Below are 70,619 nucleotides of genomic sequence, written 5' to 3'. Positions count from 1 at the left end.
ATAAATTCATCATATTGACCATACCAACGTGTTCTTATTGTCTTTCGAACATTCTACACCGTTGACACCTGCCTTGGTTGCCATGGTCACGTCACTGCTCTTGTCATTGATTCTGAGAGACTTCCACGCACTCTAAAATCAGGAAAAGATCGACAGTCGACGATAGTCTCGACATCACTTTCAGCTTACTGGGTATCGAGTTAATTCTCGAATAAAGATAAATGAATATCATTTTTTAATCTTCTTTTCGCTTTTCCTCTTAAAGTGATCCGATACCATCTAACGCCACTACATAACTAAAACATTATGGGACAAGGAATGGACAAAACAAGTTCTGATATTATTACAACTTCTGTACTTTAATGATTTCTAGCAGGCAAATTAACTTTATATTTGTATATTTCATCTCATTCTAAACCAAAAGAGACAAATTTGATGACGTAAAGGTATGTGCTACAAAGTTGCTAAATAAAAATAAAAAATACACAATTCTATTTTTCACCAGCTCAATGCCATGTTCACATAGTGCACAAGTCAACCTCAGAAACATAACACACATCAGAATCGAACAAACATGTCAGTGGAACCGAACGGCGTCCGATGGTTTATGGCTGAGGAAGGAAGTTACATATTCCTTTTTCCAGGTTCTTTTCATAACATTCGGCGTCCCAAGAGTGGAGGCCAACGCATCCAAATTAAATGTGTCGAATGTGTAAGCTGAGGATGGATGCGCGCATATATTCCAACTTGTCACTTTTGATTTCTTGTCCGCTGGCGGGACTTGTGAGAATGACGTGATGTACCCATTGCTATTGCATCGACCTGTTACGGTATACAACGAGTGAGAATCGGCTAATCACACGCAATCAAAACTCAGCGGGTAACCAGTTTCTACCACTTTTTTACTACTGCTTCCAATATCGTGTCCAAGAATCAAGTAAACTCTGTTCCTCAATGGTGTTACGTGAAGACCGGTTCCTCCATGAGTTGACGCCTGGTTTCTTCCCCGCAACAAATGGATATGGCCCTGTAGTTTCGCTAATTGACCGTTTCCAGCGACAACAAAAAATCCAGTTATCCTGAGAGCAAGCTGAGTATGATGAGCTAGCTGTGGTTGAGAAGAAATGTATTTTGCCTCGCTCTTTTGAGAGAGCGCTTATTTGTTTTCGGTTTATTCTATCCTCTGCTTGTAACCTACGCATAAGAATACAGCTTCTTCGTTTCCTGCTTACCACTCTAACAATCGGACCAGTCCCAGTCGCTGCTTGCCACAGATCTTCACATTGCTTCAAGTTTTTTGCTGTCGTCAAATGACCGATGAACAGTTTATCATTTCTATCCTTCATACCTTCTTAATTGAATTTTGTCCGGTTTCATCTCACGCCGAACAGATGACGTACCACTTACACTGTTAATTAGATATACAGTTTCGTGATGTTCACCACCGACGAACAGTTCTCTGTTTCATGGACAAGAAAACATTTGGCTGGAGCTCCTCGTGACACAGTGTCCACCCAACACATTAGTACATGGGAATAGAAGAAAACAAGCTCCACCTATAAACCTGCCGCAGTTGTAAACTACTGAGCTCATTACACATAATCCGATTAGGTTAAAACGATTTCATCGGCAACATTGTGATCCAGAACTTTTGCTACCGTACAACTTTACCCACAATTGTGTAAACCAGCCAAATAGACTGAAACTGAAACGATCGAAAGGATTTCGTGTCATTTTTAATTAAATTATATCCTATTCGTTGTGGAAGTATTGGTTTGCTGCTTCACTATGCTAACACAAACTTTTTCACTTCTTCAACATGACTTTCCTAAAGATACCTTTTTGAGGACATCAATTGTAACCATCGTTCGCTCTTATGCTAACTGACCGTTTTTATCTTCTTCATTCATCCTTTCAGTTTCAGAATATCACCGGCAGTGAGTTATCTGGCATGCTGTCATACGTTGAATGCACCGAACCATCTTTCTGGTTTCTTGCCTTTTGCCTTTCCTGCTCGCACGCTGTTAATGTTAAGCCAATCGTCTCGACAGTTGTACGACAGCTTGACGTGTTTATATGTTTAAGAGATTATCTTCGTCAATCTTTTACTACTTTTTACTCTACTCCCTTCTACTGCCCTCCTACATCTCGTTGGTTTTGTTCCCCTGTGTTCACATTTCTTAAGAATTGAGACTGCTTCATGATCAGCATTATTGCGTTTCTTTCTAGCATTCGCCCATGGATGTACCAGCTGAAAACGATTCTAATTGCTGCCGATTCGCAAAACGCACGCGTTGCTTACCCATTAAAGAGTGAAAGAAAAAAAACTGAAAGGATTGACTTCCACAACTATAGACACCTGACCATTTTTGCTTTGCTGTATCCGTTGCAATGTCCAAGCTGAGGGTGTTTGTTTTGCCCTCCCGTGGATACCCTAAACACGGATTAGCCGTTGAGATGGTCTTGAATAGTAAACATGAACAGAACATCAATGTAAGCTTGGCTAAGGAACTGGTCATCCTATTATAGTTGCATTTTCTGCTACAGGATAAGTAACATGTATAAAATCGTCGTTTCCTTCACATTGTTTGCTGTGGTCGTTCACGGAAAAGTCAATCATCTCAGGTAAGAAACACAACTATCACCTTCAAAGAAAAGCGGAGATGTGTCTACCAAATACCTTTGGGGATTTGGGATCATGGCTTCAAACATACATGTCACCCATAATCAATTCCGATAGAAGTACAGTAGACAGACACAGAACTGTCAATCACGGATCTGCGTAACTGTCATCAAATATCGATACCAATATCCGGACCCTTGAGTATCTCTTAAAATAAGTTGCAGCATCTGGATGGTTAAAATTTACATGATATGTGTTAGCAATAGTTCGCAAAGCGCTACCTTCTATAGACACATTACTATGAAGACTGCTTAAATTATTAGCGTAATAATTCAAAACACCTAGCCTGATATCGAAAAAGCGACTATTGAAAACCTCATAGATAAGACGCAAAATGAATGCGTTGGCAGCGACAAATTACCTCAACTCGCCAAACCTTGTGAAAAAAAAAGCTTCGATGTTCTACGCCATCGTCGATGCTAACATAGTAAAGGTTGTGGTAGAGAATCTAAATAGGAATGACTCTTACATAGTCAGACATGGATTGGCTCACGAGTCCAAAGCATAAAAAAATTTGAACAAATACATAAAAATGCGCCTTTGGAAAGGAGAAGAATTATAAGAAAAATTAAAAAGCAGAAAAATAAGAAGAAGTAAAAGAAGAAGGCAACTAGGTTAACTGATCACAATCATTAGTAAGCAATATAAAAAATAAGCGTAACAGTATCAGCAGCGTTGGCGTGCTGACGTAAAAATCAAGGGAGGTTACAAATGACTAACCAATAATGAAGGTTGTATCACCAAAAAGAAGAAAAAATTGAATAAGATTATGAAGATAATTTCGCTATCTCAAAATATTTGACCGAGTACACCCGGCATAAGCTGACCTTTCCCTGTGCGGAGGAGAAAATGTCTTCAAACTTATGTGAATTGTTTCTATGATTAAGTTACCTGTAGTTATAAACAAATAGCCAGGCCCGTTCATCTTCAGTAAAAAAAAGGCATAGCTTTCCAAAGATTCGTTCATTTTAAAATCCAGTAAAAACGTATTTTCCAATGAAAGTATATCTTAGGACTTCATGATAAAATTAATTCTAGTAATACAGTTAGACCAGGCTTCACCTAGCAGGTCGTAGAAATGATCATTTTTGTGACATGACACAATTTTACACATATTTAAATATACCTTCAAATATACCTATAAATTACCCTTCTTACCCTTCTTTACGGTCTTGTTTGAAATTGTTTCTTAAGATATTACAAAGCATTTAAATTTTTCCATGGACTAGTTACAAATAATAGCAACAATAATAGTACAATAATAATAATATCTATCACTAGTATTAAAAATAAATGCAAACTTCAATAAATGCAATGATTCAATACAGTATGTGTTGCTGACGAACGTCTCAAAAATACACACAAACGGTTGCATCCGGAAACAGAAGAGAAAGGGAAAGTAACGTTAATGGCAGCGCCAAAGATGACAAATATTGCCAGTAACGCAACGCAACTAAGTACAACCTAAAAAGTGAGCGGGTTAACTTAAAAATCTAGGTAGCTAAGTCATCAAAAGACCGTCACCAATGAAACGGTCATTTAGTTTATAAGAAGCATCATTTTAATAGAGAATTAAGTCTAGAAAACAACTCGTCCTTCTGTTCTTGTTACGAGTCGTAGGCACTTCTCCTATCCTACTGTAAAAACGGAAACCCCCCCGTGAGCGGGATACGATCCAAACTCAGCTAGTTTGGAAGTTATTCCGCCGGTGTTAGCAGCTGCAACGGGGTAAACTACTGTTGTACTGTTGTAAACTTGGTAACAACAGTAGTAATGCAGAATGCATTTGATTTAAAAAAAACACACACTTTTTAATCAAGCCAATATCATTCTAAACAGAACTGTATAAAAGTAATGCTGTTGAACATTAAACATAGTCTTTCAGCATTATCACACGTTTAGTTTGTATGTTAAGTAAATATGTAGTACAAAAGTAATAAAAACACAATAAATCAAATTCACAATTACCAATATAACTGAGGATATCTTGTACATGTTTTGGTAATGCCGCTATTACTTTTACGTATTTTGTAAATTAATTGTATAATCTTTTCAAAATGTTTTTTTTTTTAATGCTCAAATGTTTTTTATTAATGTTACAGCAATATGGCTATTTTAAATAACATATACAATAACGCTCTTAAAAGATTTTAAATCTTCCAACTCTATTGTCTTTCGATTAGAGTTGTCAATCAATCCATCGTCGGACTGCTAACGCTATATTATCCAATTTTGAATTAATAAAACTATTTAATCACACCCAAGGGGTAAAAATTCCACAACTAATAATATTGCAATGAATATTCATCAGATTACTGCAATGAAATCATAAATATAGAAGGTAGCTTGTTGTATTATTTAACCTACTATCTCGACACTGCGTATAACTCTCAAGAATAATCTCCTTTTAACTGTATGTTTCACAGTTTTAATTCGATGAGTCTATTAGTAAGAAGTTGAAATTCATGTATCGCATTTGCTTATAGCTTAAAGGAGACTACACATGGTTTTATTAATGTTTGTTTACAATAGATTTATAGACTTCTTCTGTTTATTCCGAATCGTACATAATTTGTTTTAATTTTTACTGTATAACGTTGCATCAACACAATTAAAACTTCAAATAGTGATGTTGTTAATTAGAGTTTAATTCAATGTTATCCATTATTTTAATTCCTCGTCTCACTTTTCTGACTTTAACCCCTCCCGAGTTTCTTTTCATTCTTCTGTCTTCACCTTCCTCTTAATATTTTTAGTTTGCGCTCAGGCTGAAATAGGCTAGATTTATATTAAGGTAAATTGAACTTAATATGTGAGCTGTACTTGTTCACTTGGCATACAAACACATGATTTAAAATGGAATAGTGTATACACAACATCTGTATTGCTACATTGTACCTCATTTGTAGCATGCGTAATTTTCTTTCGTGAATAGTATCGTATTATTTAAGTAAACAGGCTACAATTGAAATCTAATTTCATTTTCTTTCATTACACCTTACCTAAAAACCATTTCTACTATCACTCATCTGCAACACACAACTTTAGTAAGCACATCGATGCGCAAATTTATTCCACCGATTGTCAGAGCTGTCATCGAAAGGAACACCATCAGGAAACGTGCTGCTGCGTAACCATTGACAGAATCAACAATAATAATAATAGTAGCAAAATATGCTGTCGTCTAAGTAACAACTATATTCTTTTTCGTGATACCCAGTTCTCCATGGGCCAAGAGCTATGTTTCCAGCCCCTGGATTCCTTGGAAAGAACGAGTTCTTATGTGTTGTTCTCTCTTCCCTCTACGTACGTTGGCTACGACCAGTGCCATCATGCTGCTGCTGCTGACAATCATAAGCGGTACAGAGATGGAAAGAGCTACAGTACAAGCCACATCCATTGCTATTTTCCCACTTTTGCCAGTCTCGGCTACTAGAATCCTTATGTTGATTGTCACAGTGAGATTCGTAGAGAGGCCAGATTATAAGATTGGATACGGCACATTCGTCCACCGTAAATACCATATTCTATTTGCTCCTCGGGGTCCCATTCCATTGCTTTTACCACCGCACACCACTCTCATGCCAGCCGTCTGTATTAACTTCACTCACATATTGGTTGGTGTTTCTGTTAGTGCTTCTGCTTCTGATGCTGCTGTGCACAATGACTGTTTTCTACCGGCAACTAGCAGGACTGAAACGGACATTTTCAGCGAACATTGGACGAAACCAAAAAAAAAAAACGATGGAGGAAAACACCAATCCATCTTTCGCTGTCATGTCACCTTCATATTCAAAATGCGTACATATTCATGTTGCTGTTAAGGTTGGTTCCTATTTTTGCTATTCGTCCCTTCTTCTCTGGGCCCTTTCTACGGATCCAACGACAGCAGATCGGCTTTGGCTCTATCCCAATCTGTCACTCGGTCCCGTATCCACTCGATCTGCCTAACCATGCACAGAGCGTGTGTGAGTGTTTGGCTAGTTGCAATATTTCGCACGTTCACATGTTCTGCTCACGAACACTTCCAATTCAGCTCATCGTCTTATGCTGCCAACTTTATCCCGGTACTATTCTAACATGGGAATGTTTTCTTGCAGCAGATAACAGCAGCATGGGACTGGTTGTTGGTTCCAGCTCCCTGCTGATCCTCCGAATGAAATGCGACGAATAATGATGTTATTTTCGTTATTACATAAATACAAGTCTGCACGTCACGTGATTCTTACCCAGTCTGCTTACTATTCGTTTGACCAAGACCAGGTTACAACTAACATACAAGATCAGTGTTCTACAACATTAAGCGTATTAAATTAACGCAAATATACAATCATGCACATATGACTTAAGATCAATTACGGGCCACTCTTCTAGTTGAATTGCTATGGACCACAAATCGTTTCCATTCGTTCGCTTTTCCCGTCCATTACTCCCGGTTTTATTATAGTGATATACCAAAGTGAGCTGCGCGCAAAACAACACCTTAAGCCTCTCTTTATTTTAATTGCTACTTCTGATCGTAATCGTCGATCCAGTTAGCTGCAAAAATAACGGAAAATGTTCGTATTTTCACGTTTGCATCCGTCTTATCGGCCCTTTCCGTCAACGTACGTTCGCAAAATATTTTCACACAATGCCTATTTCCATGTGCAATCGAAATGTTAGCAGCTCAATCTATCATAAAGCGTATCATCACATGATGCAATTCAGATAGCTAACTGTATACAACAAACACTGCACTTTAGTAGGATGAAAACTACAACAGTCGTTTAACGGTATTTGTTTACGTATAATTTTCTGAAAAACATCAAAGTACATAAGTTGCTATTTACCCTGCTACTCTCATTACTAAGCGTACCTTGTGTCATTCAACCTGTATGCATACGTATGGCTTGTTTTGCTCAATATGGTAGAAAGGGTAACTATCATGCGCTCAATATTAAAATGGTAACTACACAGCTGCCGAGGCAAGTGATATTATTTGATATGTTGTGATAAAATTATTAAACCATACGGCAGATGAATGTTAACATACATCTTAGTATATATATTTGCATAGCTAAATAACTTTACAGAATAGTTCTACTATAGATTCCACGTAAATAAATGATTCGTCTGTTTGTAAACTACATTTCGCACCTTTTGCATATAAACCCAATACATAATCTGGAAAATCTTTCAAAAGAGCGGATCCAACAGTAAAATTCTTAACGAATTTTTCACCAAACGATTGTTTTTCACCAAACGAACAACAACGAACATGCAGATTTGGGAACAAATCTTGTCTGAAACGTACATTCCAACACACGCATAACTAACTGTTCAAGTTTGGGTAATTTAAAACATAGGAAGACTCGCACTATACCAGTATTAAAGAGCAAAATAAAAAGCACAAAATGGGAAAGTTTTGCATATAAATGCAACAACGAGACATTTTTACGTATGTGAACCCAATACACCAATAATATTTAAGTTGCATTAGATCCGATATATTTGTTAATTATTTTATTGCTTTAACATTTTATTTCGTATGCAATTATTGCACTTTTCCAAGCAAATACATCACAAAATAGTCACAATTGATGGAAAACATGTGGTAGGCGCCGTATCTTTCAAGTAAATGCAGTACACATGATATGGTTGGTTACTGTTAATTCAAACTGTTTACTGCAATACCTACGTGTTGTCTTTTTTATGCAGATTTTTTATATTTGTTGTTTCACCTATTTTTTCTAACATTTCACAGTAATTTATGCAGTATTGGCACCCATTAAGGGCTCTATAAAATTATTTATAAACGCATCTTTGGCGCACGTAACGATCAAGGTCACCTGCGTCCTTTCCTCCGTAATTATAAGACGTTTAAAGGGATCGTTTTTGCAACAGTGCTCCAGAAGATATCAAAATAGCAAAGAAAGAAGCAAACGGCCTGAACGATAGTTTGCCAATTGCATCTAAAGCAGCTACCACAATGCTGGTCCACTAAGCGCGTGCGCATTTCGTTCGCGGTGATTCTAAAACGGCTGTATACGCGCTCTGTCCTCACCGCATGCATAGTGCATTCATCTAGCGTGGTGGAAAAAAGTAGGAGGAGCCAAGCGTGGTGTAAATTATGGATGAAAAAGGGGCCGAGCGGAAGAAGAAAGGGACCATTCGATGACCCTCGTTCATTCGTGAACACAATTTACTTCACCCCGAACAAAATTGGCAGCGTAGCTCGAATTTCGTGGTCAATTTGAAATTAGAACTCGATGGCAATGGATTACCTTTCCGCGGGGCATACGTTACGGTGAAGAATTAAGCGATAAGCCCGATTATCTCATTTTTCAATAAAATATGGATTAAAACGACTGGTCTTTTGCCACCAACAACGATTTATTGTAACTTTTAAACGGATTAAATCGGTTGTTTTGTACACGGTGTTGTGCGTTCGTAGTGCTTCTTCCCGCGGTGCTGTGAGCATGGTGATGAGTTAAAACAAGCTTCCTTACGAGGCGTTTCGTGCTTTGTGTAGTGCTAGCAAGCAAGCGCAAGTGCTATGTGGGGAAATGTGGTTTGAATTGTATAACGTGTGCTAGAATAAATAAGCAGTTTAAAGTTTGAAAAGTTAACCGCCAATATGATAGACATAAGTATGTACGGAAATCATTCATCGCACACCAGTGGTTTTCAGAACAGTGATCTTGGGGCCGGTGGTTATCCCTATTTTACAGCCGGTCACCATCATCATCACCATTATCACCAACACCAAAGGCAAGCCAATGTCCAACCGCTTCAGCACTCCAACGCTACTAGTGTAGGCAATACAACATCTGTGAATAATGCCACCAGTAACACCGCAGTGACCTCTAACAGCACCACCAGTAACAGTTCTAATCCGCCCACGGCCAATGTCCATCAGACCTCCTCCTATGCTCACACATCTCACTTATACAGTCCGTCCGCGATCGAATACGGCATCACTACCTCTAGCTCTCCGACGACCGATTTATACTTTGAAGGCGATAGCCAGGGCGCTATTTACTACGGTCCAGGGCAGCCGACCCCGACGGCTCCGTTTCCGGAAAACCGCATCATTAGTGCGGATAATGGTCTGAGCTACACTAACCTGGATTATGCGATGTATCACCAAACACAGGATTGCGCAGATTCTAATTTTCTGGCGCATCATCACGATTCCAAATTGCATCTGCATCGCTATGGAGCCTTCGCCGGAGCTATAACGGACGATGCTACCGGTGCCAGTGAGCACAACCACCATACCCATCTTCACCAACATCCGCATATGTCACATCCGCACAACCCCACAATCTCCCCTAGTGGTGTGAACGGTGCTGCTACCGGTTGGGGACAGGTATACTCCGATACCATTTCTCAACCGCATCAACATCAGCATCTTCAGCAGTCCCATAATCAGCACTCGGTAGCCCAGTGCAGCCCTAACGTTTCTACATCCGCAGCAATGATTGACTCGCCACAAGTATTGCTTAACGCGAGTACATCCGACGATGGGGACAGTAACGGTGCTGTAGGCAACAATTTCTCCCACCACCACCAGCAACACCACCATCATCACCCTCACCCTCATCATCATCACCATCATGCTGCAGTATTGCAGCAAAACATGCATACTCAGCAGCAACAGCAACTGCATTCGGCGAATCAGCAATCGCAACAGCATCAGCAGCTGCAACAGCAACAACATGCTCATCAGCAACAAAACCAACAGAATGCACCTACCTACAAGTGGATGCAAGTTAAACGAAACGTGCCAAAGCCTCCAAGTAAGTACAGTTCTAGCCAAAATTGCCAGTACAGTTCTAGCCCTCATTGTTAGCGTTAGATACAGGCCGCAGCATCACCACATTACCGTAAGCACCCGTGGTGGTTTACGTCTCACTGATCTTGCCTCACAACGTTGGCGCGTGAGGCACTGTAAAGCGATACAACTCCCACCGGGATTTTGAATCCCAACGGATTAACCTCCTTCTTTTTTTATTGTGCTTTGTTGGTGGTTTTGTTTTGGTTTTTGTATTTCCTATCGAACAATCACGTACATCGAGAAGAACTCTTCCCTGCCTACCGGTACAAATACCAAAACACACCTTTTTTTCACTTCGCTCTCCCTGTCTCTCGGGTTGACTGTCTTTATCAGCGTCCAGAAATCCTTCACATCCCATGTCTGGACCCCGTGATGCACTATAAAAATATAACAAACCGGGCCGGAGCAAAGCCATAAATTATACACACCGTAAAACATCAATGCCGCGCTAACGGCAGCCATGATAAAAAAAGGAGTCATAATTCAAAACTTTCCGTACACATCTTACCTTCGCGCGGCGATCGTTATCGTTTGCATGTTTGATAATGCACAGAACCCGTCGTAAAGTGGGACGTACAGCAAACATAAAATGTGATTTGCAGCTGACGTCACACGTTACGATTGATCTGCACTATAGCGTCATTTTCCTTTCGGACCGTTGACGTTTTCCTGATAACGTATTGAACGCTGCGGAAGATTAAACTCTCCAGGTGTCTAAGAGATTAAATACATGTGTTTGAACTGTCAGCCAGATCGAAAACAGTGTGTTGTATTGTTTAAGTACTTCAATCGTAACATACCTTTAAAAAATCCTTCAACATTTCTTCATAATTCACACACGCAAACATTATAACCAACACCTAGACCGCATGTCTTAAAGAAAGTCGCATAATGAGTCCGGTTGTGTGTGTTAATTAAAAACACCCGTACCAGAAAGGTGAACAAACTCCACTTCTGGCGAGCGCAAGCAAAAGGCACCTCAAAGGACTTGGTTTACTACAGCCTGGCTCCTAGATTTAACTGCCTTTTTCGTACACGCGCGGTGCGTGACTTTGGTCGTTCCCATTTGAATGAAATTGCCATTATCGTCCGGCACAGCAAGTGGACCCCAAGTGGAAACGTGTCGAGGACACGAAGTCTTTTACTTCGATGCCGTCAAGGTCATTGACGAAAAGTGTTTTGGGGTCCTGGTTGGTTGGATTGTGGATTTTACTGCTACACAAACAAAACAAAAAGCGCACAGCAACCATCACTCCGCTTTAATTTTCGGTAACATTCTTGGCATAAATGAAATAAATCCTTCCAGAACAGCATGTACAAAAACACCCACGATCGATATCGGGACGCTCAAAGCTGGCGGCCATAAGCACCGGCTCGCGTTTCCAGCGCTGGTCTCAATTTACTTTCAATTGGGCACACACTGTCCACTGTCAAAAATGTCACCAACCGCGGCGTACTTGCCCCAAGCTCACCCAATTGGTAGCGACAGCAAAAACGTGAGACAGCAATTTGAATGTCATTGAAAATAAAAACAAATATTAATTTCATATTTTCTCTCCACTACTACTACTTCTACCTTCTTCTTTTCCTCAGTCTTCGTCCGTGTTAATGTTAGTGTTTGCAAAGGTTTTGGTTTTACGATACTAAAAAATACATATCTGGAAGCGCGAGAAACGCTGTTTCACTAGGTTTCTTTGGTAACTCATCCAATCAATGTTCACACCAACCTGCGTGGATCAAGCTATCACATTTGATTCCACAATTTGGCTTGATTTCATTCGATCTTACATCGGCACACACTTGCTCCCTCCGTTAGTTATACTGTTAAGTAATATGATATTGTTCCCGAAATGGTTTTAGGTGCCAAGTGGAAGCTGTCCATTCAAAACCAGGAACTGGTTTCAATGTAGTCACTTGTTAGAGTTTCTCAATTGAGCTTCAGCAATGCATTGACCTAACTACGGCAAAGGATGCAAATACAACGACAAGCATTTCTTAACAACCAATCTGGGTCCCCCGGTAGCTAGTGCTTCGTTCGTCTAGTCACCTCACTTGCAAAGTAGCGGGGGCCAAACGTATAAATAGAAGATTTTATCACGGCAACATAATTATAATATTTTCACATCAAGTGACACGCAACGAATCGGTGACACCTTTCCCTTCGACGGAACAGCAACAATGATACCAACAAACGTGTAGCGCGTTTTTTCATCTACAGTTTTGTTCCACCCTCCTATAAAAGACTCTACGTGCGGTAGAATAGTTGACCACTCGCCACGGCAGTGGTAACTATTGCGGGTTCCTCACTGTTTGGCCAGCCAAGTTGATCCATAAAATAATTAGGAGCTATGTGGGGAACTTTTAGCTTTTGTTTCATTCCATACCACCCGCGCACACTGTCGGCATTGCAGCTCAATCACCAAATTTAAATTACATTCGTTTTTCGTTTCTGTGTACCGGTTGGTCACTATCGATGAGCTGTGTAATGTACCAAAACAAGAAATATAAAGAACCAAATAAACCGTTGCCGCTGGTGTTCCCATCACATCACCGCGCGTCAGAACAGTTTGATGACGGCGTTTTATTTCTCCAAATGATGCCCTTCAAATGCGAAGAAACGTGCAAACTTATCTGGAATTGTTTAGGATACCAAGAAAGGATTGCAAGTAATTTGTGATATCCCCTTTTTTCATCTTAGTTTTTACGTTAGCCAGTTACGTTCTTGACCCTCTACCTCTACCTCTATGATGGAACAAACAAAGTGTTGTGCTTTAAGCAATGAAAATGTGCAACTGCAAATGACCAAATCCAAATGTTATCATTAGGTTACTTATATATCAAAGTTACACCCGTTACCCCGTAGGTAAATGTTTTCCTTGCAGTACTACAATATTTGATCGTGTGACAATCATTGTGTGCTGATCACATTCTGATCATTAAAGTGTATTGCTAACATTTTTACACCAATACGAACAAAACAACGGTTAGCACGGTGTAATAACTTTAGGATATTGGTAGTTTCACTTTCATTACTTATAATTAATGATCTATCACTAACTACAACGCCTCACTGACACAGGAAATCTATTTATCTAATCGGTTGACCAAACAAGTTTCCTTCATTTGTTTTGTTTCTCTTTGTGTTGAGTCATTTGCGGTTGCAGATATTCCATCGAAGGCATGGCTTTGCTTTTGAAATTTTTGTTATCAGTAATCAATCACAGTTAGATGGAAATAACAAAATATGTTTGAAAGAATGTATTAAAAAAATCTTTAGTTTTAGATTAAGTGTTCACTAGCTAAAGATAACAAAACTCATCACAAGATAGCATTGATCCAGCGTGATTTCAACAATATTACAATTTAAGGTTGATGTCAGTTGAAAAACAAAAGTCGATGTAAGACTAAATATAAACATATTTTTAGTTGCTCAATTAGTTATTGCTTGGCGCGGTCCGTTGGTCTCCTGCCGGATCATTCCTCCGTAGTTAGTACTGACGTGGTCAAATAAGTCGATTCGGCCTAGCCAACCTAGCCAAAACAGAAAAAAAGATTATTGTTTGGCCGATAGACCGTTAGACCTAAACATTGAATTATAAATGTACAATTTTTAAATAAACCACGCGTAGTGTCACTATGGGACGGAGTTTGACAAACGGAGACGATGGTAGTGTTGGGTTTTGGCCAATAGCTTTTATTTATTATTTCAGTGTAATTTTCCTCTAGCCTATTGTATACTGTTTAAATAGTAAACATTCAAAAGTCCTTAGTTTCAATGATTAATAGTAAGCGAGATGTGTTTTTATAGAAAATAAACTAAATGGAATGATATAACGATGCTAGTCATGAATAAAAGACTATCTGGAATGAACAAAGGAACATAAATATTACTCGTTGATCAACCGTTATTACTGAAACATAGCAAAGTGTAGCAAAATTCATTTAGGATTCTCTGTGGAATTCGAAACACGTACCCCGAGCATACCTAACTTTTTCGCTACAACCAGAATGAGCAAGGCAACAACGAAAAGCTAACATATTAAACATTTTCCAACGAATAGCACAATGTTCTGTTGAATGGCGGCTAGCCGTATCATCATAAATTGGTGTTACTCAAGATCTGTGGAAAGTGCTGGTCCATGTAGCCTGTCATATGGCGAATTAATGTATTTGATCAAACGGATCATGGACAATAGCACTACAGTGTTCCTCCGTACCATAACTTTCTGTTGTTATCCGATTACAAAATTGCAAGCATTGCCTGAATTTTGAAAAGTGAGCAAACTGATAAATGTAGCATTTTTAAATGGAAGTATATTTTTCATATTGATTTTAGTATTACCGTAGTTTGATAAGCAGTTTTAAAACTCACATACCACACACCTTAACGGAAAATTACTATCTGAATCGCTATTCAAATTAATGTAAAATGTTCCAATAAGACAATATTTTCCCAAATCAAGGATTTGGAAGAACTAGTTCCCCCGTTGCAAGGATATCAATAGCTTTAGATTTAACACAGAAATTAAACATCGCTCTCATAATAGAGAATCGGTTCAATATTTACATGACAAACTTTTGTTTATTTCACAACCTATTTCCGCCCGAATCCCCACCCACACAGACGTATCACTTGCACCGGTAAATGCTGAACTGGCAAGCAGACGATAAATTTCACTGTGGCCAAAGATTCGGTAACTCTACACCGCGCACGGTTTTATATTTTTCCCGATAGCTTGATGGTCATGTGACATAGTTTTATTTGCTCCGCACTAGTACACCGCCACGGCGTTAAAATGCCGTCCCCAGCGTCTCCCGATGATGCCGAAGAAAATCTTACGATCACATCACGTAACCAGAGTCGCTATAGAATGCTTGAACAAAGTTCATTCCCCTCACCGCTGTCGAACACAGAGTACAGGCGACACGCGACACGAACGAGTTTATTGTTTATCATAGATCGTCATTCAATATCACAGCCCCTGACATCAAGCAAGTCAAGTGACGCGGTTACGCGAGTCCCTCTGCCCTGCGCTTGACATTATTGCGAGTGTTTCGATGGACCATAGACGACCTCAGGACACATACCCTGAAATCGATTGGCCGCAATCCTTTCCGATGGTTTCGACGTAAGATAGATGCTTTCATCTAGTCAGAACTTTACCAGCCACCGATTTTGAGCTCCCGTGTTGATATAGTCGGTTGCATGGTCGAGAAGGCTATCGATTACAGTTCAAATAAAAAACGCTTTTACAGTCCGTTACTCAACGAACCGACGCGTAATGTTTGCGCATACTGTAGCTAAATTTTTCTTTTTTCTCCCTTCATACAAAAGAACCATTCTCCCTCCCGGCCCCTGGCCTTCATACTTTTGCGCAATCGAAAACGCCTAGAGGACACTCTGACGCTGGAAAGTAGGTCCAAACGTTTGGGTAAACATTGGCTCGTTGCTTTCAGCCCAACCAATCTCCGTTCATTGAGGCCTGCTCAAATGATGGATATCGAAATGGGCAAAAGTTAAACCTCTATGTTGAATTGACTAAGCTGTAAAATTCTACTCCTATCCCGGCTCCCTCCCTCCTCCTCTTACTTCTCCTTGTCTTCTGCCTACTCCTTCTCTTCACCCTCTTTTTCAACATTTCACCAACCCATGACGTCCCTCCGTGGGAGTAATCCACCGTCAACAGTTAGCGCTTCGACATAATTCCAACTTTCGCCAGACATCCTTATTGTGTAGTATAATCTATTAATTAAGCCTGTCAGTTACCGCACTTGGGTCGCCGCGGGATGGTTGAATCGCGGCACTGTCTGACTGCCGGCTGATAAATTAGCGCTTGTTTTCGAACCTCAACAAGTTCACACCTCCAACCACTGACCCTTTTCAACCGTGTTAGCTTTTGTTTACCTTCTGGATTGGCCAAAAGTTGTCCCAAAACCTCGCGTCTGACTATTTAGAACAAACGTGGAAGTGTTTGCATACGAACACAATGCCGGTAAAAGTTACAAGCAGGGAAGCCATTTCCCAATCTGATTGTGTTACCATACCATCAGATTGTATTTGCTCACACTTACTCCAACCTAGTTGTTTGCTCACTTGTACGTGCAGTAAAACATCGTGAGGGCTTTGTTTTCTTTTCAAAGATCATTCAGATAAGATTTTGTGTGGATGTGGTACACGCACCCATGATGCGGAAATTCGCAACTTTAGAGCGATTCTACACATGTACGGTCATTTTAGTCACTTTTTAATGATTACGGAGCCTACCGCTACCGTTATCGTTACTTATTATGAAATAGCTTAGCATCTTCGAAAAATCAGTGATAAGCCTCAATCAATACGAAACGATTAACTCGAGGCCTTTACCGTTGCTCGCTGGTACGTTCTGCATTGCAGCTATTTCTTAAACTCACTCGATGTCTTTCTACCAACCACAGACCCCTTTCCCCCTCACAGCATTTTGCTCGACGTTTTGGGGATTGTTGCTTCTGTCTAATTCCATACGTATCTAATACAGTTTGTACGATCACTTTTGGATGCCCGATATGGGGCTATCGTGCTTTGCAGACGAAAAAAACAAACTGACACGAGCGTTGAGAAACGACCCATCCTGAAGGAAACGGTAGCTGCGTAGCTTATCAATGAGTAAATGTTTATCGCAACAACTGAAACACCACACATGGTCGCAGCAATGTGTAGGTTTGGGTTAAGGTTGCTATTCATAAAAAAAGAAACGAAAAACACACATTAGCTTCTCGTAATCGCAAACCTGGTGCTCCGGTACTGCACGGGAGTTACAACCGCGACACATTGCAGTAGGACATAATAAAGTGTACCAAATATTTGATTTGCTTCCGATAGATAAACACAATGCGCTAGCGAGCTAGAGCTAGCACTGACAACAAAAATCCTACAAATGTTCAGGTCTGCGGTCTTCCAGACCTGGTATTTGTTCTGATAGTGAACTCCAAACGCGACTGTAAATAGTATTGATGTTGCATGTATCGGATTGACATCGTGTCAAGATAACGCACGAGTAGCTTCCTGTCAGCGTTGTTTGGTATAATCGATCGTATGGTGCCTAGCATTTAAAACTGCTCCTCAATCTCAAGCTCACTGGGCAGGCATGATAAAATTGTATCGCAAAGCCATGCTTAGTCCACCGCTACTTTCAAGTACTCGCTCGCAAACGCTTTAGATTAACTGGGAAATAATTACTTACGAGATATCGATGCGTTTGCAGATAATGATCACTAATTGGATAAACTGATTCTTTATAAATTAAGGGAAGTGGAGCGATGTGCCAAATTTAGTACGTATGTTTCAGAATGCAGTTGTATTTTTAGTTTGATGGTTGTCATTTTTCGCTCATAGCTTAGTTGATAAAGTGAATGATATATGGAAAACTATATTTGATAACTTACATAGTATTTACTTTTACTCTTTAATTTCTTCAACAGTGACCAAGCCTGTACAATTAGCAACATCGCCGGAATATCATATTCCTGCCCATGTGCTCGATCCTCTACGAGTTCCTAACCACACGACTGTTGGTATGTAATCAACAGATGCTTAAATGTTAATACAAATTAAGTCCAACAGTGATCTTTCTTCCTATACTTTACCATTTCTACAACATTAACATTCCTGAACAACGTTTCCATTAACTGACTGATCTGAATATTTTTTACATGAAAACTATTACCCTTTCGGCAGCTCCCAGTACTGTTTCACCTCACCAGACAAATTTTCTGATGAACAATAACAGTACAGGTCGAACGAATTTCACCAACAAACAGTTAACGGAGCTGGAAAAGGAATTTCACTTTAACAAATACCTGACACGGGCAAGGCGAATAGAAATAGCAAATGCTTTACATCTGAACGAAACACAAGTAAGATCCTCGTGGCATATTGACAAATCTGTTGGTTCCAACAATAAACACCATTTCAATCCTCCTATACTTTACCACTATCATTTCAATGTCATTTAGGTGAAAATCTGGTTCCAAAATCGACGCATGAAACAAAAGAAGCGCGTTAAGGAAGGCCTGGTGCCGCCGGAAGTGCAAGGCCAATCTCCAAAACACTCCTCTTCCATGATAAACACCAACGATTCCTCATCGGCCAGCTCAACGACAGCATCGAACACGGTGGTGGCAACTGCTTCCGGTACCTCCAACACTACAACCTTAAATGAAAGCAATGAAAACAGCCGTGAATCCACTACCATTTAAAACAAACTAAATTTCAGCCCATAAACAGCCTCTCTTTTTCCTTTCCATACATATAATCTTAATGCTAACGGCAATGGAAAATCCATTTCAACGGATCTAATACTTTATGTTGATTATAACGTACAACACATACAAGTTGAGCAAACTCTGTCAATTGAAAAATAATCCATTTAATCCCTTTACACTACTACCACTACCGAAACGCGCATTGTGAACGCGTAGCTAGAAGAGGAGCATATTGTATGTTTCTTTTCAAGATCACCTATTTTACTAATGTTCGATTCACATTCTGGCAAGTGCATCAACTACGAGGTATTGTGAACATTATTGGAGTACAATATAATTGCATTGTTTTGTTCCATATACCGTATGCTAGTCTATTGAAACGTAAGATTCTTAAGAACGTAACGTAACGTAACGTAAGAACCGTTTGCTCGCTAATATCTATTGCTTTCTCCTAAGAATGTAGGGAAAGCGGAAGATATAATAGCGAGCAAGCTACACAAATGAAAAAGGATAGCTCAAACGATTCTAATGTTCCTCTTTGCTAGATATTAAAACGAACCAAATGTTTCCTATTTGATAATAGACTTATTAAAGCGAACCCATGCACATGCATCTGTAACCATCGAAAGATAGTAAGATAGCGTAATTTAACAATACGTTTTTGTCATATGAATGCTATTTCCAAAGTTGGCGCAGATGCATTTCGATAAGAGCGGAAACACTTTCACATGTTTCATTTTTAGCAGCAGTGTAGCAATGCATTTGTTAATGTACAAACTGAAAATTTTAAATTTATTCCAATGTTCATATTCAGTTTTTGCACTGGTTACATGGATAATGTTAAACATACAAAAACACACTTATGTGAAATCACTAGACGACGCCTAGTTTAAGAAAATTCCTATCGAATACAAAGATACAGTTTAAGATAATCAAACCCCTTTAAAAATAAAATATATTTTAGTAAAATTCCAATCATTTGCACCTTTTATTCCATCATTCACAAATAATTACATTACATATTCCATTGCAATAGACTTTCACAAATGGATTATTAAATGTATGATATAAAAACCAAAGTTTGTGAAGACCAGGTGGTCTCAAATCCTGTTTTTTTTTACCAAAGTTGAATGTCACATTTGACGAAACGAAACAGAACGGTTAAATCATTCAATATGACGGCCAAACAAACTACTAAAACACACATTTAACATAAATATGGAAACGAATGCATGTTTTAGAATGTTCCAATATCCGTTTTCTTGATTGTAACGCAACATACTTTCTACGGATTGCGCTTTGTCTGCTAATCCCACAGCACTATCTCGTGTACTAAAGTCATATCAACCTACATGGATCCACATCCAGCACGACCTGCACATTCCCAGCCAAGTACGACACCGAAATTACATCGCAGGGTCTTTTCATCGCAGCATGAAAATTGTGAGTGACAGCTTGGTTCAGCCTGGTTCAGCAAGATTTTAGTCAAGTTGTATGATAAAAAGCTAAGCAAGAGTAAGCCTTAAGCTTGCGAAATCAATTTGAGTTATTAATAGCATGGAACATAAAATAGTTTTGCTAATTTTTTCAACGTGCCAGTGGAACAGTACTACTGTCGTAGGATTGTATCTGAGATCTGGGACGGCTCTAAATAGAAAGAATAGCATTATGGTAAGTAGCAGATGCTTGTAGATCGTACCTGGCGGAATCGGACCCTATCGGAACCTGGCATTTGGGACATGTTTTTCGTGTATTATTTGTGCTCTAGGTCCTTTAATGCTCGAGAGCAACAGCGGCCGCTTAGTTTGCGTTGTGGCTTCAACCACCCCTGAATATTATTTTTTTAATATTATTTTATCTTCTTTTTTAGTAGTAATGAGCCTCATTTCTTATGCAAGTGTGTTTACATTCCGACGAGCTCCGTCACCATGAGCAATTGATGATGGGAACACGCTTTGAAACGCGTCAGGCATAAGTCGGCTCTGAGTTCTCAGATCGAAAGTAGGGGACTTTCCGAGAGCCTCTCTCTTCTTCTCTTACAATACAAAATTTTCTCTTTCAATGCAAAATTTATTTCTGCTTCCATCTCATATTCAATGCTTCAAATAGCCGTGTAAACTCTTTTTACTTAAACTTTAAAAAAACTTTAAAAGTTTAAAAACTTTTATCTAACTCTCGAGGAAAAAGTGGTACAATGCGTTCAAAGATAGCCAAGTAGAAGTGGCCGATGAATCTCGGTCTGGACGTCCGTCAAACTTCTGAATTGACAAAAATCTGTGCATAGAGTACGCAACTTTTTCAACTGTAATCGTAGATTAAGTAGATTAAGCACCCGCGGGAAGAAGTACCTGAGTTCACAAAAGTATAAGTTCTTTTTCAATAAATACATTTCATAGAGGCCCCGCTTAATTTATTTCTTAGTGGTCTGTGAGTGTACATCCGCTACTATCTAAAGAGCATCAAAATCGCCAGCTCGATCAGCAAATCCAGCAAGGTAACGCATCGCAGGGGCGTACCAGGATGAATGACGATAAGCGAGAAAGTCGGACCCGCCGAACACCACTAACTGCTACGCAAGAGGTCTCAATCGCAGAGTAGAACAATGCAGGTTGCAAAGGTGGAAAATCCTAGAAGTCATGGATGCAGCAACAGCATTAACTGATGCAAAAGAACAGCGACGTCAGCATTAGAAGTAGCAATATGGCGCCTCGCACACAGTCGCTTTTTAATGTTAAATTCAAAAATTGCTCAAAAGAGAAACCCATATTCGACCCGATTAAAAAGCATTTAGACAAGTTGCCCAATGCGGTAGATTCGTATTATGATTGCCATTTGTGTTGTCTGTTGGAACCGTTGAAACAATAAATAGTTAACGAAAAGCTAGCTTGTAAACACAATGGCAAAAATATGTATTCTGTTACACAAACGGAGATGCGTATTTGTCAAACAGTCAGCTAGTTGTAGCGGAACCGCGCCAAACTCACTCGTTTTTTAGTAGTTTCGTTGTGTAGTTTCGACCAAAATGTAAGCAGTTTACATCAGAAAGAATCAGAAAGAAATAAGTAAGATAAGTAGTAAGAATACATATTGTATTTGCAATTATGTGGAACAATAATAGTGGCGGGCTAAACTCATGCTGGTCTAGTAAGTTCCAAAGGGTCAGAAATATTATGCAGTAGCCGACGCTGTTTTACCAGAAGTTTTGTTTTTTCTTTGTCACTCTCACTATCGTCGCTCACATAGTGCGAAGAAATCATTTTGATAATTTTATAATCAACTACAAGACAACTTAATACCTCGACAGTCACAGTTGTTTACAATGTTTCGTTTTGTATTTTTTGATGTCTTTGATGCATGATTTTGATTGGACACAACTTTAACGAAAAAAAATGTCTCAAAAACGATTTCGTAAGTCATTTTTTTTATATATTTTGACAAACTTATTTTGAGACTGTTCCGTTTGTAATAGTTAATTGGCTCTTTTGTAAAAAAATGATACTGCTTAAAGGCACCCCGGCCGAAAGAAGCAGTTTAAATCGAAAGCTCGTGATGTTATTTTATTTACCTACCTATTTACCTTACCATAGTTACATAATTACTTCTTTTTCTTTTTCTTAGCATAACGATCTACTGCGTGATGCCTGTAATTTCTGACATACCAGCACTATTTTACCAAATAGTCGGATAGTCGGTTCTTACTACGGGTAAACGATCCGCATGGGATTTTATATCGATCCAGTCATGTGCAAGCATACATGGATCTGCGCGACTGACAAAGCTGTGATGTCTAGGGGTAATTAAAGGAGGATGAGTACGTAGAGCACGATTAGAAATGTAGAAAGGAATCAAGAAGAGAAGCGTTGGGGTTCAATACAATCAAGAAAGCGCGGTCCTCGAGCAATTCAATACCAAGCAAATGACAACTGGACTCGTCTATGCAGGGATGCCTCGGACAACCGAGGATCCTGCGCAATGCGTCTTCCTAAGCTAAGTGATAAGTGATAACAAAAAAATTTGCCGCGTATCAAGTGTTTTCCGGGTACACATAATTCCGCCAACACCTTAGCATAATGTTTAATCCCGACGGTAATCCCGGGAATTAAGTAGAACGGCATCCGCCATCGTAACAGCATCCCAGCGCAACATCATATCAGACGGCGTCGGCCCTCCGCAAGGTCCTGAAATAGGAGATCCTTTTCGGTAACGTAGAATCGCTCAGTAGCAAGAGATACAAACGATAATAGAGCGAAAGGAAGAGGCAGCGAGCGACATTCGGACGGGGCTTCTAGCGCGCATTGAGGATCGACCGGATCTCACTCTGGAAGAGGCGAATGAAGCTGCCCAGCTCAAAGTCTCTATTAAAACAATAAACAACATCTCACTCTGGAGAAGCTTGCAGCCGAAGGCCAGCGATTAATGCCCGTCCGGCAAAATTTGAGCTTTTTTTGTAACAATGTTAGTGAGATATCTCACTAAAGCCCAAATTTTGCCGGACGGGATGTGGCATCTCACTAACATTGTTACAAAAATAAAGCTCAAATTTGACCGAACAGGCAGCATCGAAACAAGAGATGTGCCAAAAGAGTCAGAACCAGGAACTTCTTGCGGTTATTTGAAAAGAACGAACGAACGAACTAGGTTCGTAAAACAAGAATGGACGGTTCTTTTTTAAAAGCTTTACAAAATTAGGACTGATATTGCAAAAATGCTGAGAAAAAAAAACTGCTTCGCTTACCGCACCGTATATTGCTATTTTTCATACAAAAATGAGAAAGAACCAAACTAAGTCGTTCACAGAACCGTCTGTCGAATTTTTCCATACAAAAATAAGAATGAACTGACCTAGCTAGCTTTTTTCAGAACTTTGGCGGTATTTTTCCCTCCAACGACAGTCCACTGGTTTGTTTCGCTATGTTCAATCCAAGTAGTCTACTATTTTCGCTTCGTAAAAGTTTTCTATGCAAATGCTACTACGAGCATTGTAGGAACATGCCTGGTTTAATTATCAACACTAATTATCTAATTTCAAAATTAACAAATTTTTAGAATATTTGCGTACATTTCATATGATTTTAATGATTTTTCCGTATGAAAAATATGACTTTCGTTATGAAATCTTAAGAAAATCCGCACAATGTTGCAGCCTGTTAGAAAAAGTTTAATATTTAAGCCATTTTAACACTGATTGAGGCCGGTTGTGTTTTAAACGATTCTTAGAAGACCAGAGAATATTCTGGCCATTACTAAAAGTGTTTTTATTGCGTTTAGTTTGGCGTAATAAAAGTATTTTATTCCATTACCACCACCATTGAAACTAGCACAACTGTTGGTACATTTACCCTAACACCAAAAAGAACGAAAGAATTACGATTCACGATTCGTTCTTTTTTGTAAAAGAACTGGGTCGTTCTAGTTCACCAAACAGAACTGGTTTCCCCATCTCTAATCGAAACCACCAAGAGCGTGTTGGTTGTGCGGTGAATCCCATTGCGTGGGAGACTGCTCGTACCGCTTTCACAAGTGTCAGGGTTGTGGGAGATTTGGTCATCGCGAGAGTCATGGCAGTACTTCGAGCTGAAGGAAAAACGTAACTAAATTCCGAAAGCATGCATCATTAGCAACAAGTGTAGTTTATGTCAATGTCCGTAGCATTTACTCGGATTTACAGCTCTTAGGCGCGGCCTTTGTCCATATATTCTCTCCAGATTCATTACCGATGGACCGATTTTGTAACAGGGTCGATTGTGGATATACGTAGTGGGAGAACAGATTTTCAGCAGATTTCAACGACACTAGATTGTACACTAAGACCAGTGTAAAGCTGCAGATGAAATAAAACGTTCGTCCTACCTTTTGTCTGAAGCGCCCAGTAGCTTATACAATGCAGGCAACGGTTGGAAAGGAACTTGATCGGCTAGGGGCATTAAACGTCATTATGCCGGTTGAATATTCTGAATGGGAAGCGCCAATTGTCATCGTCGGAAAAGGTAATGCCAGCATCAGAATCTGCGGAAACTACTCGGCTGGTTTGAATTCCGCCCTCCAGTCATACGAATGTCCGGTACCGCTCCCAGACGACATATTCGCGAAACTGGCGTATTGCGATTTCTTTAGCAAAGTCGATTCTTCTGATGCGTTTCTGCAGGTCCAAAGCGATCGTAACTGCCGCCTCCTGCTAACCATCAACACATATCGCAACCTATACCATTTCAATGGTATACTTTCACCTGGTAGAAAACCCCTAGGTAGAATAGCACCGGCCGCACCGGTATAAAATAGCATGATGAAAACCTGCTAAGCCTTTTCCATTAAACGGTATCTTGACTTCTTCGTCAATCGTCGTGGCCTCAGACCAAACCCTTCAAATATCGAAGCCAGTATGAAGCTACCAGCACCAATCAACGTGAGCGAAGTGCGATCATTCTTAGGTAACTACTACGGTAGATTTGTTCCGAAAATGCGCGACCTAAGGTACCTTCTTGACATGCTCTTTAAGAACGACACGATCGTCTTGACTCGCCCATTACGACCCAAACGCAGATATCGTTGTATCCGCAGAGGCGTCGCAGTGGGACTTGGTGCAACGATTTGCCTCAAGCTCGAGGATGGCTCGTTGAAGGTCGTACAACGTTCATCGAGGGCATTTACGACGGCCGAGAATAAGTACAGCCAAATCGATCACGATGGTCTTAGCATCATTTTCGTAGTGAAGTTTCACAAAATGCTGTACGGTCGCCAGTTTCGTCTACAGACAAACCATCGTCCTTCGCTAAGAATATTCGGGTCGAAGAAAGGTACACGGCGAACAGACTGCAACGTTTCGCGCTGTCCTTGCAGCTGTTTGATTTCAAAGACGAATATGTTCCTTCGGCTAAATTCGGAAACGCCGATATCGTGTTGAGTCCCAGCTTCGCAACACCGGCAAAAGTAGCAACAACAACAATACCGCCTGCTGCAACATAACCAACGATGAAGCACACTCTCAACACACATTTATCAGCCAGGACCATCATCATGTACGAATACAATATAGGAACCGGATTCACCACCACCAACACCAGATACCACCGTATCTGTACCATTCCAAATGTCGTGGTGAAGTTTACAACTACCGCATTCAAGGCGAATTTTGAACCCCCTACACCTCTACGATCGAGCTCTAAGGCAGTAAGATGAAATTATGAACACTCGAGATCGCCTCCGTTCACGTATATCAGGTATTGACCAGCGTCGGTACAACGGTACAACACAACCGAGACAATCGTGCACCGAGACAAACACAAGTGGTGGTGCCGTCGCCGCTGAGGTTGATCCCCAGAGGAAACCGATTGCAGGGGAGCGTTTGTCTAATCAAATAACGGCCACGTAAACATGACACATGTCGTCTATCCTGGCGGGAAAACGCGCATTCTTTAGTGCATAAAAAGTAAACACACACACATGCTCCCATGCTCATGAGACATGTTTCAGTGTTAGATACTCTAAGCCAATTTTTTGTATGTGTTTTAACGTTTCCAGGCTTATCCGCTTCCAGCTCTCCATGCCATGAAAAGCCTAGGAAAAAAGCATTAGATTGTTTTTCTAATGAAAGCTTCGGACAGCTGCTACCAAGAGTGCTAACAAATGTAAACAATTTTTTACAACAATAAAGAATATTATAAGAATCATATACATATGTTCCTTTGCGAGTGATTTTCGGATAATTTCTTTCCTTAGGCGCTGTATATTTACCGGAGCGTTGGTGGAGTTTTAGTTGGAACCATTTCGGTCCTCCGACAGTCACTTGTCGGAGGTTTAAAAAAAAACAAATCAGTTGGAGTGCAACCTGTCGGACTCGAAGGTATGTGGCTGCGGTGTTGGATTCCACGATGTGGATCACCTTCTGTGGCACTACGTGGAATTCGAGACCACTCGACCTGACTTGCTGAGAGCAATCCGGGGGATCGGATTACAACCGGATTCGCCGATCCGCGACGTGCTAGCCAACAAGGACTTGAGGTATATGATGATTATATACCGCTTTTGCCGAGAAAATGTTCTTATTCTTTGATTCCTTTCCTTAAGTTTCTTTTCATTCCATTTCCAATTGATCCATTAAATGTTAAATGTTGTCTTACGACATATTCGTATTGTGCCACATAGATTCCGACACCAACGCGACCCCTCTAGGACACGGCAACATCTCCGAACATCCACGGAAGTAGTAAAAAAACAATAAGCAAAAATAGAACTGCAACAACATCAATAGCCCAGCATAACATCACAATCCGTCACAACATCCAGTATCGATACCAACCAACCAAACAACCAGCATCAGCATCACCATAAACGAGTCCATCTCCGCCACCATAATCGCCACCACCACTACTACCTCAACCCGCAATACCACCACTCAAACCGCATCAATAATCACAATAGCCCATATCACATCACAATCCGCCACTGCAATCCATAGTTATAAGTTAGTTTATAAGACAACCGAACTAGCCCGGGATAAGGCTCATAACTGGGAAGAAATGCCCGTAGCTGTTAAATTTCGGCAAATTATGTCGACCGTACGGCCTTTGGCCGTCTTAATGAAAACAAATTTATAAAAAAGTTGGAGCGCAATGTATACAACGTTCCAACAATATACATTGTTTCAAATCAATTGAACTTAAAGTAAAATTTCTGCACTTCAACCAATTTGTCTTAAATTGTAGTTCCGAAAAAATGATCCCTTATATCTTTTTGTGATTCTTTTGTCAAATTGCTATGTTCTGTACGAATCTGCATAGAATGATACAACCCGCTACCTGTATTATTTGACAGATACAGGTTAAAATTTAAGCTTTCTTTTGTGTTCTTTAGTTTATTAATGTATGGTTTTAAGTTAACAATTTAAATTAACACAACTATAATACAATAGATTAAAACCCACCTATTCGTCCGGTCGGTCAACGTTCTCTGATCTACGTCCTACTTGTGCCGTGCTCTTACTACTACAATGATAAGGTGTAACTGTCATTGAGAGTGACAGCGTTACAACACAGGGTGGTTGACAACATCCCCCTTTCTTAATACTGCTGGTACGGTTCCATCAACTGCAGAGGTCTTCTAACTCGTGAAGATCGGCATGGAGACTGTTCGATTAAAGATGAGGTTATGTCAGTCGTTGCAATTTTTTAACGATTGACTTCGGACAAGTGATACCTTAAGACGATAAACTTGGTAACGACGATACTGATGACGATGGTACAGACGTTGATAAGGATGATGATGATGACAATGACACAACTGTTGATGACGATGATGATACTGATGCTCCAAGCGTCCAGAGTTTTGTCGAAATTCTTAGTAGCATCCTTTAAGTCTTATTGGCTATCAGACCTTCCTTGGTATTATCGGTGTCGCGAGATCGTAACTGATTTAGATGAGCTTTGAGTTGAATACCGTATGTGGTTCTAACCTCGCACACTACGCTTCCAGTCCGTTTATCGATGAACCCAGGAACCCAGGGACCAAACCGCGAACAAAGTTCACGAATCAGCTTTACTATATCAGAACTGTAGCTTTAGCTGTAATCCGTGTCGTAGAAATAATTTCTGGCCATTTCGAGTAAGAATCAACAACCGCCAAAAATACAATCCATCAATCGGTCCAGCGAATTCCACGTGTACTTGTTAACGTTTTTCCCAGCACATTTCTTACAGACGGGTAACAGGGTACACTCGCGTCACACTTTCCGGTGTGTAGATCAGTTACGCTGACATCGTAAGATCGGACGAAATAACTTCGATCGCTAGGTTGCTTCGTCAGAACTCTAAGAGGATTCTTCTACTTGACTGTTGGAGACATTGAGGCCTTTGCGTTGGTCACTAGTTTCGCACAATTGCTGATTTTATTATTACTTTCAGGGGTTTGCTATATGTGGGTCACTGTTCCAGACCGGGTTGTTGTAAAGTTGGTTTAAAATGTACTGTATCCAAATGTAAGCTATTTAGCAGTTATGCTACATACTCTTTGCCATAGAACACTGCACTTAGGCCTAGATATCGAAGGACTATGAGGGCCGGCTTCGTTGAAATGAAGGTATTACAAGATTCTTCACTCCATTTATCGGCCAACCGAGATCAGTTACCACGTACTCTATATAAAAAACGTACAAGAATAAAGTCTGTGTAAATGGGAATGATGATGGGTTGATGATCAGTTCGCGGTTCGCGGAAATGTCTACCAAAAAGCATGCGGTGGAATTTAGTGACAGAAAACACGGTGTGCACGATATACAGTTTCTGTGGGAATTGATTGTTTTTAAATAAACAAATAACAAAACAATATTTTTTAACGTAGTTTAGCTTACCATGTTGGCTGTACAATTAACTCGAAGTAGGCACCCTCGACATCGACGACTGCCTCTATACGCTTCCGGAGCCTGGAGCAAGTACTGACTACCATGGCCTATGGGAATGGCCGCAAAACGGATTTAATTTTTTGGATCAGTTCCGCTTTTGTGTCGCAGGCCGTTTGGTTGATGTCCTTTTCAACCATGCCCTACACGAAATAGTCCATCGGGTTGAGATCCGGGGAGCTGGGACGCCAAACATTTGGGGCGGTGAAGTCGTAGAAATGGTCCACGAGAGATTTGCGATTTTCCAGCCGTATGGCAATGTTGCGCAATCTTGCTGCCACACATACGGCCTACCAATGGCCAATTTGGTACCCAGGGCTTGATGACCGTGACCGGCAACTTCACATAGCCGCAACAAATTCGCGTGCAAGGACCCGAATGCTGACCTCCGGATCCTGCTGCACTTGCCCCTGCAATTCGGCCAGGAACTCTTCGTTGAGTAAGCAATCCTACCGTCTGGTATGCTCCTTTCTTCGTGCAACAGACTCAAAATCACCATTGCAGGTTTCAACTTGCTTTCGGATTACTTTAATCGTGTTTAACACACAATACGCCGCCGTCTTAATGTCCCGGTTTGTGTGTCCGGCGCAGATCATCATAATACATTCTTATCCTCTTCCATAATTCAGGCAGGTTCCACTTATCCACTGCACTTGACATTTTTTTACTTTTTGTATAAACTTGTGGCTTTCGAATGACGTATCGCTTGTTTTGAGACTTGTGATGGAGTTAATCACGAAATATAAAATGCCGAAATGGCCATGTGCCATTTCAAATTTATCTTCAAAAATGCCAAGTCAAATTTATCTTGCTAAACCTTCGCGATCTGGTTGGCTGTAATTTCATTCGGTTGCAGTGAGGGCACGTGACGCATGTTGGACTACCTTAACACTCCCATTCGGCAGCTTGTGGGATATTGTAGTTTCAATTCCGATAGCCGATGCATCTGCCGATACTATAATTTGCAACAGCGGAATTTATTGAACTGCTCAAAAACATCTTCTTCTTCGAGGTAATCCTCCGGTATGACTGAGGAATTCAGCTTCCTGAGCCTTCCCTAGTTACTCCGCAGTTTTGGTCAGGCTTAAACTACCTCTTTTTGCAAGAGAGCTGGAAGATAATGGCCAGATGCCCTTTTTTCCTTTTGCTCGTGCCTTTTCTGGAGATTGTTTTGCTCGTTTGGTGTTTTTGGTATCACCGTCTGACGTTCTTTACGTTTACAATGCAGGTTTCTGGTGTGCAGGCATTTCCTCCTGTACGTCCATTCGAAGGGCCTTATTCCGGGTATGCTCGGACCGCATGCCATTGCCTCATCTTCCAGCGGTTACTGACCAAGCTGTCTAAAAAAAGAGTGACTAGAAGGTATAAAACATTACAACGATATTTTGTTTTGTTGTATAAATCTATCCACATTACTCCACATTACTTCTTTTTTTCCATCCTTCCCGAAATGTGTTTTTTTTTAACGTCGGATATTTGTCTCGCTCCAACGCAGTGAAATGCTTTGTGAGTAGTTGTATCTGGCACACAACAGCTCACGCAGTTGCCTTGCGGGATTATTTTCATTATTCTGAGCCAGTAATTACCATAGTCGTGCCCAGCTATTAGTCTGTTGAAGATCTTAATATCTATTGTTACGAGGTTCATCCTTTTGTGCCTTAGGTTGCTTTCTATCTGTTCCTGGTATTTGTATTTTTTTACCATTAGTTGCGCACGTAACACTCAGGTCCTTTTGCTATCACCAAGGGTCTGCGCCAAGGAGATGGGTTAGCTTGTCTACCGCTGAAACTAGGATGGATGGAGCATTGCAGACCCTTTGATTTATTTATTTATTTATTTATTTTTTGTTAACGGGAAGGGAACCTTCAAAAGGTACACACCTAGAGGGGATTGTCGCGGCTCGACCGTCTCTCTCCAGATGGGTTATGTGGGATTCATCGTTCCGCTGGGCCCGTGAAGCGGACTAAGCAGCAGATGCGACTCCACTAAACCACTCCTCGACCTGATCCGAACCCTGCCGATGCGCTGATGTGCGTAGTACTCCATGCTGGGTCGTTTGTTCGATGCAACCAAGCTATTGACGCACTGTTGCGTCATCTTCCTTGTTGTCCTTGCTGCTGCTGCTGCTGCTTCGTGCCTTCCTTCTGTTGCTGCTGCTCCTAGTCCACCCGTCCGTAACCGCGACTCCCGGGAGGGCCTTTGCTCCTGCTGCTGCTCTGGTTACTCGTCGCTGCTGCCGCTGCATCTAATCTCGTTGTCCTGTGTTGCGGTGTGTGGAGATCGCTATCGCTGCTCCGCTTGGTTTGTATTCCGTCATCGCTCTTGTCGTCGTCGTCTTGCCGTCGGAGTACTTTCTTCATTCCACCTTACTTGGAGATATTTGAAGATTGTCCTACCGGCTGTCCGGACTACTTCCCATGTACTGCGGCTGGCACACATATCCGTTGCAAGGTTGTCCATCGTCAAGCGGGTGTGACTATGCTGCTGCAACTCGTGTTGTGTCCGAGCGAACCGTGGACAGTGGAACATCACATGGTTGATGTCGCTGACGGAACGTACGGTTCTAGTTTAGTAGGTCAATACAGCCATCCGCCCGATCGGACGATCGGTACGGTTCGGCTACGTTGCACCTTTAATAAATAATAAACATAGCAATTGTCACCTGCGCGACCAAGACTGATCGGTATGTCGACAATAGTAAAAGTTAGCAATAAGAAGTTTAAATTTAAAACATAAGTTAAGGTATAAAAGCGTAAGATAGATTAAAATAAAGACAGTGTTAATCACGAAAGGAAGGTGTTCGCTTCATTCGACCTCAGTCACTCCGGAGTTTGCTCCGTGTGCGACAGTTGACATCCTCCACGTCGTGCTCACACACCGGACAGTTAAGCGAGCCCTCCAGGATGCGTTTGTTGACAAAGTAGCTCCGAAGGAACCCATGCACGTTAAGGACCTGGGTGAGATAGAAATCTATCACTCCGTGCTTGCAACCGACCCATGACCAGACGTCCGGGATCAGTCTCCTTGTCTTCAAACCTGGCTGACTCTGTTGCTGCACTGTACCGACTGTCCACTGTTGCTGCCAGCACTCCATGGTCTCTTCGCGTTGTCGCTTGTGTATGTCTGGTGCTGAACCTCCCGTCACTGTCTTTTCGTCGTGGGAGCGGATGTCCTCCTCCAAGAGGAGCTAACGGTATGGTGCTTGCAACCACGCAGGCGGCGTCATAGGAAACCGTTTGGAAGGTGCTGGCTACTCGGAGTACTCCTGTGCGGTGCGTCCTCTGGATTGTGGTGCGATGAATGTCCCTCTGTAGAAGCTGTCGTCCCCACGCCGGTGCAGCGTAACGGACAATGCTATTTCCGACGTTCACCAGGGGTCTCCTTCTGCTGCTTTTTGGGCCACTCTTGTTCGGCATAAGGGCGGTCAAGGCATTCGTGATACCTTGCTGCAAACCTGTTCCAGATGTCGTCCGTGGTGCTGCTTGCGGCAGAGCTCAACCCCGAGGTATTTGAGCGTCTCCGTGCAAACAATCGTGTGTGTCCCCGCTCGTAGTTGGCCTATCTGCGGGGTATGGTGGGTGCAGAAGATCATGCAGCCGGTCTTTTGATGGGCCAGCTGCAAACCCACTCCACTCATGAAACGCTCGATGGTTTCCAGGTTCTTGGTAGCAAGGACGCTGATGTCCTGCGTTTCTCTCTCAAGAAGGGTGAACGTCACGTCGTCAGCAAACCCGATGATGTCCGCACGCAACCCATACAGCTCCAGCCATAAAAGGTCGTCGTACATGACGTTCCACAGTGTTGGCCCTAGAACCGAACCCTGGGGGACGCCTGCTGACACTGGTAGCGAGACCAGTCTTTCATCCGTCTCGTAGTGGAGCGTGCGATTCTCGAAGTAGTTCCGCAGCATCGCCAGGAGGTACGGTGGCGTGTTCCTTCGCTGCAGAGCCTCTCTGATCGCTGTTCAGTTGGCCGTGTTGAAGGCGTTCTTCACGTCGATGGTCACCATTGCGCACAGTCGGTCGCCCTTGCACTTTTTGTCAAGCGCAACCTTTCCGTTGGCGAGAACCCGCTTGATGGCATCCATGGTGGAGCGTCCTTTCCGAAATCCGTATTGGGCATCAGAGAGGCCCCCCGTCGCGTCGAGATGCTCCGTGAGTCTTCGCTGTATGGGTTGCTCCAATACTTTTCCGAGGACACTCAGCAGGCAGATTGGCCGGTATGACGACGATTCTCCGGGTGGTTTCCCTGCCTTGGAGAGCAGCATCAACCGTTGCCTCTTCCATTCGTCCGGGAAGTGGCCTGAGTCGATGTAGGGCTGGAACGTTCTTCTGAAGACACCCTGAAAAGCCGTCATCGCCGCTATCAGCTTGCAATGCTCAGCAGCTCGCCCTCGGTAACGGGGTCCCGTTCCGTGTCCTCCTCCGTCAATCCTGTCGCTGAAGGCCACTCCATGGCCGGTTGTTCCGGGAAGAGTTCGCCGACGATGTGCTGCAGCTTTGCGGGGTCCCGTTCCATTGGAACGCGAGCTCCTTGCCATTGCTGCATCCTGATCTTGTTACCAGGCCCGAATCCGTGGGGCCCCAGTTGCTCAGTAAGCTCGTCGCCGTGCTCCTTCTTGCTCCGCTTGACTGCATGCTCCAATGCTGCTCTGGCTGCTGTACTCTGGCTCCGCCGTTCTTCCCGCTACTCGTCTGTCCGGGTTCTCCTGAGCCGTCTCCGCGTTCCGATGTACACACGGCGTAACTGTGCGAACTCGTCGTTCCACCAGTACACCGATCGTCGTCCACCCCGGGCTGCTGGCAATCTCGGCATCGTCGCGTCGCAAGCGATTGTCATGGCCTGAGTCCGCTCGTCCGCCGAGAGAGTGTGGTTGTGGATGTCCAGTGATCCCAAGATTTCGATGAAGAGATCTTTGTTGAAATACCGGTTCGCCCATCTACTTTCCGTTGTTTGCTGCCCGTTCTGCCCCTGTTGTGCTGTGCCGTCGTCCGCTCGACCGTGAACTTGATGGTGTTGTGGTCGCTCGGATTTTCGTCGCAGACTCGCCAGTTGTTGTCTCCCACGAGCGACGGGCTGCAGAAGGATACATCGACGATTGACCTGCGGCCGCTATGGCTAATCCACGTTGGTTGATTGCCCTGATTCAACAGGACCAGCCCCAGTGAAGCTGCAACATCCAGCACGACGGCTCCCCTGTGCACCCGTTCTTCATCGTTGTTTCTGCGTTCCATTCTCCATGCTCCTGACCATGCGTTGACGTCACCGCCGATCACGGTGTCCCGGTTCCGCAGTATCACTGACGCAATCTCTGTCCATTTGCGTCGGAAATCCTCTACAGACGAATCGGGACCCACGGGAGATAGGTACACGGAGCAGAAGACGATGCCACGCATCTCGATCACGACGAAGCAATCCCGCCGGTTCTCGATGACACGTTGGATGGGGTACTTTCCTGTCGATACTGTTGCCACTTTGCCCGTCAGATCCGCTACCCAGTTGCCGTTGTTCTCGGGAATCCGGTACGGGTCCGAGATCAACACTCGCACGTCGCAGCCTTCTGACCGGGCCGTTTGCAGCAGCATGTCCTGGGCCAGCTGGCAGTGGTTGAGGTTCTGCTGGAGGACTTTAACCATTTCAGGGCCGGTTGATTACCCCTTCTCTTACTTGGCGGCAGTTGCGCTGGCCGAACGAGTGCCCGATTGCTTCCGGGCCCTTGCAGACGAGGCATTTCCGCTCCTTACTGCACGGTCCTGAGTGCTTGGGCTCTGCGCAGCGATGGCATCTGCTGGACCGATCTTTGCCGCGGCAGTTGGTTGCGATGTGGCCGAACTCGGTGCTACGAGGTAGCATTGGCGCTTCGTTTCGCGTTCGCGCGACCAACGTACCGTAGTTCGACTTCACGGTCGTGACCTGGTCTGCATACAACGTCACTCCCAGGGCGGTGCTGAGATCCGCGGCAATCTCCTCGCTGGTGCAGCGGGGCGGTATGTTGGTGCAGGTTAGCCTTGTAGTGGGGGTCCGAGGTCGGGCTTTTGCTTTGCCGTCGAGTGCCGCGGACACCTTTCTCCACATATCAAGCGTTTCGGTGTGCGTTTTGCAGGATAATTCCAAGAGAAGGTTCCCTTGGAAGTTCATTCGGACTCGCTCCACCGCCTGCCTGTCGTCGCCGAGTTTTTCCTTCAGGGTGCGCATGATCTCGTCCGGCAAGGTGCTGTTAATCGTCTCCAGCTCTAGTGCGTCCGGTACTCGATGCTTCTTCGGCTGTTTCGGATGCTGCTTTCGTGTTGCTGTGAGTGGTGTACTGATCAGGGTGTCCTCCTGTGGGCTGTCCGTTGTTTGGACAACGTCGGATGTTCCGTTTGTTGCTTTTGGGTTGCTGGTTTGGTCTTGTGTCTTATGTGCCTTGTCTGGGCGGTTGCGGTGTTTGCCGAGTAGGCCTTGGGCGAAGTCAAGGTTGGCCTGAAGAAGGAAAAATGCCATAAGTAATTCGCTCGTCTGTCCATCCGGTGTGGCGCTGGGGGATGGTGACGTCGTAGAAGGCGAAGAAGACGGCCGGGTATCCATGTAGGATGACTCGACCCCCTCTCCACCATGTCCCACGAGCCCTCGCTCCACCAGTTCCACACGGAGGTCGGGTTCGCGTTCTTCTGCAGTAGGCAGTGGGTCAGTAGATTCCGTCTGTGTGGCTGCGTCGTGTTTTTCCGTATGGTGTTTGTCTGGTTGTCCCTTGATCATGGCTAGCTTTGACTGAGCCGATGACGTCCTCCCAGTCACGCGGCAGAGTGGCGAAACCCTTAGTCTTCTGTCCGTCGCGTATTGTGCGCAAAAAAACAGTTAACAGCGAGCGCGCCTCCTCCACCGGTTCCAATGGTCTGTCACTGTCGGGGCGTTGAGTCGAGAAGGTCTCTGTGCTGCATCCGACCAATGATGTGCCTGACAGACCCGCACACTCCTCGATGACTGGCATCAGTGACGACCGCCTCGTCAGGGCCGTTCCAACCTTCGGAACTCTTTTCGATGGTGCGTTGCAGACCCTTGGTGGTAGCAAAGGCCCCTGAGAGTTTTCCATCCACCATCACCTGTGAGGTTGGTCATTGTCATTCATAATAGTATGGTAAGTTTGGCCGAGATTCCAAAGGAGCTCATTGCATTGTAATGTTTTTCCCTGAGCATGCTGTGCGGCCTTGAAGACGATGAAGAGATGGAAGGAGTGTAGCTGCTGCTCCGCCATCTTCTCCAATATCTGCCGCATACGCATATCCTATACCTCAGTAATAATTTGATGAATTTCGTTTTCTAGTGCTGCACCACCATTTTTCATCAGTGCGGCTACTGTTCCGTCGGTGCCTGGTGCCTTTTTATTCTTAAGCCGACGGATGGCCTTTCGGGTTTCTTCAATGGTAGTAGCATCATATCATCTGCTAGTAGGGCCTCTAGCTGCTCATTGAACTGATCTTATAATTCATCAAAATACTGAGCCCATCGCGAGAGAACTTCTGACTGGAATCTGACCCGATCTCCATCCTTATTTCGACATCAGGTCACCTTAGGTCTGAAGTTGTTTCAGTAACCTGCTATCTTTTGGCAAAACTTTCTTCGGGGTCCGTATCGCACTCCAATTTCTTGAAGTTCCCGCACCCGCTGTTCCTCCCAGAGTTGTTTCTTGGTGCGGTGAACTTTTTTCTCCTCCCGTGTGAGCCGTGTGTATTCATCTGCGCATGCCCGCGTTCTATGCCGCTGCTGCATTGCTCGGTATGCGCAGTTCTTACGTTCGGTCACTTGTCTACATTATTCGTCGAACTGGTGTTGCCAGTGGTGGGATAGTGGCATTGGTACAATTGATACTATTCATTTTTAGAGTGTTCCAGTTTTCGCTCGTAGTTCTGTGTGCATTTTCTGGAAGTAGAGCCACAGCTATGGTGGTGGCGAAAGCCTGTTGGACATTGCATTCCTTTAGGGAATCCGTGTTGAGTCAAACCTGCGTGTTTACTTCACCCCCATTAGTGCGGGGGCGAGCGATTCTGCAACGTATCACTAGGCAAATAGTGATCGGAATCGATGTGTCAAGTCGGTGGTAGAGGGGGGTTTTACATGTCGGGTGACAAGGATTCAGGTACTACAGTCTTTTCCCGAGTTAGACTGTCTCTACACAGTTAGCGATTGTCGCAATTGCGACTGCGACTTTGTTAAACTCTATACATGGGTCGTCACATCGCGATATTTCACTTTTTTTGTATAGAGTTTAACAAAGTCGCAGTCGCAATTGCGACAATCGCTAACTGTGTAGAAACAGTCTTACGCGACACTCGAGTTACGCGAATTCGAAATAGGCGAATCCAAACATTTTCGTGTTATTTTGTATGTTGAATTGAGTTTGTATTTGTCAAAATTCAAAATTTCCCAAAAATATGTTACATTTTGATATTAAAGAAAATAAATTCGGTAAAAATGTTATTCTAATTATCGAAATAAATGTAAAAATATCAATTATCAATGTGCTTCGTAACGTGAAAAGAAGAAAACGCTCACTGAATATTAAATAATAACGATATTATTAACGGAATTCGAGTTACGCGAATTTCTCTGGCAAGCATTGTTCGCGTAACTCTGGAAAAGACTGCATTTTGTTTATTGCTTAATTTTTAGACGGGGGTGTTATCACGTTTTAGTGAATAAATTGGTAATAAATAATAAATAAATATTAAATGAGTACAATAAATAGTAATAGCCCTGTCGGTCAGATTGTACCCTGTCGGCCAGATTGAACAAATAGGCGTTGTTTGGCGTCAGTGGTGACTCTACGTTCGGGCCAAGTAGTATATGCACCTACGTGACTCTACGTTCGTGCCAGTAGTATATGTAAGTAGAATATGCACCAACAAGTAAGTACTTATCACATACATTATTTACTCACATACATTATTCACGGACAACGGTCGTGATGACTGAAGGTTCCGGTCGTGTATTCCAGTTTCGTTTGAAAAGCGTCGCTAGACCTTTTTTGAATATTGTGCAGCAATGTATTGTGATGTGAAAACATTTTAGTGAAATAAAAAATTGTTCACAAAAAAACAAACTTTTCATTAATATTTAATAACCTTGAGAAATAATAATTATTATGAACCTTGGGGAAGCATCAGAGCTGTCAATCCGAATTGTACTTATAGATCTTCTTGTCCGTACGCCGTATTCGTACACCTTGTAATTGTTCTAATCGGTGTATTTTTAGCGATTTTGTGCCGCCAGGGATATTTCCCAGGGAGAGATATTCAATTCGCTGTTAGTAGTAGAACGTAGTTCATAAACAGGTCACGGTCTAAGTGTCAGATCAGGATCAGTGTCAGTTAAGAGCGGAAACGACCAGAGCAACTCTCTTCTGCTGAAACGCCTCGTAACGACAACACGTGTACTAAGAACTTGTAATAAAACCGTTTACACTTTAACATTTTTGCTATTGTGATTTTAGTTTTTTGTATGGAAGTTTTTTGTATTGAGTAGTATTTGTATCGTATTTTTATAATTATAAGGTTTTCTGAGTGCAGTAGTATTGCTGTTGTTTGTATATCTTCGTCTGTTTCGTCTGTCATAACTAGTATTTTATATTTGATTTTTTTATTGATCAGTATACATGTTCCTCCGTGGCCATCGCTGCGGTCTGTCCGAATTAAGTTGAAACCTGAGATTGTTATTTTTTTTGTCACTCTTCAATCATGTTTCTTGTAGGCATGCTATTTGGTAGTTTTTGTCGTGTAGAATATGTTGTGTACACCTTGATCACGTACGCAGCCAGTTAATCACTCGTTTCTGTCTGGGAACCGACAGCATCCGATGTACCGAGAACTGCTGGCACGTGCCCTACCCGATCGCTCTCGCGATCCTGACGCTTTCTTTCTCGTTTGGGAGTCCGCTGGAGACAGTCGTTTTTGCGTTCTCGTGTGTATTATCTTTTAGTGTAATAAACGAGTTTTAATGTGTAATTGTGCGAGTACGTTTTTACTAAAGTGACGACACAACAAAATATGTCTTAGTTCCTCTCTATTTCGTTTTATGTTTTAGATGTACGTTTGGAATATTTTCAAATTATCCATATTACTTATTTTTTGTTTAGTGTTTGGTCTGTTACTTTGTTTTATTTTTTATCTCTTTTTGTTGGTTTGAATTGTTATATTATTATTTCTTTTAATGTGGGGATATTTCTCTATTCGCGGTTTCTATTTCGTATACTTCTGTGTCGAATAAGTATATTTCTTCCTCACTGAATATTTGTTGGTTTGTTAGGTTTTCATGTTCGTTGAGTCTTTCTGTACTTTTTCCAATGGTATTTGTATTTTTCTGATTTCGTTTATAGTATTTGTATCTGTCTTTTTGGATTGATTCTTGTCGTTTGTTTTTTTTAAGCTTCCTTCTTCTTCGCTAGTGACTAGTTTCCTTTTTTTCTGAGTTTTTAATTGTTGGTGTTGTTTATCCTGTTAGGCCGCGCTCTGGGATTTGTCGTATACGACCAACGACAAATACAAACGTATGGCGCTCTATGGAGGTGCTCTGTGAAATCCGACAATCAATTTCAATCAAAAAAACAAATCAATTTGTTTTTTCTATAAACCTTGTGAAAATTATCGTTCGCACAGCTAGCATATGTGGATCTTGAGTGTTTGAAGCATCTGACAAGCGTTTCAAGGGGCAAAATCAAAACAAATCCGTTCAACCGTCAACAAAAATTTAAACATCGCGCTTTGACAGCTTGTCGTATACGACAACTCCTAGAGCACCCGTAAAACATGTCGTTGTCGTTGGTCGTATACGACAAATCCCAGAGCACGGCCTTACTACCTTTGCAAAATTTTCTGTAATGTTTGTGCGGGGTATCGGTGGTGCTATTTCTCTTCTTCTTCTTCTTCTTATAACCTCTCTCATTGTTACTCTTTGTTCGGTTTGATTTTTTTTTTATTTCTACTTCGCCCCCTCTAGTAGTTTTCTGTCTGTTAAGAAAGTGCAGGCATCACATCGTATCAATCCTTAATTAGTAATTAGGATTTTGTGTTCGTACACCTCGACTTGGATACTATTTTCTCCGTGGTTCAAGTTAATGTTTTTAAGCTTCGTGACCTCCCTTTGGTTTCTGACGCGGATCAAAATTTTGCCGTCCCCCAATAGGGTCGTTTCCAGCGGCCTACCTCCAATCGCTCCCTCCCTTCGCCTTCGCAAACAGGAAGGGCCTTCGCCTTTGCAGCCTTCGCAAACAGAAAGGGATTGAAGTTTGCAAGAGTTTTCCCTTTTGTGTTACTTTCAACTACCATGAACACTTCTTCCGTATTGGCCGGGTCGTTAATCCTCTGACCCCTGTTTTTTCTTCTCCTTTTTGGATTTTTATTGGGTGGATCTCCCAAAATGTTGAAATAGGACCCGAAGGCCCCAGTTCCTCCCGGGTCATCGACCCTCATCACGCCCTAAACTTCTTCGAACACTTTTAATTCACTTTTCCTGACACTATTAACAAAATAAAACTATTCTTAATGGTGCTACATGTATGTGCTACTAATTGTTTTTTTTTATATTGGTACTAAAATATAAAATTTTAACAATGTTCTAAACGGAGAATACGAACGATTTGCACAAGGGTTCAACGGGCACTGTATACAATGCGAGGTACAATTCACAGTAGGATTATATTGCATCCATCAACACCAAAACACGACCATCTCACAACGTCAAAATGCTCACCATACTGTCATGTACCTTAGCCAAATTGACAGCCGAAATAAACAAAAAAAAATACACAGAAAGATAAAACAAAAATTGTGCGTGTGTTTCCTGTGGGCTTGTAATTTTTCTTAAATTACACCTGTCGTATTAGTCGTGCAACAAAATGCTATAATTCGTGCTACAAATGGGGTAATCAGTGTGTATTTATCAGACACAGATATCGAGGAAGCTTATCGATTTTTGAACCGTGTCTATTGTGCCCCGGTAATTGGTAGTCTTCCGCGAGACTTAAGCGTACTACGGCTCGAAAATGGTACATTTCTGCAAACTGTGCCAGCTGCTGCACAAAAATATGGACTTCATACAGTGCGATGATTCCAATGTTTGGCTGCTAGAAACAGTGTTTTCGGTTAAGGTAGGGGAAAACATTGCACCAAAGGCGTGGGTGACTGGTTCACATGATGTTTTTGTGTATTCCAGATAACGCCGCTCGATGGACGAGTCGAACCAATCTGTCGGAAATGCATTCGCAAGTACAATAAAGTTATGAAGGATCTCAAGAAATCAAACGGAGGTTTTCCGGTGTCGCGCCAAACCTTCATCGAACACAACAAACTTCACAACGGGGATGCGGAGTCTTTGTTCCAATTCCCAAATACCGAACAGCCGGCATCGCTCTCAATCTCTCAAAGCCGATCATTGGAACAACATGCTTATCTGATGGACGATGAAAGTAAGGAACTTATGTTTACGGGACAGGTATCGGACAAGGCGAACGGCAGCCAAAATGGCATGACACTGAACCTTAGCGGCGAAGCAGCAACGGTCTATCGTATAACAATGGGCGATACTCAGGAATCTTCTGATGACGACAGCTCCGATGGAAAAAGCAGCATAGCCGATGAGGATGAGAGCTCCGAAGATTCTAGTGAAGACGACGAGGACGATGATGATGACTGTTGCAGCGATGATACGGACGACTCTAGTTCTAGCTGTAGCAGCACCAGCAGTACCGGCGGAAGCTCGTCAGAAACGGGCGCCAGTTTGCGACTGGAAGACCACATTGACCGAAGTACAGAAGAGTCTGCAGTTTTGTACAGTGCATACATGGACGCTCCCATTATGCAAAATCTACCCGAAGGAAGCCTACTGCAGGGGATTGGCGATGATGATGTTGCTGCCGATGGAGACAGAACATTTCCAGACAAAACACTGATGAACGACGTGTTGGAACCACTGCAATTGGACGAACCGTTGGCAAAAATCGCAGACAGTGCAGATCTAATAAAACAATTACAGTGTGAGGATCATCACAAGGTACCACCGCAGGAGCAAAATCCACAAGCACAAGATCTGCAGCAGGATCAGCAGCAAAACCCACTATTACTACAAGACGAACAACAGCAACAAGCACACGATGTATCTGGCGAAAATGAAGAAACGCCGAAAAAGACTCGAAAGCGCAAGAAACGAAACAATGGAACAGCGGTGCAAACGAAGAACTATGCGTGTCTCGTATGCCAAAAACGATTCTCCAAAGCGATCTATCTGAAGGTGCACACTCGCACACATACGGGAGAAAAACCGTATGCGTGCGACATTTGCTTCAAAAGCTTCACGCAGGCGTCTAGCTTAAACACGCACAAAAGGCTGCATTTTAACGTAAAACCGTTTGTGTGCGAAATTTGCAACCAACAATATACAAGTGCCGGAAACTATAAAGTACATTTGCGTACGCATACCCAGGAGAAACCGTACGCTTGCAGTTACTGCGACAAACGTTTTAGCCAACATTCTAGCAAAAAGATGCACGAACGAGTGCACAGTCAGGAAAAACCGTACCCTTGCCAGGTATGCCTGAAAGCGTTCAGTAACGTGAGCAACCTCACAGTGCATATGCGCATCCACCAGGGTTTGAAGCCGTACAAATGCGACAAATGCGACAAAAGCTTTGCTCAATCACAGACACTCAAGACGCACTACATCTCGGCTCACACGGACGTAAGGCCTTTTCAGTGTGATCGTTGCCCGAAGTCGTACGCAACGCTATCGAATTTAAACAACCACAAACATACACACCTGGAGGAGAAACCGTTCGGGTGCGAGGAATGTGGCAAACGATTTACGCAAAAGTCTTCACTGAAAACTCACGCCCTTTCACACAACACCGAACGTCCGTATTCATGCGAGGAGTGTACCAAGTCGTTCAACACGCAGGCCATGTTGAATACGCATCGGCGGAATATACACTGTACCGACCGACCGTACGCATGTACCAAGTGCAATAAATCGTACGCACAGGAAACGAGACTGCGTCAGCACATGTTGAGCCACGCGGATGTTAAGCCTTATCCGTGTCAGGAATGTAGCAAAACGTTCACAACCGCTACCAATCTGCGCATACACCAGCGGGTGCATTCTGGCGAAAAGCCCTACCCCTGCCCGACATGTGGCAAATGTTTTTCGCAAAGATCATCGTTGCGAACACACGAAATACTGCATCTGCCACCGGAATTGCGACCTGATCCACCCGTACCAGTTGATGTGGGACGTGGGCGGAAACGGCGCAAGAAAAAGTTCGAATGTGGCCAATGTGGAAAAGGGTTCGCGATACGCGGTCGCTATCACAATCACATGAAACAGGTACACCAAAGAGATGTGCAAGACGAAGAGGACATCGATGGTAAGTATATGAGTGTGGACGCGTCCGACGATAGTGACCGAGACGGAGAATCCGATGTGGTTGAGCAGCATAATGTAGCAGGTGGACGTAAGCACCATCATCTAACGCCGGTCAACAGTATTTGCAATAATCGTAATGGCAGGAATCTAACCCAGCGACGATCCGGTGACGAAGATGAGGAAGAGGAGGACGAGGATGGAACGCATGAAGATGATGAAGATTACGATGATGACGAAGAGGGGGATGATGAGCATAATGATAACAACGATGAAGACGAAGATAATGAAAATGAGGACGACGAGGAGGATGAAGAAGAGGAGGAGCATTTGAACAATTCCGGCGTTCTGTTGCAGGAACAGCAGTTCCATTACGAGCAAATACTTTCCGAGCAAAACTGAAATGGGCCATTTCCAGTCGCCAACATTGCTAGTGTGCCGATCAGTTTGTCTAGCCATGATATAATCGGCCTGTCGTATAGTTAGTGTGTGCTTTGTGTTAGCCGAACACGGACCCTGATCTCTTTAGTAATCCAAAAAGCTGTTCAATCATTGTAACGTAACACAAGATCAAATACTCTTAAAGTGTAACCCCTCAGCTTATTTTCCGTGACTGGCAGTAACTTTTAACCGATGCAATAAGGTCTGATCTTCATTATTAGGTCGTAATGTGCAATGTCTTTTATATTCCGTTCCCTGATTTCCTTGGCCAAGTTTCGAAAAAGTTTCGAAATCCGAAACTCCCGAATTTCTAAGTTTCGAAAAAGTGGCGTGGCATAGGTGTGTTGAGACGTGTTACGTTTCGAAACCACGCAATCCCGGGAACGGCGCTCGTGCGTTTGTATTTATTATGAACAGTTTTATTTTATATGAGATGATATTCTAGAAACATATACCCTGACTTAACATTCTCGCTGCGTGGATGTGATTGGCTAATGAAAGAAATGTCGGACATAACAATGTGTAGCATTGGACATTCCACGTGCACAAACGCTTTTTTGGGCAACAATGGACAAACGTTGCAGTATTATGAGCTTTATTCTCGATCTTATCGACAAGCTAACAATCCCCTTTCTTCTTTTCTACCCCGGTGTGATTTCAATGTGCGAATTACACCTATTGCATGTGAGAACCCTTATTTGATGTGACCGCCGTCACGTAGCTTGGCCAGCAAAGTATCCACGTCGGGCAATACGGATCCCGCCTGTCGGACAGGTGGATCTTCAACGGAAACAATTTCGATACGAGGCGTTGTGTCTACACCCAAATCTTTGGGTGCCACTTTTTTGATCGGCTTTTTCTTCGCTTTCATAATATTGGGCAGAGTCGCATAGCGGGGTGTGTTAAGGCGCAGATCAGCACTAACCACTGCCGGCATTTTGGCTTTAATGGTTTCCAATCCTCCATCAACCTCGCGCACAACCGTCAAGGTATCACCGTCCTTGTCGACCTTGGAGGCGAAGGTGGCTTGCGGCCAGTCCAAAACAGCCGCCGTCATCTGCGCGGTCTGATTACAATCATCATCAATGGCTTGCTTGCCAAGTATCACCAAATCCGCCTTCTCGTCCTGTGCCAGCTTGGCCAATATTTTTGACACGTGAATCGGTTGCAATAAATCAAACTCCTTGCCTGCCACTTCAACGTGAATGCCACGATCAGCACCCATAGCAAGCGCTGTGCGGAGTACTTCCTGCGATTGAGCTGGACCAACGGAGACAGCTACCACCTCGGATGCGATCTTTTTCTCCTTCAATTTTACCGCTTCTTCTACCGCAATTTCATCGAAAGGATTCATCGAGTGTTTCACACCCTCAGTGACCACTCCGGACTTGTCCGGTTTGACGCGAATCTGTGAAGAATCATTTTGCATGCATTAAAATAGGGCTACAAATCGTATCTTACATTTCGGATTGTTGCCATTCAGCTGATTGCTTCGGAAGACCATGTTGTGTAACGGGCAATGCAATACAGTCCTGGGGGTTGAGAATCGGGCTTATCAGTGGTAATCTTCCCGGAGCCGCTGGTTGTCTCGGTCGCAGATTCGTGTTATCTTTCCATGTACCTAGCGTCAAAGGAACAGGAAGTTTCAGAACTTTGCCTACCTTTACAGCATAGTCGATTACACGCTTAACTCCAACCAAAACTCGTGACATGGTGGAATTCTGTTCCGCTTACTGATGATCTCCGCACGGACTAATTGGCGTCAATTTTAAATGCGATCCACTGTATATTCAATGTTGGCAAATTGAAGGATCAAAGTCTATTCAACCAAGGTTGAGTTATGCCATGATGCGCTGCCTAAGTGATGACTACACGTACAGATTTAATCTAATATCAAGGTACTGTTACACTTCACGACATCAATGAACAATAAAGTTGAAAGTGACATTTATTTTTGGGATTCCGGATAGGACATCGGACCAAATCTGGACAGGGCTTGTTACCATTTAACATTTATGTACTCCAAAGTCCTGAACCTAATCCTAATCCAAAGGACCAAACAGTGTTTACTAAAACTATAACATACAATTATTTCCCGAGCTACACCATACCCGAGATACGCGAATTTCGAAATTTTTATAGTTCGTGGAATTTTGGGGGTACTTTGTATTTTGGAAAATAAACAAAGGCCACAGAATATAAATTGTAGCAGTGCCGGCCCTACACAACATAACTGGACAGGAAAGTCCCATCCGGACCGTTTCCCCATTGCAAGGACTGACTATCCGACAATGTTGTAAAATACATCGATACAGCCTGGTCTCTCTAACGAAAAAAAAAAAAACAAACGCCACAGGAGAATCGGCATGCTTGCAATTTAACTCCTATCCGAGAACGTATAACCTCTACTATACATAAAACTGCTGTCAACTGCCATGACAGTTCCGGATGCGGCAGTGGACTTTCTATACACCTTCGCCAATGACACAATAATATTCAGCAATAAATCGTCGCAAAATATAGCAACCAAAGTTCTGTGTTTACTAAATTATGTCATGTGCAATACTTGCTGCTATTAACGCTTTATGTAAATAGCAATCGTCAGTAATCCAACAGTCGAACGTACCTGTCGGCTCTACGTCGCGTAAAAAGAAAAGTGCTGCGATGACCAACACTGCCCCATTGGTAATGCGTTTAGTCGGGAGCTCGATTAAGATAGCACATCGGGCCGGTAATATTATCCGTGATGTGATGTGCCGTGGTGATCTGGGCATTGTCGAGAAAGGAAAAGATGATCTTCAAACCGAAGCTGACCGATCGGCACAACGCTGTATTGTAGCGTCGCTTTCCAAGCTGTTCCCAAACGTTACCATCATAGGTGAAGAAGGAGCCAGTGATCTAAATGTAAAAGGACATACTACCGCGATACCGTGTGTCACGAAACTCATTCCGATTACTTTTTTTTACCTATTATTTTCTTTTAGGTGCCCGATGATTGGATAATAACAGAAAGCAATACTGAATTTTTGGAAAAACACAAATGTCCAGACACTTTGGCTGACCTGAAGGAGTCGGATGTGGTGATTTGGGTAGACCCGCTGGATGGCACAAGCGAGTATACCCAAGGATTTCTTGAACGTGTTACCGTACTGATTGGCATCGCGATCAACGACAGAGCGGTCGGTGGTGTGATACACCAACCTTATTATAAAGCCGAAACAGGTGATGTCGGTCGCACAATTTGGGGTTTGAAAGGATGCGGCTCCGGCGGTATCCTACCGGTTAAACCTCCATCGGATCGCTTTTTGGTGACTACTACTCGTTCGCATTCCAATGGTATCGTCCAATCCGCGTTGGATGCACTAGCACCTGATGAAATTTTACGCGTCGGCGGTGCCGGTTACAAGGTGCTGCAACTGCTCGAAGGCAAGGCTCATGCGTACGTATTCGCAAGTGCGGGCTGTAAGAAATGGGACACCTGTGCACCAGAAGCTGTGCTGGAAGCGAACGGTGGAACGCTTACTGATATGCTGGGACGACATTACCGATATGGTAAGGATGTAATTTTCCCAAACAGCAGTGGGGTTTTGGGAACTGTTGGCGGAGTGTCACATGACGACATTCTTTCTAAAATTCCGGATAGTGTAAAACAGGCTATGAACCAGGTTTAAACTTGTTCCCTGGTCGAAGATGATGTGCATAGAGTTTTATTTGTAAACAAAACTTAAAATCATACCGATTAAATCAATTTGTAAACCGAGTATGCCCGGGATAAGGCAATTCGCAAGGAGCAAATGCCTTGTAAAATTTGAAATATTTGTAAAAACTCAACACTTTGTTGATAATACGGCAAACGCCGTCATCATGGAATAAATAAGTAAATAAATAAATGAATCAATTTGTTTGCACTTTTTGGTATCAAATATTTAGCGTTTTACTGTACTGTAGCTTTAAAATGTAGTTAAACCTTACCAATTTGCAGATCCTTTACCACATTGAGACAAACACACATCGAGTACTTTAAACGGAATACGTTTGTTAAAATTTTTTTAATAAAAGGTTATCTGCGCCCAGTGGCGAACTAGACCGCAGCCTACACCCTGGTCGTGTAGGGTGATCCCAAAGAAAGATATTATGTAGAAATCATTATGTAAATTATGATAGTGTAGAGCCCGCTAAAATTAAGGACCTCAGCTACCATTGCGCACAGGACCTCCAAGGAACTTGATCCACCACTCTCCGCGCAACAATTTAAATCTTAGTAATTGAACCAATTAGTGAAATTTACAGCTTCGCTAGAGGTCGTTGTAACATAGCGCGAAGTTCACGTCTTAAAATTTTTCCACTCACATTCTTCGGTATTTCCGAAACAAAACGTACTCCACCATGCAAACGTTTTGCCGGTGATGCACGAACAGCCACGTATTGTTGCACTTCGTCTTCCGTAAGATCTACTGCGGTTTGTTTTACCACAAAGGCCAACGGTAACTCCCCGGCTTGTTCATCCGGAAGCCCAACGACACCTGCATCTTTAATTTTTGAATTTGTCAACAAAATAGCTTCGATTTCGGCAGGTGGTACTTGAAATCCCTTGTACTTGATGAGCTCCTTTAACCGATCAATGATGAAAAATTCTCCGTCTTCATCGTAGTAACCAATATCCCCGGTACGAAGCCAACCGTTCTTGTCTATTGTTTGCTTAGTTTCCTGTTCATTTCCGATGTATCCTTTCATAATCTGTGAACCCTTGAAGTACAGTTCACCCGGTTCGTTGGGGCCTAGCAATTTACCCGATGATATGTCGACTACTTTCGCCATTGTACCGACCTGCAGTTTCCCGACACTACCCGATTTTTTCGAATCATTCGACTGTACCAACATGGCCAACGTAGTTTCACTCATCCCGTAACCCTGTAGAACATGCTTTACCCCAATACGTTTCTTCACCAAAACTTCCGTTTCTTTGCTCAGTGGAGCAGCCCCGCAGAGTAGCGTATCGATGCTACTGAGATCATAATTATCCACCAATGGATGTTTGGCCAAAAACACCATCAATGGGGGAACAACGAACACAAAGGAACAGCGATAATTTTCAATGCAGCTTAAAAACAATCCTTCCTCAAATTTGGGTAGAAATACCAACTTCAGCTTGTTGCTAATGACATTGATTAACGTGAGACATCCAAACGCATGGAACCACGGTATGACACTCAGGACAACGACGGGTCCTTCGATCGAAGCCTCCATCATGGCAAGCAACGAAATGCTGGCCATCACGTTTCGCTGTGTTAGCTGCACACCTTTTGGTAAACCGGTCGTACCGGAAGAACACATGATCAGGGCTACATGTTCTTCGATATTGGTTGGTTCGATCTGGAAAGAGTACGGATTGATGGCATTTGTCCGCGAGAGGAATTCATCGTAAAGAGTTACGTCCGACCCAAACGGGTTCTCTTCGCCAAACAGGAAAATATGTTTGATGAAATGCCGATTTTTGCGTGCAACTTTAATCACCCGTTCCGCAGAATAAGGCGACAAGAACAATATTCTCGGCTTCGACAAATTAAGTGCATGGTCGAATTCACCTGAAATGGAGATAACACCAATGAAACGAATCATTACTAGGTACAGACATAGATTTAAATACAACTCCTCAATTCAGATAACAGTGACTGTACCAAATACAATCCTGCTCTTCTGATATCTTAATTGCCTTGTAAGCGTTTATCTTTTATACGATGACCGCACAACAAAACCGTTCTGATAGCAACCATTCCAACAGGATTGACGCTATCTGAATAGACACAGAATTACTGAACGGCCAATTACACTGAATTAGTACGATAAGGCGCTTATCAGTGCTTTCTACCCATCTTCGGAAGAAAACTTACGCTCGGTGTACGTCAAATTGATGGGCGCAACAGCGGCATTTGCGAAAAATGATGCGTACAGAGCTGCAGGAAATTCGAGCCTATTTTCACTGATGATTGCCACTACATCGCCTTTTCGTAAATTCGCCTGTTTTCGAAGACCATCGGCTAACCGAACACCGGTTTCCAGCAATTCCATATACCGGAGCTCGCTCGAGTACACACCATCGATCTAGAAAGGTCAAAAGCGATGTCAATCATGCAAAAGCAATGTGCGTTGCCGGGTTAAAGGTAAAGGTACTAACTTACCACTGCCACATTATCACCATGGCGGAACAAACGTTTCATCAAGAACATTCCTAACGAACCACATCCTTCGGCAATATTAACCGGTTCCGGTTCTCCCGAAAGAATCAAGTTATCATACTCCGTTTGAATCATATTTCAATAAATGAACAGAAGCTTTCTTCGGTATTTGTTACGATTTTCGCGAAGGGTTCTTGGACACACAATGCACTGATTTTCTAGCCGAGCTGTTTTCGTACAGTAACGTAGCGTAGCAGTGAAACAATATGTTTCGCCGCGGTCATATGCTTCAAATTTCCCTGAATGGTTTCAAAGTGGCTATTGTTTTGTCAAAACACCTGTCAAAAATATCCCAGAGTGGATGTTACGGTCAATCTGTTGATGCTTTTGTAATCTGGGTTGGTAATTCGTTGCTATGGAAACAAATCCGGCAAATGTTGCCTACAAAATCCATCTTTTCAATATTGTTGAAGATTGGGAGGTCCAGCCGTAAGATCTTCCGTTGCCGATTTAAACAACTACACGTGCGTGTGGGAGGATAATTTCTTTAGTATATCGCGGAGCAGCTTCGAACAAAATCATGGCAGCATTCACTATGCTAATCCGAATATTGAGTTCTATTTCTAGTTGTTAAATTCGAATCGGTAGATTATTAGACGTGAAAGCATCCGTTATAGAATTAGTACCATAATCACATTGAACCGATCTACCGTTTTAAACAACATTAATGGAACTGGACATAAACAGCATGCGACTAACAATTGAGCACCATTAAATGTCTCATTATAAAAAAGTGGTACATGGTAATACCTAACCAAAGTAATTTCATGATGATTATAGCCCCTTAGCATGTATATGCTCAAGCAGCTTGTATAAAGGATTGTGGTATGTATTATTAGATTCTGCATTCCTACTCTAACGTATATGTCCTAAATACCGTCCAAATGCGACAATAAAACAAAAAGCCTTCAACACTGTTCAGTCAAATCGTAGGGAAATCCGCACTATTTCGATCTAGGTGTTTTTTTTATTGCAGTAAAAGAATCTTTAACAAGAATGTTATTTTAGTCTTTATTAAACAGTCAAACCATGTGATGACCCGAGAGTGGGAACATATATAAATATAAATAATTTTAACACTTGCAAACAGTTTAAGGGTAGAAAATACCTACTTCATTCGTCTACGATTGCAAAAACCGTTGCTTGACCATTTATCGTTTACTCTATCTAGAATTGTTTTGCTGATATTCTGCTATCATTACGACAGCTTTCAAACAGTCCTGTCTATTAGCGGTATTTATGATGTATATGATTATTTCTTTCTCGCATTTAGCTTCCAAAAAACATCAATGTGAACAGGATATTTACATTGACAGCTTTCAATACAAATATATAAACAGAACTCGGATTACGTTTCGACCTATAAACCTTCCTCTATGGTGGATCATTCACAAAATAAAATGTATAACATCTAGAAAAGAATCAAATAATGTCATCCACTCTTTCCGACTTAACAACGACTGCATCATCGGGTAGTGTAGGGCTAGAGACACTCGCATCAACTAGATCAACTATTGTGGATGCTGGCGTAGCTATTAGCACCACGTCGTTATCTGATGACTGCATTTTAACAATCGTTAAATCTTCTTTAACGCTCGTTTTAGAAACTAGTGCTTTTTTTGTTTTGCGCACCTTGGCCATTTTCTTACTGACTTTACCACGTTCTCCAATTTTTCCCCTGAATGCAACTTCCTCCTTCTTTGGTGGACGATATTTTTCTCCAATATAACCGGAACATCTCTCTGCACCGCACAAGCATACACGTTTGCTGTTTCCCAAGCTCTCCAAATTGTAGTTAAAAGTCAGTTCTTCACCCTGAAAAATTTAAAACATAAACATTCCATTATCTACTGCGGTGAGGATGCAATTGTTGGAGACAAAAAATAACTCACCGCTTTAATATCTTTAATAGCGAATAACCCAATGACACGTGTTTCGCCGATCGTCCACTTTTGCGTTTCGCAATTCGGTTCACAAGAGTGATTTATGAAACGCGATACATTTCCTTTCGCTCTGGCATCAATTGTAAGATCAGGTTCGACGGTAAGGAAATAATAGTTCTCTTCCTTCGCTGTCTGCATCGTTTGAACACGTCGGTCGAACTCCTCAGTATTAATTACTTCACCAACATATTCGATGACGAATTGTCCATTTTGCAGATTGTCCAACGCAACTAGACCGAATCCTTTGTTGGCAAAATTGCGCACTTCAAGTCCGGGATACATCCGCTTTGTGAATCGTTGATTTGAACAGCGCTCTTTGGCCGGACATGTTTTAGAACTACACTCCATAAATATTGCACGGTTTAAACACGCTGAAGTAGGCCCGCAAGGATCATCGTCGTCAGGTTGGCACCGGCACACCGAATCTTCAACACCATCCAGCTGGCGATGAACAGATGGTGGTTTCAAAGGGGCAATATATCTGTTCATTTTTATCTTCGTGTACATTGGAGTGATTTTAGAATTGCTTAAGCCAGCTGAGGGACCAGGCAGTTTGGTTGATCGTAATACTTTGAAAATGACACTGGCTTCGATCATTGCTGAACGATATTTTTTATCCAACGATGATCCAGGCCTTTCTACACCTAAATTTTCCGAGTCCTCATCCTGGTACAGGTACATTCGCTTTCGATTAAGCCAAGCCATATTGTGAGTGTTGAAAAATTTTACACAAATATCCGACTGTTTCTGTTGCAGTTGCCGCACTTTTTGGGGCACTTCTGAAGGCGGCACCGTTAATGCCGGCCACCAACGAAAATTGCCCAGCTTAGCAATAACTATCTCGTTATACAGAGGCAGTCTACCCGACTCACACTCCTCACAGAAATACTTTCCGTCCGGCGGCGTGAACGGAAGGCACTTCGGATGACATGCAAACGGACATGTTTCACAGCAAATTAAGTCGCCTCCTTTGCAGCACATGAAGCACCAGTTCACGTTCAGCGCTATCGGTTCCAGACTGTGCTTAGGACAGACCAGCTGTTTGGTGGTAAGTATTTCAGATCCGGCGGGCACGCATCTACCATCCGGATGATATGCAGCCGGACACTTGATACAGCTTGCCAGTGCTGTTTTCACCAATGAAGCTTTACCACGGGGATCACTCGATACGCATGTGTGACAAACATGGTAAGGGCAAATGATTGTTTTCGCACTGACTGTACGATAGTGCGGAAACAACCGCAAGCAGGAAAGATGATACTCGCGCCCACATTTGCTATCCGTGCAACGGAATTTCTGTTCCTTGTTCGATTCTTCATTCCCATCGTTGCATATGAAACATTTTGTCTGTTCAATTTTAGGCGTAGAACAACATATGGCACAGCTGAACCGTTTTTCATCAATTTGATTTTGCAGCTCAGCCACTTGCATTGGATCATCGGTCAGACAGAGTAAATGAACATGCTGGAGACACTTGCTACATTTGGTAACGTTGTTAGGGCGGTTGCAAATATAGCACACAAATCCTTTCGGAACGCCTTTCATGAGGTAATTTTTATCGAGTTGAAAAATAAACTTTTCCTCCAAGCTATGCGAATCCTTTTTACTTGGCAAGTCAATTCTTGATTTTTTCATTCCGGCAATCTCACCATTGCTGCTGCTAGCTGATATCGATTTGAGACCTAACTTTTCAAAAGTTTTAAGTAGTGCTTGTATCCGTTGTCGATTTGCAGTGCGCTCTGTGCCACGATGGGATTCCTTTTTTAATCGAACAATTTGCCTCACATGAAACTGTAGACTTTCTTCTATCTCTTGATTCGTGCGACCATCGAACACATAGTGCCGGATGAATTTCAGTACATCTTCATATTCGATGTTCGATTCACCCAATGGGGGTGTCATTTCCATCAGCCTATTATCTGAGATTTCGCCGGTATTTAATTCCTCATTGTCTATTGATTGCAAGTAACGATCGATTTTGCTGCTATAGTGGCTGGATGACTTTGAAGGTGTAGAGCATTTCATTTTCTTCACAGGATTATAATTTTCTGGAGAGGAAAGGCTCGGTAAAGCTTCGTATGCAGGACTCTCAGGTGAGGTAGAACGTTCTCTCTTGATAGATGCCATCTGACTGTTCAATAACGCTGTCTGGTTGTCTGAATGCACTGTTTCTGTCGTCTGCGAAATAGCCTGCTGAGTGATTAAGCTCGCATGCGCTACCATACGATATCGTGATATTTTTAAGCTTATCAATTCCAACTTCACTTCATCATCATATTTCTTAATGCGTTCTTCAACCGGTAATGCAAAGTATTGTTCCGCTAAATCACAGGCAATTTTCCACCTCTTCGACATGTTTGTCCTTAAGGCTTGCTTCACGTGCTTTCCGTAATGTAGATTTCTTGCCTCGGTGCAATAATTATTCACGCCTTCAAATGGCACCAAACAATGTTCCTTAATCCAGCCACGGCGACCTTTATCACCAAAGAAAGACACATGTACTTCCATCATTTTTTCACCATGCATTCGAGTTATTCGCTCGGATTCTGGATCTACCCGTACAATGCAGGGCCAGTGGATAGTCTTCTTTGACTGAGCGCCCCAGTAAATCGTACCCGTACAGTAACCATTACCTAGATCGATTGACGATCCCTTAGCACTGTCGGCATCCGAAGATTGTTTACGAACAATCAAATTATGGGTAAAAGTGTTATTGTCAGTGCTTATGTCTACACTGCTCTCATCCGTGCTAACAATTTTAATTTCTTCCATAGTGAGTAATTTCGTATCTCTATTTTGCACCTCGGGCGCCATCAACACTGGGGTATCATCTTTCGTCGGCGTTTGTACTGCTTTTATCAGCAATGGGCCATTAGGTTCAGCGTTCTCCATCTTCTGTTTAACCTTAAATGGCGAATTGCCAACATATTTCGTTAGATCTACCGGTACGTAATCTGAATTGTCTTTTTGCTTCTGATGCCGTCCATAGCGACTAACGCGATGGTCAGCATCCGTGTTGATTTCAGTCATTTTTGGACTCAAAGAACTAGATAGCTGTTTCAGTAAATATCGCCCTCGCGATCGTGTAACGTTGTTGCTGTTTTCATCAGTAGATTCATGTCGCATATTTACGGACAGAACATTTTCCTTTTCTGACATATTTTCTGTGAAATTGGCAGCATCTGCACCGGCGACAAAAAAAACACAAGAACAAATTAAATAATGCCTAGTAAAATAGAATACGAAATCGTAAAACTAACCTTTGAATTGTATTGTTTCCAGTCCGTTCGGCAGTGGTGGCTCGGCACTGTCCTGTTTTAATTTTGTCATCGTTCTTTTCTTACCAATTCTTTTTGGTTTACTTGGGAGGTTCTTCACTTTGGAGGTTCTGCGAATAGTACTGAAGTGTGCACAAATATCAGTAACATACATGTTTCATTCGACATTCATTTTGCTTCCGATTATTGTCGTAAGCAGACTGTGCCTAGTTCAAAACAAGACGGCTAACCGAGAATGCCTAGCAGGGTGTAGAAGACGCGCCAAAATTCACTTTCCGGCAACTGATACCCATTGTTTGACAGATTTGCTTTCCATAAAACAAGAAAATGCTGCGCATCTACTTGTTGCTTTGTTGAAGCTAGTTTAGCAGCATTCCAAATGTATACCTTAATTTACTTATTTACCTTTCACGAGGACGCGTCCTGCTCGGCATCTTCTGACGTTTTTTTTTCTGTCGTACAGAGGTATCGGAATTTACACAAGCGATGTACAGATCACCCAAAATCTTACGCCGATTGAATTTGAATTAATTATACATTGACGTCTTTTACGCGGAAATACATGGGAAAAACATAAATTGTACTCTTGGTCAGAAAAACGATAATAACATAAACGAAACGCAAATTACGTACAGTAAAATGAAATAGGCTGTTTTTGCGCGCGTGACGCTCCGTGCTATCTTCTATTTTGCTTCACTTTTGGACGCTTTTTGACAGCCACGGCATCAATCGCAAGTCCATGTCATTTTGGCTCCTTCGACATGTGCTGTACCAATGTTGACAGTTGGGCTTATCAATGAGCCGTAATTTGGCAAAACAACAAATAAATTAAAATAACTTTGTTTTTTCGGGCAATGTTTTGCATTTCTGAAATATGATTTTGGAACGACCATGAAATAGATAAGATTTTAAAAATTTGAATATTGCGGAAATTGAATTAGTTTTGTTTGGAAATTCAGTGAATTCGCTGTGGTGTAATCTGGGATCAGGTTATCGTTCCCAAAGGGAGTACAGCAAAAATCGTATGCAGGATCTGCATATTCTGTTTCTGCAGATATTTGGTCGTAACTATATTTTTTCATCTCTCCAGAGGTGTAATTGTAATTTATTCAAAACATAATAATGGTTAAATCTGACCGATCAACATCTATCGTTGTAGGAGGAGGCTCCTTATTGATGATGTACCTACGCCATAACAGCAGACCTATGTTGACCCCGTGCAGCACAATGGGTAAAAATAAAACCCAATAGGAAACTCCTAGTGCAGCTAAACCGGAAGAAGTGTAGGGAATTTGTATCGTCAGCGTATCTGTAATAGCGATATTGTCGATAAGCGTCCCAGCAAACAGTGCTCCCCACATTATCATGCAAAGAGCTGTCGCTCCGATGGCCACTCCATTCCAAATGAACAATCCAAAAACGTTGAATACTGGTTCGACCGGATTGAACAGCACGTTAATTATAGAGAAACTAGCGGAAACTGCTGCAAAACTTGTAGCTATACCGATAAACACTACCGTCGAAACCCAAAGTCCAGTGTTGATAAAGTTACTACGATCGAATGCAGCTGATGTCTGTCGATGCTGGGAAAATATGTTTGGACCCGGTTGGCTGATGATTTTTAACATCTTTGATGAAGGAAGGGGACAATCATCTGGACGTAAACCTTTCAAAAGTTTTAATACTTCGTCGCTTCGGCTTTCCTCGTCTTTTTGACAACTGAACGCGCACACGTATTCCTGATAAAGGCAGGTAACTGAAGGTAAATAAGTCTAAGATCAGTACAATTGAATGGTTTTGCTTGGAACCGCAAGTACTTACGCGTAAGATTATAGTATCGCGGATTAGGAAGATAGTTTTGAGTCAAAGAACCAGAAAATAGGCCATAGTTTATTTCGCTGTTCTTAAATGCACTTAATTCGAACGCTTCCGAAGTAACCTGCGATAAAAAGACAGACAAGCGGTTAAGAATAACGCTGTACCATTTGTTGAAATTTTTTAGCAGAGATAAAGTACCCAATACGGCGTGCACAAGGAGACTATCAGAGCGGTTAATGAAACACACGATAGAATGAACGTGGCGAACAGCAGATTCCATTTCGTTTTGGCCATTTTTTGGGGTCAAAGCTGTTGAGATGTACGGTTGAAAATCAGCCGTTGTATTCAGTTTTCATGTTAATACTTTAATATCAATGTGCACTTTTCAAAGATGTTGTCTCATCCGTGGTATCGTTAAAACTGAGTCATTTATGCCAGTCAAATATTGATGCCACTCGTGGGATGTTCACACACGAGTGGAAATCAGATAACGCTCTAATTGGCTATTGAGGTCTGATAACGGCCAATGGTGAGGTGACGAAACAGCTGGTTGCTGTTCATCAACACATTAGAGAGCAATAGTTCTGAACAAGCGCTCATATCTGTTCTTCAGTATATTATTGTTTATATTAGGTAAAAGTGTATTGTGGGCTCATATTGTGTGCTTAATTATTCGCATGATTTTAGCTACGTGCGCGTGCTTGTATTCTACGAACGCAAGTTTTATTTATGTTACGTTTTGTTTGTATTCCTTGTGCTAATTTCAATCATAACATTTGCAGAATAGTCTTAACTAACAGTTATTTTGATGCTGATCACAGTTTGCATGGTGGCATATTGATTTGAATTGTTTTTGAATAATACACGCTGGGCAGAGGGTCGCACGCACGTGCCTTGTTCAAAACTACAGTAATGAACCCATGTTTATAGAATTCCTGATTCAATTGTCGTTTGGAATATTGTCAATGTGACAGATGTCATTAAACGAACGAACGACCAGAACGATCGAAAAAGGTAGAGGAAAATCCCATACATTTTGCAATAAACGTGAGTTATTTAGAAAAAAAAATTAAGCTACTCTTTAAAAAGCGGTTCGGTAAAGAGGTAAAGCTTCAAACAGCTTACCATAAAATTGCGAGAACTTTTGTTGTAAATGAATCTGATCCTACAAACATTCCTTAGCAAGATGCACCCCATGAGGTGCCAATTTGCGTAATAGGTGCTCAAAAAACAACAATGTGTAAAATTTATTTACGTTCGTTCGATAAATGGCGTTTAAAATTGCTGTGGAGTGCTCATTGCTGTTCTGTTTTCATATGCTAGATCCTTGAACAACACCTAAACCAACGATGGAAGAGTATGCTCGTGAACCGTGTCCGTATCGTATCGTGGATGATTGCGGCGGAGCATTTGCTATGGGTTGCATCGGAGGTGGCGTATTTCAAGCAATAAAAGGATTCCGTAATGCTCCATCAGGATTCAATCGACGTTTGGTGAGAAGCGTTCATTAAAACCACATGTGAACCCGATTGATTTTTAATACTTATGGTAAATTTTCAGCTGGGAAGCTTAACAGCGATTAAAAGCCGGTCGCCTATTATTGCTGGAAATTTTGCCGTATGGGGTGGAATGTTTAGCACCATTGATTGCACATTGGTGCATTTTCGGAAGAAAGAAGACCCTTGGAACTCTATAATCAGTGGTGCGGCTACGGGTGGAATTTTGGCAGCTCGAAACGGTGTGCCCGCTATGATCGGCAGTGCGGTAATAGGTGGCGTGTTGCTAGCTTTGATTGAAGGCGTTGGTATCATGTTTACACGTATATCTGCTGAACAGTTCCGTAATCCTACTCCACCGACCGATGATCCTTCAGTGCTCGGTGATCCAAATCAACAGCAAATGTCTTCAAGCCCTCCGTCACCATTTGCGTTTGGTCAGTCTGGGCAGAATTATCAATAATGAATGCGCTTAGGAGTGTTACGGATATCGAATGACGTATGCTGCCCATTCATTTGAGCAGGATAAAAGCAATTGGTCAAGCTGACGTGTTTTAATTTGGGTCTCCTGGCTAAGTGTATATTTAAAACATTAATATATAGTTTTGAGTGAAAGTGTGAGTGAGATTCCAGAAGTGTCTGGTGTAAGTTCGTCGATCAGATAGCCACGTTCGATATTAAGTTGTTGGTTGGATCGACAGATGCTTTTGAGTCATATGAAAGTTGTATGAAAGAGTCGTGTTTGTGATAAAATCCAAATTGGATCTGTATGAATGAGTAATGCGCCATGAATCTGGTAGTAATTCTTGCTCGTTGCATGATTTGCTTTCTGGTGATTTATTATTGTGAAAGTACGAAACGACATGAAATATTACTCGAACTCCATAGATAACACGTCGGAATCGAATTTGTTATGAATAGGACTTGTGCCAGCACAAGCCGCATGTGGTAACAAAAAAAAATGCTACTGTAAACAGTAATAGACAAGTTGTAACAGTAATGAAGTAATTGATTGATGTAAATAGAATTTGTACCGATCAAGCGCGTTTAACACTTAACAAGGCAATTTTAATGGATTATTGAGTTACAATAGGGAATCTTTTTTTTTGTATGACAACAGAACAAAAATGTACAGACAACTCGTCGTACAACTTGCTGCACCAAAGTAATGTCCCAGGTGACAGAAAAAATAGCATCAAAATAAAAATGGCTCCATCGATACTATTAAAGTGCATTCTGGAACATGTTGCTCTAATGCGTGACTATTATCCCATGATATCTACTACAGCTGCAATGATTCCACCACATGTCTTGATCAGGTTCTGCCAAGCTACCCCACCCATCGCGCCATTAATGCAGGCTTGGAGTAAGATGAGAATAGCCTATTTTACTACTACATCACAAAATAAGATTGGTTGATACCATGGCCAACGCTGAACTCTAAATCATTCTAATGGTTCAGTATAGTTCGATTCCCATAAGACCGTTTCCCCGTAGTAAGAACTATCCGACTACACGTCTGTTCGTTCGTTCTAATGACGAAAAATAAAACATTAAGACTGTACAGGATATTTGGATAGACCCACAGGATATTTGGTAGCAGAGTGTCGATGTCTCATACTAATGCCTCCTACTTAAGATGGCATAGGCAGGGATAACACTATGCACATATATTGTTCTTTTCTTGTAGTCCAAATAAAAGAGCTAGAGTAAGTATCTGTAAATTATTTTATAAAATATTTGTTAAACATAATTTTCCGTCTGCTAGGAAAAGACCATGTTTCATGTATTCCTTAAGGCTGTGTCAAATAATCACTAATCTATTTCTAGCTACAGTCAATACCCGAGTTTCGCGGTTCTCGATTAACGCGGATTAAAAAAAATGACATTTTACGGAGTTTTTATTCGGAATTTAATTTCTAAATCTCAATCTTCTAAAATACGTTGCATGTCCACATTATAAGACTTAATTTTCTTAATACGTTATTGTAATTCATGAAATAAACGTATACATATCAATTTTGAAAGTGCGTCGCAACGTTGGAAAAAGTATTAGATCCCTTAATACGACATATAAACGATGTTTTAGAGGAAACTCGAAATACGCGGAATTCTCTGGAACGCGTTAACCGTGTCTCGGGCATTGACTGTATAAGCAAAGTGGTTTGAATACTCGTTAAATTGTTTTAACTGATTTTGTCATGTACCGATTATGTATCAATTGTCCTTGTGGCTATTGGCTTTTGCGACTGTAATACTGAAAGCAGCAGGCGTTCCAAATGTTCGAACCATACTACAAAACAGGTTTAACTAAATTTACTTACTTATTTACTTATCCGGTGCTACAACCACTACGTGGTGTTGGCCTGCTGTAGGAGTCCTCGGGACCAGTCCTGTAGGAAACCGCTCACAATCGAGAGTCTTTGTCTGCCATTATCCCGGCCATTTTGGCGGACGCATCACACAATTCACATCTCAATTTGGATCTACCACGCCTACACTGTCCATGTGGACGACCTACAAGGGCTTTACGGGCTGCGTCGTCCGGTGTTGTTCTCATGACGTGACCAGCCCACCGGAGTCTGGCGAGTCCAATCCGCCGTACGACAGTAAGTTCGCCGTACAGCTCGTAGAGCTCGTATAGCGTAATAAACATTATAGCGGCTCCTCCATTGTTCTTCCTCACATACGGGACCAAAAATTCTTCTGAGCATCTTCCTTTCCAAAGCGGCTAAGAAGGTTTCGTCAGTTTTGTACAAAGTCCATATTTCAGAGGCGTATGTGAGTACTGGACCTATATAGGTTCTATATAATTCCAGCTTCGTTCGTCGCGACAGGTGTTTTGAGTGGAGAAGTTTACTCAGACTGTAGTATGACCGGTTGGCATCCAGCACCCTAGCGCGTATTTCAACATCAATGTTATTGTCGGTGCTGACTTTTGACCCAAAAAAGGTGAAATTTTGGACGACTTCGAAAGAGCGTTCACCTATTTGTACATCACCCCTGCGTAAGTTGGGTTGTGTCAGCAGAGCCGCTGGTGGTTCCACCATCAACTTGTGTTTTGCCTCGTTAATATCCAACCCGAGGTTTTCTGCCGCCTGCTCAATACTTCGGTAAGCAACCGCTACTTAGGAGAGCCATTAACCAATGATGTATATGTCATCAACGTATGCCAGGATCTAGATTGACTTATAGAAGATGGTCCCCGAAGCTTTCACCTCATACTCTTGGTGGTAGCAAGGATCCTGAGAATTTTTCATCCTCCATCACCTGGCATGTGACGTTGGTTATTGTCATTCGTAAAGTTTTTCTCAGACTATGCTGTCGTATGCGGCCTTGAAGACGATGAAGAGTTGGAAGGAGTGTAGCTGCTGCTGTGAAGATGGCGATCTTCACCAATATCTGCCGCATGGTGAAGATCTGATCAGTGGATGATTTTCCGTTTCGCAATCCCTTACGATAGTTTCCATTTACCTTTTCTACGAATGGGACTAGAAGATCTTGTAGTATAAGGGAGAATATTTTGTAGGCGGTATTCAACATCATGAATCATGGCGGGATGGTGGCATGGTGGTAGCGGCGCCGGTCTTCACACGAACGGACCAGACCAAAATCCCATCCGGACCAATCCCCCGTACGCAGGACTAACTATCCAGCTACATGTAAATAAGGTCAAAGAAAGCCAGAAATGTCAGGCCTAGGCCTCTTGAGGTTGTGGTGCTGACAAAGAAGAAGAATTCACTTTAGCACTCTAGCTTATCTCCCTTCTTGTATATGGGGTAGATGATACCAAGATTCCAATCACAAGGCAACGATTCACTATCCCATACCTCAGTAATAATTTGATGAATTTCGTTTTCTAGTGTTGCACCTCCATTTTTTAGTTCGGCTGCTATTCTGTGGGTGCCAAATTTTTGTTATTCTTGCATATAAACCCTAGCGTTTTTTGCTCAAATGTTTCCTCGATGTGAGTTCTAAAAGCTCATAAATCGTGATTTTTCACACATTTCATTCATTTCATCTTAATTGAATGTGAACAAACTCACATGTCTCATGTTGTACGCTTTCGCACGAAGGGCCAGTTCGGATCCGTTATAATCCCAACTCGATCCCAAGACTCGACTTAGGTTCTTTTGTGACCTTCTCACATTCGAGCTTTTTTACTACTAAACTTATATTTTTATCACTCTACACTTTCACCTTTCTTGGACCCTCGTTCACCAATACTCGTGTCGTACCGGTTCCAACGACACTGTAGCGCGAGTTGCCTATCGTAAGGTACAACACATGTCTCATTTTCAAAAGGAGCAATGTAAAACTATTAGCAAGCATCCAACATACAAATACAAAAGAACTGATGTGAGCATTTAAGTTTCGTGGTAGGAACGTCCATGCTGTTTGCCGATACAGTCTATTTATTTTTTATTTATTTATCGATTTATTATTTATTTATTATATTTATTATTTACTTTATTAATCGTTACGCCAATAAGAATAACAAATTCGTCCTGTGTTGAATTGGTATGCACATTGCCTAGCCGGTAGGTGCGAGAAAAGATAATAATAATCGACAACGAAGATGTAGCGCATGGAAGCAAAGAAAGTAAACTTAGCCACGTGACTGCTGATCAGCTTTTAGAAAAAGATTTCATCTTTATCGACCATGGAGCACATAACTTAAAAAATCGGATTTCTGTCCTAAATGAAAAACTAAGGCAGTTTTAAACTTGAAGTATAGTTTTTACATTTATATTTGATTCTATAATCCCTGCTTACTGACTAAGATGTGTATGTACAAATTGAGTGTATGTTTGTGAGGATTTATGCTGGATTAACAGCTCCCGTATTATGCGCGGGAAAATACGGTTTCGAAAACCATCCTCATAGGCGACACGAACATAAGTTGTATTTAGGAGGTTCAGTTATCGGGTTCACTTGCCTCACATTTTTCTTTCGGCATGCTTTATCACTGTCTCGGTAATGCATTATGCAAGTAAAATGAATATCTATCACCAACCCAGCCATCGATGAACATTGCCAATTTCTCAGCCCTAGCGCAAACAGAAGTAAAGTTTGGCAATATCTATCCACTGGTGATAAGATCGTCATTTCGACTGTAATACTGGCGTTTTCCCTAGTAATTCATGTGTGGAAGGTATGAGCAACGTGAAGCGATGTGAGGAATGGATAAACATGCGATAAAGTTCAACGATAGCACCCGATTATGGGCTTACACCTAATCCCAGCGTATAAAAGTATACGCTTTGAATTGCGTTAGACATAGTACGCTCGTACTACACTACTTCGAAGTTGGAGAGTTTGCATCTCACAAACACCCTAGCATGACAATTAACCACGGAGGAGTGCGAAACATCTTTTTATTAACTATTCATAATTAGCAGATTTTACTGTTTGAACATTGTAACCAAAACTGCTCCTGAATCCCAGACATTGATATTGCGTCTGTTTGTGGTGATTTGTTCGGTTTCGGCGGAATGTTACAAATTAGTTAACATGTCGATGAATTATGCGTTTAGCAGGATCGAGTTTTTAGTGTCTTCGTTGAACAACTTCCGATTAAACCGCTCATTTGCAACGGAAACGTCATTGTCGGTTTGCATTGTTGCTGCAGCAGCCATGGCAGCATTGAGCAGCAACATTTGACTCACATCGTCGTCGCTTGGCGCTACGAATCGGGCGATATTCATGTTATCGTCAAATCTTTCATCGCGTCCACCATATCGACGGTGTGTAGTCATTGGTTGCGGTTTTTTCTTGTGCCGATGATCTCTGCGACGCGTGTTCGGGGACGTAACTGCCGTTATTAGTCGATCATCACCAAGTGTTAGCTCCTGTTCTGTTGATGACAGCGATTTGGAACTAGAGTAAAAGAAACGTGAGTATTAGGTTTAAGCAGGGTACTGAAAAGTTTAAACATACAAAAAATTTAATCACATAGAATCATCTAACCAAACGAATAACCACTGATGAACGATTGTGACAAGTATTAAAACATTGTTTACTTAAATACATACTTCGTGTCAAACTACTGTAAATTGTTTTATTGTAGAGATTACGTGCAAAGTTACAGCCATTTCTGGATTCTGTTCAAGTTGAACTAGATTAGTTCAAAGTAGATAGGAAATCGTTCATGCTTTATGGATCCTTTTCAAGTTGAAATCGATTCTTTTCACAGTGTACACACACTTGCAAAGCTTTCAGTATGTCAGTCAAGGATACTTTGAACAGAAGTGATTTCATTCGATTTCAGCTTGCAAAAGCTCCACAAAGTGCGAGAAAATACACCTAGTCATAACCAAATTAACTTAAACACTTTCCATAAATGAGTCAAATTTTCCACTTGAACTAGAAAGCCATGTAATATGCTAGTAAACATACTCATTGCTAGTTTCAGCCAGTCTTCCTTCCGCACTGTTGGTTGAATCCATTAACATTCGCGAAGAATCTGACCCAGATGAGCCTAAATCGTTGGTGGTTAAAAACGAACCAGTTGCAACAACCGGTGGTGAATATATCACTTTGCTAAATGGATGGTACGCGTTCTATGCGAGAGAAATATAACGATACAACGTCACATTATGAAATGAATTTCTGAGCATGGCATGTCTGTGTGTGGTTGGCCATGCGCGTACCTTTTCTGGGAGAACTTTGACCAAAGCCCACCGTTCCGCGGCGGTTAATGCAGCAGGGAGTGGGTTGGCTTGGTCCAACAGTGGCTGTGGTTGAAACTGTACAACATCACCAGAAGCTGTACGTCCCGGCGGACCCGCCCGTTTACCGTGGGCTGTAAGAAACGTTCATATGAGCGTGTTCGTCAGCACTTGCCAATGCCTTCGAATTGCGTCAAACACTTACCTCCCCAACACGAATGACCGTAGCTTAGGCAGGATCCTTCAGGATACGACGAATCACGGAAAAGAGGTAGAAAAAGAGCAACACTGGTTAATTGGTTTCGTTTTTGACCGGTAGATTGTGCAAACATATTGATGAATGTGGGGGTAAGCAGCAATATTTCCCACGTGGATACGGTATCCAACTGTGCCTATAGTCACGAATACCAGAAATAATGGTTTCACATTGTTTAATCGCTTGGGAACGACTTTCGATTATTTCCTTAAGACGTTCAAAATTATCATTAAATTTTATCTGAATCCTATCAACTAAATAGATATTGTTTGCTTACAATAATCATAAAAAAGTTTGGCAAGGTAGAACATTTTCTGTATTAATGAAACTTGCATTACAAATAAAAACTGTGGAAATAGTGATGATGGTAAAAGGTTCAAGTGTTTCAAATTTGTCAAATTATTTAAAGTTATTTCAAATTAATAAAATTGCTTGTATTAATTAAGATGTATTAAGACCATTGCTTTTCATATGCCACCTGATGTATACAAGCAGTATAACAGGTCCGTTTCGACCTATCGAGTTAAGAGACTGATTGGTACATATAAAATATTCTAAAATAAAGCAACAACACATGATCGTATGAAGAAGCTGCAAAACATACCGCATACTTCCTTTACGTATGCGTTCGAAATCTTTGTTTAATCTCAGGTGCTCAGGTGCAAATATTTCCTTTGATCGATCCACTCTAATCATGCCTAATATACTTCTTAATCACAATTGGAATAGATTGACCGTACCTTCCGATGTGAAAGACTGGTACATTTACAGTTATTGGCCCTGCAGTTTCTTTGTAAAGATGACGCACATGTTGTCCATGTTGTCAATGGTGTAATGGACTGTCGGATGGTTAGCTCGTCACCAATTGGCAAACAAGACTTTGCAATCTTTCCATTAATGCGTTGCGGAGTATTGGGCTGTTTGAACAGGTATCAATTTTCACACGAAAAGGGTAACTGATGTCTTTATTTCCGTGTGAAATATGGCACAAAAAGTAGAAAATCACTAAAAAATAAGAATTAGAACTTTTTAAAGTTCAAAATATTCTCCCGTCGCTATGTCATTTTCCTTTGGTTACATAATTTGATATAGTAATTATGATTGATTATGTAAATATTAACTGCTTCATGATGCTAAAAGCGAGGCGATGAAGTAGAAATACTATCTTTATTATTACCTGTTGTCTCAGCTTGATTCGAAAAGTAAATCTATTGAATAGTAAAAACATACTATCTTTTGTTTACTAACTGTTGTTTTACAGTGCTCTGTTTCCTGCACTTTCCGATATTTTAAAACCATGACGCATAAAACACGTATGGTGAATGTAAAAATGCTACGTACTTTCACCATTCGTCTCATGGATTGTGGGTTTTTGGGTGCATGTTTGAAAATAAACAATCCTTAAGGCGATAGATGGTACCCGTTTTATCTTCTGCCTTCGGATATCACAATAGCTTTTGATGGCCTGATAGAGATAGCATAAGGTTTGCGTACAGCTTTACTCAAACAAACACCGGATACTGTATAGAAAACTGCTGCGTGAAGGTATGGTGTAAAGGAAGCGAGGTAAAATTCAAATACTTTTGTCATTTGGTCGCTTATTTTGCCATTTCAAATGAAGCATCGGATAAATGCGTTTTGACGGACCTTACACGCGGTACATATTTGGCTTTCTATTCGCTAAATTGTTTGCATTTATTGTGTCCCTTCTAAATCCCTTAAGCTTTGTATTATGTAATTGTTAAGACAGTTACGATTGGGCAGTCGACGAATGGTACTGAAATTTACAGTACGTAAAATGACGTCATCAGTCGATTTCACCAACCGTAGAATAGAAACCCAATTGCAGCACGGCACATCATATATGACGCAACTGTGTGCCAACAAGCATGATTTTGTGGGTTGCGTTTTTGGCTGTAGGGGTAAATGGAAAAGAACATCCCTTTGAGCGATTGTTTTACGGAGGCTTTGGCACTTTGTCTACTTGATGCAATGTCAACGATGCGCGACTTATCATCACAACCCTGCAGGTTGCCGCTACATCAACCTACCAAAGGATGTGACTGTTCAAAACACAAAAGAGTTTCAGAAAATGGAATTCTTTCACTTTAGAAAGACTGGTTGGTTAATCAAAGGATATGTTTTTTCTTGCTGGGAAACGAGAAAAAAGAGCTATTCGAATCGAAAAATAAGAATAGGCATGCACTAACCATAGGCGATGCACAAAACATTATACAATTTTGTTGAAGGTGTGGATTATCCTAACGATATACCCTTGCAAAAAAAAAAACAGATACAAATGATACAACCGAGTACTGTTGATGCTACGAAATCGCATAATTCTGGCAAAAATGCATTCCGCGGTTGTGGAATCGAAACTCTTGGAACAAATGAAAGTGCACAAAACAGGAAACGCATGAACGGTACAGCTGTAAACTTGTACAGTTGATATGCGTACAAATTGTCTACGTGAGATTGAATATTTATTTAATGATTGGAACCTATAATTGTTGAGTTGCAAACCTACATTCCCAGTAAATTTTTTGTTGGATCACCATTATATTTTACTATCAATAAATATTTGGACTATTTGTCAAAGTGCATGTAAACCATCCCCGAAAAGAATCTTAGTTGAAGCAATTATTTTTTAAAATGTTAAATTTATCTTATACTCTAGCCTAATCAAATTTTATTACAATTTTGAAAAATCATAAAACACTATTTAATGACATTAACATTTATTCCAATGTGTAAAACTTTTCACCCACGATGTTGGTGTACAATGTGACTGTTTTAGATTATTAATTAGTAATTAAGATATTGAAATAAATATCGATTTTTCAAACAAAAAACAATGAGATATACTACAGTTTTTTTACATATGTTCAGTATGCTTACAAGCTATTTGTGAAACGAATGTTATAATTAAGGATGTTTGAGCACACGTTTAAAGTTTTAGCGTTAAATTTAGCTAAATAGTTCTCTATGCTGTTCGACTGTATATCTACGACGCACAAAAAACAAGAAACGTGCTTAACCTTTAATAATAGTTATTACCTTTCACTTGCTTTAAACACACACATATAACTACAATTAATGCTACAGAAGCTCGTAGTCTTGATCTAACGCGACAGTTGTGAGCCATGTTATTTTTGAACCGTGTTAGTGAAAATAAAGAACACTACGATAATCTCTCGTTCAGTTATTTAAACTCCGATCGGGCGTCAATTTTTCGGGAAACAATTGATAACTCTCAAATGAATAAACTAGGCAAAATAATCATTGCCACTTCTGTTTGGATCTGCATTAAGTAATACACTTCACAGGTAAAAATGGACAATAAATCACTATTTACTTGAACTGTACTAGAAGGTTTTAACACTTGAAAAAACAATGAACAAATTGTGACCGTTTGAAGCACTGTACATATTACCAGGCCAAGGGTGAAATATCCCTGGCAAAAACGAGTTATCGTGGTAATGTACCGGGAGCTACTGCGAGCTTCTCGCGAAGTTTGCCGTGGTATATATAGCAACAACCGAAAATTTACAACCCTATCGACCCGTAGTATGATCCATCTCGTTCTCCTCATTGATAACAAGGTGCACGCGGTTTGAAATCTACAACATGCGCAGATGTTGCATCAAAAGCTGTAGAAGATTTTTTTTTTACTAACTGGTGGTTTTAACATTTTTGAAGAAATAACAACATTTGATTAAAACAAAACATATTTGTTTTTCCAATGATCGTTAAACATTTTTAGATACATGCATTTTTATTTTAACTTTATGCAAACCATGTTTTTTTCATATTTTTCCTAAATTTACTCAACATAATTTAAGCATTTTTGTTAAATAACTGAATCATTTCTTATAACATTAGAGCAATTTAAGTAACATTTAAATAAAATATGTTATAGAGTGGATACTTTAAATCACCATGCGGAAATCCGTAGTAAATGTATTGTACAAAGAATGAAATAATTCGTTTACGTGTAGTTTTTCAATTTTTATTACGTATTGGATTTTCATTAGGCTACCAATAGTGTTTTGCAGTATGAATTTTACATACTATTATATAGTCCTGTATGTATGATATTATTGTCGTTTTTAGCCAGCACGATTTATTCTCGAAGTATATAACAACTTTTGTGGAGCATTACACCGACTTCGTTACAATACAAACATTTTTATTTAATACGGTTACAATACTTGATTGCTTAATGAAAAGACGTTAGTTTTTGTTTATCTTTGGTAGGCGGCGATAAGATTGAAACTAAAAACCTTTGGAACTTGCAAATAATAATCATGTTGAAGCAAACTATTCGATACTATTTGTGATTATCTGTAAAGAAAAGTGCGTAAAAGATAGTTATGATAAATAATGCAGATTATGATAATTCGGCTACGTGGTAAAATAGGTCTAGTAAGCCAGTAATGATAGGCATGACCTAGTCAAGCTAAGATGAATGAGACAATCTTCATGACTTATATATACTTTTCGAATTGAAGCATAATAGACCTAGTGATTAAAATAAAAAAAAAAGATGATTATTGAAATAATGGTTTCCAACATAAACAATTAAACTGCAACCGAGAATTTCAATTCTTAAACAATGTTGTTTACTTTTCAAATAATAGTACTTTGCAGTAGTTGCAATTTTTTTTTTATTCAATTAGAACGGAAAGGCCGTATTGCTTACAACTAACGGAGTAGCTTAATCTAAGATACAATTCACAATCGTTTGAAGACATTTCCTTCTCCAAACAGTGAAAGGTCACCTTATCCCGGGTGTGCTCGGCCGAGTAGCTGCAATTATATTATATTATTATTTTTGTAAATGCTGTGCTCAGTGCGTTTTTGGTTTCATAGATCTACCGGTTAACACCTGCTGTGTTGGAGCGTATGAAATATTACATGATCAGTTTAGATCATAAATTTTCCCATAATATGCAGCTG

At 41.6% G+C, this 70,619-nt stretch overlaps 8 protein-coding genes across 8 annotated transcripts; 3 read left to right on the top strand and 5 right to left on the bottom strand.

Moving 5' to 3' along the window:
* Positions 1 to 9,302: 9,302 nt before the first annotated feature.
* On the top strand, positions 9,303 to 18,740 carry LOC128709331 (homeobox protein Hox-A1-like). Its single transcript, XM_053804319.1, has 4 exons — positions 9,303 to 10,467; positions 17,964 to 18,056; positions 18,220 to 18,398; positions 18,498 to 18,740. Exons 1-4 carry the CDS (start codon positions 9,303 to 9,305, stop codon positions 18,738 to 18,740), a joined length of 1,680 nt encoding a protein of 559 aa, XP_053660294.1.
* A 25,916-nt stretch (positions 18,741 to 44,656) lies between these two features.
* Positions 44,657 to 45,674, bottom strand: LOC128719983 (electron transfer flavoprotein subunit beta). Its single transcript, XM_053813627.1, has 2 exons — positions 45,624 to 45,674; positions 44,657 to 45,370 (listed from the first exon to the last, which is right to left on the bottom strand). The coding sequence occupies exons 1-2, from the start codon at positions 45,672 to 45,674 to the stop codon at positions 44,657 to 44,659; spliced, it is 765 nt and encodes a 254-aa protein (XP_053669602.1).
* A 952-nt stretch (positions 45,675 to 46,626) lies between these two features.
* Positions 46,627 to 47,633, top strand: LOC128718147 (3'(2'),5'-bisphosphate nucleotidase 1). The gene is made up of 2 exons (XM_053811819.1): positions 46,627 to 46,866; positions 46,947 to 47,633. Exons 1-2 carry the CDS (start codon positions 46,627 to 46,629, stop codon positions 47,631 to 47,633), a joined length of 927 nt encoding a protein of 308 aa, XP_053667794.1.
* A 613-nt stretch (positions 47,634 to 48,246) lies between these two features.
* Positions 48,247 to 50,273, bottom strand: LOC128710510 (uncharacterized). Its single transcript, XM_053805566.1, has 3 exons — positions 50,142 to 50,273; positions 49,854 to 50,064; positions 48,247 to 49,547 (listed from the first exon to the last, which is right to left on the bottom strand). Exons 1-3 carry the CDS (start codon positions 50,271 to 50,273, stop codon positions 48,247 to 48,249), a joined length of 1,644 nt encoding a protein of 547 aa, XP_053661541.1.
* A 1,347-nt stretch (positions 50,274 to 51,620) lies between these two features.
* On the bottom strand, positions 51,621 to 55,865 carry LOC128718146 (nuclear receptor binding SET domain protein). Its single transcript, XM_053811818.1, has 4 exons — positions 55,825 to 55,865; positions 55,402 to 55,529; positions 52,091 to 55,323; positions 51,621 to 52,013 (listed from the first exon to the last, which is right to left on the bottom strand). Exons 1-4 carry the CDS (start codon positions 55,851 to 55,853, stop codon positions 51,621 to 51,623), a joined length of 3,783 nt encoding a protein of 1,260 aa, XP_053667793.1. The 5' UTR covers positions 55,854 to 55,865.
* A 663-nt stretch (positions 55,866 to 56,528) lies between these two features.
* LOC128708691 (uncharacterized) lies at positions 56,529 to 57,531 on the bottom strand. Its single transcript, XM_053803671.1, has 3 exons — positions 57,436 to 57,531; positions 57,241 to 57,358; positions 56,529 to 57,175 (listed from the first exon to the last, which is right to left on the bottom strand). Exons 1-3 carry the CDS (start codon positions 57,529 to 57,531, stop codon positions 56,529 to 56,531), a joined length of 861 nt encoding a protein of 286 aa, XP_053659646.1.
* A 1,055-nt stretch (positions 57,532 to 58,586) lies between these two features.
* Positions 58,587 to 59,196, top strand: LOC128718984 (mitochondrial import inner membrane translocase subunit Tim17-A-like). Its single transcript, XM_053812605.1, has 2 exons — positions 58,587 to 58,730; positions 58,798 to 59,196. The coding sequence occupies exons 1-2, from the start codon at positions 58,587 to 58,589 to the stop codon at positions 59,194 to 59,196; spliced, it is 543 nt and encodes a 180-aa protein (XP_053668580.1).
* Positions 59,197 to 64,258: 5,062 nt separating this feature from the next.
* LOC128709148 (uncharacterized) lies at positions 64,259 to 68,805 on the bottom strand. Its single transcript, XM_053804134.1, has 5 exons — positions 68,718 to 68,805; positions 65,610 to 65,645; positions 65,387 to 65,538; positions 65,133 to 65,296; positions 64,259 to 64,613 (listed from the first exon to the last, which is right to left on the bottom strand). Exons 1-5 carry the CDS (start codon positions 68,803 to 68,805, stop codon positions 64,259 to 64,261), a joined length of 795 nt encoding a protein of 264 aa, XP_053660109.1.
* Positions 68,806 to 70,619: the final 1,814 nt, after the last annotated feature.

The sequence above is a fragment of the Anopheles marshallii genome, chromosome 2, assembly GCF_943734725.1.
Source record: "Anopheles marshallii chromosome 2, idAnoMarsDA_429_01, whole genome shotgun sequence".
Classification (NCBI taxonomy): Eukaryota; Metazoa; Arthropoda; class Insecta; order Diptera; family Culicidae; genus Anopheles; species Anopheles marshallii.
This window is presented reverse-complemented; position numbering and strand designations above follow the sequence as displayed.

Excerpts from the sequence above, each read along its gene's own strand:
- LOC128709331 (XM_053804319.1), top strand. The coding sequence starts at position 9,303 with ATGATAGACATAAGTATGTACGGAAATCATTCATCGCACACCAGTGGT. Across the intron at positions 18,057-18,219 it reads TCCTAACCACACGACTGTTG|CTCCCAGTACTGTTTCACCT; the intron begins GTATGTAATCAA and ends CCCTTTCGGCAG. Across the intron at positions 18,399-18,497 it reads TACATCTGAACGAAACACAA|GTGAAAATCTGGTTCCAAAA; the intron begins GTAAGATCCTCG and ends AATGTCATTTAG.
- LOC128719983 (XM_053813627.1), bottom strand. The coding sequence starts at position 45,674 with ATGTCACGAGTTTTGGTTGGAGTTAAGCGTGTAATCGACTATGCTGTA. Across the intron at positions 45,371-45,623 it reads TAATCGACTATGCTGTAAAG|ATTCGCGTCAAACCGGACAA; the intron begins GTAGGCAAAGTT and ends GATTCTTCACAG.
- LOC128718147 (XM_053811819.1), top strand. The coding sequence starts at position 46,627 with ATGACCAACACTGCCCCATTGGTAATGCGTTTAGTCGGGAGCTCGATT. Across the intron at positions 46,867-46,946 it reads AAGGAGCCAGTGATCTAAAT|GTGCCCGATGATTGGATAAT; the intron begins GTAAAAGGACAT and ends ATTTTCTTTTAG.
- LOC128710510 (XM_053805566.1), bottom strand. The coding sequence starts at position 50,273 with ATGATTCAAACGGAGTATGATAACTTGATTCTTTCGGGAGAACCGGAA. Across the intron at positions 50,065-50,141 it reads ATGGTGATAATGTGGCAGTG|ATCGATGGTGTGTACTCGAG; the intron begins GTAAGTTAGTAC and ends TGACCTTTCTAG. Across the intron at positions 49,548-49,853 it reads CAATTTGACGTACACCGAGC|GTGAATTCGACCATGCACTT; the intron begins GTAAGTTTTCTT and ends TCTCCATTTCAG.
- LOC128718146 (XM_053811818.1), bottom strand. The coding sequence starts at position 55,853 with ATGCCGAGCAGGACGCGTCCTCGTGAAAG. Across the intron at positions 55,324-55,401 it reads GGAAACAATACAATTCAAAG|ATGCTGCCAATTTCACAGAA; the intron begins GTTAGTTTTACG and ends TCGCCGGTGCAG. Across the intron at positions 52,014-52,090 it reads CTATTAAAGATATTAAAGCG|GGTGAAGAACTGACTTTTAA; the intron begins GTGAGTTATTTT and ends TAAATTTTTCAG.
- LOC128708691 (XM_053803671.1), bottom strand. The coding sequence starts at position 57,531 with ATGGCCAAAACGAAATGGAATCTGCTGTTCGCCACGTTCATTCTATCG. Across the intron at positions 57,359-57,435 it reads CCTTGTGCACGCCGTATTGG|GTTACTTCGGAAGCGTTCGA; the intron begins GTACTTTATCTC and ends TTTTTATCGCAG. Across the intron at positions 57,176-57,240 it reads GCGATACTATAATCTTACGC|TTACCTGCCTTTATCAGGAA; the intron begins GTAAGTACTTGC and ends ATTTACCTTCAG.
- LOC128718984 (XM_053812605.1), top strand. The coding sequence starts at position 58,587 with ATGGAAGAGTATGCTCGTGAACCGTGTCCGTATCGTATCGTGGATGAT. Across the intron at positions 58,731-58,797 it reads CAGGATTCAATCGACGTTTG|CTGGGAAGCTTAACAGCGAT; the intron begins GTGAGAAGCGTT and ends GTAAATTTTCAG.
- LOC128709148 (XM_053804134.1), bottom strand. The coding sequence starts at position 68,805 with ATGGCTCACAACTGTCGCGTTAGATCAAGACTACGAGCTTCTGTAGCA. Across the intron at positions 65,646-68,717 it reads GTGTTTAAAGCAAGTGAAAG|GATCCTGCCTAAGCTACGGT; the intron begins GTAATAACTATT and ends CGTATCCTGAAG. Across the intron at positions 64,614-65,132 it reads CTGGCTGAAACTAGCAATGA|TTCCAAATCGCTGTCATCAA; the intron begins GTATGTTTACTA and ends CTTTTACTCTAG.